We start from the raw sequence: 72089 nt of genomic DNA, 5'->3' as shown, positions 1-72089 counted from the left end.
TAGAATCATTTCACGGTGCTCAGGCAATTTTAACACAGTCACTTCTCTTCACCAACTGTTGTGACATGCATAATAAAGACATGGAAAAATCATTTGTCAGACTTTGATGGAACCTGTTCAGGACCCCGAGGATGAGGTTTTTCACTCCCACGGGCTACAGTGAGGCAAAGGCTCTATTGTTCACTTGACTCAAAAGGCCCCCAACATTTAATACTTAAACCAAAACTATTATCAAAGCATTCTGTGGACATGGGCTTCCCCTTCACATGAGAGCTAATCAGTTTTAATGGGTATGTGTGCTGTAATCACTGTGCCAACACAATCCCAAGGCTCAGGGCCTATTACACCCTGTAAAATATTAATGACTCTCCAGTAAAAACCATTTAAAGCAACTCCCAGAAGACACGGGAGCCCAAACATCTTCCCCCCTGCTGCGCACACATCAGCTATCTGTATGTTCTTTTCTCCACAAGCTTTAAACACTGACCTCAGCATGTAGTCATTGCTGTTTTATTAAAATACAGGTATTTTTACAATGTCTGAATGGAATAATTGTCTCTACACTCAAGTACAAAATTGCATCATTTTGCAATAATTGGGTTTCCACAACGTCTCAACTGGTCTCTTGTGTTTGTGAGCACTCCAGACAGCTTGGTGTGGATGGCTCAGAGAAACTAGACATTATTTTTGTGGGTTGTGGTGCATGTTTAGCTCAGGCTGTGGCCCAGATATCGTGTTAAAATTATCCTTGTCCTTGAGTACATGAAAATAAATTAGTGTGATATCTTCATCACAGGCAACAGTTCCTTTACTGGATTTGTGAAACAGCCATGCCAATAGCACACATGAGAGTAAAAATAACTCAAATGGCAAGAGGATTGAATCTGAAAGAACTTTGGAAAGCTCATTCATACAAAAACTATAATTACCACGCAGCAGGTTCTACACCTCCACTAACCAACAGTTCCATTATTTTAACTTTTTTCTTTTCCATATAGTATGTGTATATTGACTTACAAAAAGATCAGTGTTCAAGAGGCCAAAAACATTTTGTGAGAACACCGTGACCCAAATCTAAGCAGTCCAATTAAACATTTGTGCCAAAAAAAGGTTTGTGAAGTCAAGAGCACACATGAACTCCATGAGCTCCATTATATAATCAGTCCTTTTTTGAATTCAAGTGAATTTTTAAGCCGACATTGTTGTCGGCTTAAAAAGTGTTCTTGTGAAATCCTGTCCACAAGAATGGGATGGACAAACCATAAACAAACAAAATGTCAACATTAACTGAGCATACAATAAAAAACAGATAACAAGATGAATTTAGGAAAATCTGGTGGTAAATTATGATTCTGATTAAAAAACCTGGACTCCACTTTGATCATAAAACAGTTCCAATCGCCTTCTACTGAAACCACTAAAGGGAGCATGGTTATTGTTCAGACAAGCGTATCCTGTCTGTAATGCGCCATTAACACATCATGGGGCACAATATTCACGGTGGCCACAATAGCCCATAACATACAGCTACAAGTACAACAAGATTAGGTCACGGCGCTACTGGAAAAACAGGACTGTTTTGCAGTATTCAGTGTAATTCTAGTATAATTTAAGAAATACATGCATGTATATTCATCATGCATGGACAACAACAGAGAATTCAGCCACATTCTCCATACTATTGTTCAGGACCAGTGGGGATTGTTGTAAACTCTTTTTGTCTTATTTAAATGTGTCATTAACTTGTGGTTATGTGGGTTACAGCTAATTGAAAATGTTATTAAGCTGATAATATTTACTTTGTCTTGTGCGGGTTGACCCCAGTGCTGCAAAAAGTGCATCTCCTCCCTCTGTGCCTTTCATTCCCAGGAGCTGTTTGCTTATAGTAATTGGAGACGGTAGAAGCTTTTCCCTCTAGGGCTACTTCAGCCCCCTAATCCATATTGACATGGTGTCTCCGGGAGATGGGCAGAGTTTAAACCCGGTTTACATTCTGAGGCGGGGGCCACATGTCACATGGACACAGGCCAGCCAAGTGGTTTTATTTTACATATATAAAATAATCATATATTTTCTTGTCCTCACGTTATATCAATATCTAGACATGACAGAGGAGCTTAATTTATCCAGGAGTTAAAGAATTACAGCAAACTTCACTGCAGTGCCTACAGCGGCATTTTGACACATGTGAAGATGATGAGATTATTGTTGTTTTTTTTAAACAGAATAAAAACAAGTGTAGGTGACATCGTCTGGGGTTACAGAATGTCAGTGATAGAGTTAAGTGTTGAAGTTACACCAATGATCACACTACTGCATGGTGTTGTGTGTCTGAAGGAAGTCACACCATTCTGCCAGTCGAGTGTGGCTGATGATGACTGGTCATTTAGAGAGTGTTGATAAGTTATCACTTTTTTGCAACTCATTCCATTCTCATCTTGAAGAAAAACAGAAGCTATTTTTCATAGAATGCTTTTTTTTAAAAAATGACCGCAGTTTTATTTTATTATTTAATTTATAATTTGTTTCATTTTCTACACGCCTAAAATTCCTCAGCTCCACTCTGATCACATACCCTGGTATATACAGTATTTATGGTTTTCTTCCAAATACCACTAGAAGAAGCTTGCGTACTGCTGGTGGTACACGTACCAAAGTTTGAGAACCATGGCAATGATGAAGTGAGACTTCACTTTCTAATTTACCAGTCAAAGCACATCCTCCCATGATTTTTCAGGCCACTTTCATACATCTCCTTTACAGGAAAAGGAAATCAAACAACATCCACCTTGACTAAATGTGTCCAATGGATAACAAATAGTGAAGCGTTGTTGGCTTTTGCTTGCGTATTCAGGAGGCAAACTGGCCTTTAATTTACATGTGCACTAAAGCAAATGTTGTAGCTGTTGTGTTATTTTTTTTAATGTCCGCATTCACAAAACATACACTCAGCATTTTTTTTTACCAGCGATTTGTGAAAAGCCAAAATAAATAATGACAGTGCAAATTTCCCCTCATTATAAAATAGTCAGTGTGATGTTGGAACTTTTGGGCCATGCCAATTTAATTGGTAAGTTGCAGCTTGGTCTGAATAGCGTGGCAGCGTGACATCCAAGAACCTTGAAGTGACAAGACAAACAACAATCACAGTAACTAACACTTGCTAATTTTAGCAACACAGACACGTCAGACGGCTTTGCCTTTGTTAAAACGATTATTCTCCCTACTCTGCTTCCACGCAAGACAAGAGTATCGGCATCTTGTGAGCAGCAATACAGTTCGTGTTTGGTTCACTGTCTGTACCGGGATAATGATTTCATCGCTAACGTTTGCCTGTGATAGAAAGTAACTGCTTGAACATTTGCCTTCAAATCTCCTGCCCAGAATACTTAACCTCTCAGTGTTCTCACTTTGTTCCTGCCTTTTCAACAGCCTCACTACGGAGAAGACGGAGCCAATATCCCATCAGTCAGTTAAAGCTAGATTTGCATTAATGAGACCCGCAGTGTAAAGTCTGAGGGGTGACTTCAGGTCGAATCACCGGCTGCTGCAAAATAACTCACAAACTTTTACTGACACAAGCATTTTGCCAGAGCAAATACTCAGGAGGATCTGAGGCTGAGGACAGGTGAAGGAGAAAGTGTCTTCATGTCGGCCATGTATCTTTTAAAATTGCCATGGCTTACTGTGAGGAAGAGAGCAGATATGAGATGTACAGAGCACTTCTCAAGCAATATTTTGCTGTGTTTTTGAGCCAAAAAAGCATGAGTCTGTTTTTTAATTCAACAAAGATAGGAAAGATCGTAAAATTCTACATTTGAACATGAATGCGTAACTCGTAAAGACTTAATGTTCTTTCCTGATTGCTTTTAAAGATATGAACAGTTATAGATTTCCCTTTTCTATGCCATGCTAACAGCATGTCTTTCTGGACAGCAATGGTAAGTCAATCAATCAATCAAACTTTATGTATAAAGCACTTTTCATACAAGGCAACGCAATTCAAATTGCTTCACAAAAAAACTTACACTGATTTGAATACACTTTTCTTAATTTCCCACCATAGCTGAGAGAATACATTGGCAGTTATTTTACTTTTAGCGTCCCTACAGTACTGAAGATGTATTTCCCAGTCATGTAGGATTGACCGTCTTGCAAATAAATAACTAAAAAAATATATTTTTTGTATTTAACATAATTATGAAGCTAGTACATGTTGTTTAATTTCACATGAATTTGCAAGTCAAAAAAACGTTGATACCAAACATACACAGAGTCATATTGGGAGGTTGATAATGTTAAAGTAAGACAATAATCTGTAAGCTCCACAGCATTGTTTGACTTGTGTATATGTGCTTGTGTTTACTCACAACAATTAATTCAGAGTAAGGGGAAGGTTGTGGTCAGGATTAACTGCTGTGTTAATAAATTTAAATGTACCACTAAACTGTAATAGGTTGCCTCTAAACTCAATTCAACCGGAAAATGTTCCTGTGACGGAGCCGCTCCCTCAGCGCCGTCACTGACTAAATAGCGCGCACACACCTGCTGATAATGCGCCACATGTCCTCTCTCTCTCGCTCCCTCCTGTTTTATGTCGTGGAAGTGGTACCACAACCCACTCTCCGCCATTATTATTTGGGCAACTAAGGGTGCACACTTTGGGGCTCAGCCTTTTCAACAATTTCGGACATTTTCACTCACCCGCCGCTGTTACAGCACACCACCACCACCAACGTCAATCCATTCTCCACTTCCGCCTCCCGTCAGTCTGTCAAACAGGACCATTTCCACTTCCGCATTGAAATAGTGTCAATTCGCGGGCTTTTTCATGGTAGTCAGGTGACCAGCTTTATTTATTTATTTTTTTCATCGTTTTTCCTATTGTTCCATAAATATCATCTATACCAACACAACAGAGATGTTTGGGGAGGGGGCAAAATTGAAGGTACATTATGACTTTATCTGAGTATTGTGATCAAGTAAGACACGTTTGCACAAGTGAACTTTGCATTACTGCAATTACGCAGTAATGCAAAGTTCACCATTTTGTATGAAAACTGAGAAGTTATTATGGTAACTTTACTTGCGCTGCTGCAGGATGACAGCAAATCAGCGTCTTTGACAAAATTGTTAATACACCCATTTAATACACCCAATACTCACATTTTAACATGCAGTAAATTGTAAATAACTGCCAGACATTGAAAGTTATTCTGGAAAAATGGGTATTTTTACTTTTATGGTTAAAATAAGCAAAAAATAAAGTCCAGATGGACATTTTGAGGCTTAGATGTTAAAGGGTTAAACTATATACAATTACGTTTTACATTTATTTTTTAAGCCTGGTGGGCAAAGGAGCTAAGAGCCTCATGGAGCAGTGTACTGTATGGGTTGGTTATGGAGAAGGTAACACCTGCATTTGCAAGCTCAGCTGTGTGTTTTTGTATGTTGCTTACGTTAAGTGTTATTGGAGAACTGTTCATTACTTTCTTGTATAGAGATACATTTTTGTAAATATCAATTTTTTCTCCTCAGGATAAAGAGTAAGTAAACTGAAATATCTTCTGTTATCTCCCTTACTATTCATTAAGCAGCAGTCATCAACATGTTTAGGGTAATAGTTTCCCTGTACTCACTGTTGCAAGATCCAATTCAGAAAATCTACTGTGGTAAATTTGACTGACTCTGAAATAAGATAATAATGGACATGTTCAGTCCCTGTTGAAACTAGCTCTACCCAGGAAGTACAGAGGGACCTTGCTGAGCGTTGTATGTTAACAAATTGTTTGTATAACTCGTTTTTAATTTACAACAGACTGCTCACATCCTGAGTGTGCTGTGTTGGCCACAGGGAGCTCAGACTTTATGCTGAAGGCCCAGATAGCTCTCAGCAGTAGTTTTCACCTCAAACAAAAATTGATGCTCTCCCCAGTGTCTCATATGCACAGTATGAATAAGCCTTGTGAAAATGTTCCATGCCTGCTGTCAAGCTGTTTCACGTTGATGGAAAAGAATAATTGATTTGGAACAATTTCAAATTTGTTCTGAATCCTGACATTTTTGTGAAATCCTTTTGTTGAGGGCTATCCACACAAATACGTATATGCAGGACATCATTATTCCTCACCACATGTGTTTTCCTTTAGAGGTTTCCAGTGATCAATCCACAACCATTTTGTTGTTATGAAGCCATTTCCAACAATGAGAGTGAGACTGAAGCCTCGGCGACTCGTTGAATGAAACCCTTAATGGATAGCAGTGGGAAACTGCCACTGAGACTAATTAAATAGAATTACACCATTAAAGCTTCAAATTTCCATCTCATTAGAACTCAAGTCCCCCGCATCTTGGCTAAAATAGCCATCAACTTGTCATGGAAAAAGAAAGTTGACACTATCTGAGCAAATCCTTTACTTCCTTGTGTAAATTCCACAACTGTGCTTCTCTCAACCTCCAGCCACCTTTGATTAGTGGTGATCTGATGTCTCCTGGACGGGAGCATGACCCGATGTGACAGATCAGTGGGTCTCACCAGCAGGAGGTGACAACGATGATTGTCACTCCACACAATGCCCGTCTTTTAAGAAACACGCAATATCATATATCACATAATACAATTATGGTTGTGCCGCTCACTACAGCGGAGTTTGACTGCAGCAGAAGTGAGAGCATTACAGAAAGAAATGCCACCTCAGACGGTCAGTACATTTACATAAAGTTAGACAAAATATAGGTCTTCGTCTGGCTAAAAATGGGCTTTTTAAAAAATGCATGTAAACATCCAAGTGTAATCGTACTAAATCAAATTTCAAAGTCAGACTAACACACCCACATAATGCAATTGTGAGTCAAATAACTACTGCATTACTGCGTACATTCAATCTGATCCAAGCTGAGCTCAGCATTCTGAGCATGCTCCACAGTCCCCACCCACTGTCAAGAAATAAAAGAGAAAGAAGAAGAAGAAGAAGAAAAACATGGTGAAATCAGACCGGTACATTTTTTGGACCAAGTTCATGCTCCGTGACCTTAAAGAACTGAATATGTTAAAAAACTAATATGTTTAAAACTCGCTCACAAGCCCAGTTCATAGTGAAAGTGGCAATTTCCATTAGCGCAATGACAACGTATTATTATTATTATTATTTTAGCGGTTCACACATCTCCCTGACCTGCTCATACATATCTTTACCATAAACCAACCTATGTAATCACTTCTCTCCCTCTATTCGCTTACGGATCAAAAGTAAATCACCTCCTTCCATTTTGTGTCGATGCAAATTTAATGCAATGCAGTCAGGCAGACGGTGGCAGCAAGATTGTATGCTGACAAGCTGGCAGGAGGCCAGACCAGACCAGAAACATCTGTTCACATTATTAATGAATCAATTATATGTCACACATGTGCCAGGCCTGCAGGGGCAGAAGGGGAGATGTGGTGGAGGAGGGGGGGGGGGGTTAGAAAAAGAGGGTTTAGGCCTCGTTCCCACTACTGCCAATTTTTCTTGTTCCTCTAAAGCCACTTTCACACTAAAATTGGTGGTTATACTTAAGACTTATATTAAAAACAGCAATTAATACTATTCCCATTGCCAGCGGTTGGTCTGCCCTGTCATGTTTTATTTCATCCCTGCAGCAACCGTGCATGAATTGTGACATCACAAATGTGCCAAAAAGAAAATAGCACCACCACCATGGAGCTTAGTAACATTGTTATGGTGGTCACCATTTTGTGTCGTTTACTTCGATCCCTCTTTCAATCAATGTTTCAGTTGATCAAATGACAAAATAAGAAAACTTTGCTACTAAAATCCATGATGCCATACAAATTAAGAAGGTGACAAAGTTCCAACTCCTGACCACATGAGTGGATGGAGTCTTCCTGGAGCTGATCAGGAAGTAAAAATATACTGGAAAACCACCAGGGCACGACACCGCTGTTTGCTAAAAGAACAAAATGTCAGTTTCAATGGAAGTCTGTGGGGAAAGGAGCCAACTTTTCACCTGATTTATAAAGTTAGGAAACATTTTCCTGAGGATTAATGTTCTCTTCAGGTCTTCTTCAATAGCACAGGATGTCAATTTAGCAAATTATGTTACCATTTTGAGGAAAATAAAGGATCAAGTGGGTGGACACCAGTGTGAGTAACAGGTGGAATCTTCCAATAGGAGCCTGGATGCAGGTGATGCATCTGAACTTCTGGTTGCAACTAAATCACAATTCTAGGGGCTTCAAAATGGGAGTTCACATTTTTTGGGTAACATAATTACCAGATGCCAGTTGGTACCAAACCAATATTGATCAAATCTAAAGCTGTGTATTGCAGGATATTTTACCCAGGAGTGAATGCTGATTAAACACGTTCTGACTGATCAAAAACCTGTGGGAATGGGGTATCACAAAGTAAAGCAAGATGTTTTAACACAGCTCTTAACTCCAGTACCTGAGGGAAAGAGTCACAAAGTCTGCCTCAAAATTATTACAAAGAATAGCTGCAATTCAAACACATGGCGTGTTGTCAGTAAGTCAGGTAAACAACATTTAATTAAATTGTACTTCAGCCGTGAGACAGGTAACGCTTTCCATTTACCCAAGTCTGTGTGACTCACTGAGGACGTTGTGTTGTCAGCAAGCATTTACATCATTAGAGAAGAGGTGAGGCCATATTCTCTGTGGTTAACATGGTGACCATTGACTTTTAATGGACTCCACCATGTTTTTTACCCCCCTGGAAAAAAGCTGCTTACCAGAGCAGACAAACTGTACATCCCTATGCTCTCTAGGGCAGAAGCTGGGGGAGGGTTTCCTACTCTGAATCAAACATGAGTTAAAAAAAAAAGGTGAGGAAAGAACATGTGTCCCCACTTACCATGTAAAAATTGCTTCCTGTGAGTTTTCATGAAGGTTAAGACCTTTTTAATATCATGTCAAGCAAATAACACAAATGTTACCTGTTTATTTTTCAGCTGAGATAAGACTTTTTTTTTTTTTTTTTAGGTATAACATGTTTTAGGGCTGACAGAGGAATTTGTTTGTCTGCTCACAGCAGCTGTGGTTCCGGGGGCAGCTGTTCATAAAACTGTGAGACATGATGGGAATAAGCTTACATAAATATGTTGAATTTTACATTCTCAACACTCTTAGTACCTGAATTACTAAAGTAAAAGTGCTAATCATGTGGGAAATGTTTTGTAATATTATAATCAATGAGAAAAAAAGTGTGCATAATCAGTGTTTTTGTTGTTTGATGTTATCTTCTTTTCTACTTAGAGAGAGGCCAGAGAATAACAAGCAAGTGCAAAAAACACTATCAACAAAAACAAAGACAGCACAATAACGCAATACAATGGGAAGAAACAAGGAATTAAGAAATCCACTTAGAAGAGTCGTAAAATACATCAGGTAATGAAGGTGTACATTCCCAGAGGGAGTTTAAGAGCAGTTTGCAGCTCATTCCATTTAAATGGTGCATATAGTACCTGAAACCAGTTTTGCCAATGTTCACGCATGAATGAAGGATATCGAAGGTTAAGTAGTTACTGCATCATGAATTGTAGATACTAGATGTAAATGAGAAAAGACTGCAAAGTCATCGGCACATTTTTGGCCCATTTCGCATTAAACTTTCTGCAAAGGAAATTATGACAAGATATTTCAATGTTATTTCTCAATTTTATTGTTATTATTTGTACTTGCAACATGTGGTGGTAATAACAGTGATGATATAGCTTCTATTAACATAAAAAGGTGCATTTAAATATAAATATTTATGACATTAAGGGTCAATTTCGAATTTAAACGTGAAAACAAGTTTAATGGAAAACCCCTTTTCCCTCTTACATGAACATTAATGAGATTGAATATCTAATACAGCGACTTGTGGATTAAAGTCATAGAGAATATTCCACGGGCAGCAGGTCATTTCAAGAAGTACTTGCTTCCCAAACTCCTGAGATACCCACGTCACTGCAGAAAAGAAATCAAACTGAATAAGATTTAGGGTTTTCAAACCGCTCTTACCTTGCCTGGGTTTTTGAATCACTCAGCATCATTTCACAAAATAACTGTCCTTTTATATTAAAATGAGTGGCCCTCCCCTGTCATACAAAGCTCCACACAAATCTATATTTTCCTTTCATGCAGTTAACCGCGCTTTAGGCAAAATGACAACTCGCTTTTCTACCAGAGCTGAAGGCTTTTTTCCTCATTTTTGCCGAGACACAAGGGAAAAAAACACTTCCAACTCAGTGCCCATTTGTTGCCCTTCCAGTGATGTGTGACCCTGTTTTTATTTGATTTCATTTGTTCACTTTCATCACTGTTATTCACTTTGATTTCATGGAATGGTCCGTGCAAGTAAAGCAAGACATCTATTTGAAATGACACTGAAGAAACTACTGTCACCATCTCTACATCTATGTCTGTATTAGGGTTAAACTGTCAGATATACAGTAACAACTAAATTAAGTGTATATTGTCAACACGGCACTTCTTCCCTTTCCTTTAATAAACGTGTCACTGACCTGAACATTATCCTTTAAATTCCTTTCCCCTCAATATGAGCACAGGAAATGGAGTCCTGCCAGTTAATCAGTCTCTGTGTCACGCATGATTATCAGCGGAGGCACTTGGGGGACAGAGGGCAGGACAGTTGGCATGGTCCACTGACCCCCAGCTAACAAGCACATGGCATAATTAGCAATTTAAGTTACCTTACAGACTCTGTCTGTGCCCTTCACACTTGGATCACTCTGGAAACAAGGTGGAATTGTGGCTCATCTTCCCTGACATGTCATCAAGCAATTACTGACTGGCTCATCACCAAAGGTAAAGGGATTAGACATGGAGGTAAAGCAAACCGCCAGACAAAGACAAATAGGAACTGATTGACTGAATATTACTGTCTATAATTTCTTCCTTTGAAAAGACGTGTTGCTATAATTGTCTGACTTTTTTATCCCACAAATTAATCCTCAGAGAACCGTCTCTTAATAATTACTAATGCCAGCGATAATTACGATAGCCACACTAATCCAATTAATTTGAAGATTAAATGACTGCTGAATTGTGGAATTGGTATGTGGCATAAACTCAAGTTTTTTTTTTTTCAGCTGGACTGGGAGCCTGGTCACCATTGAGTCACTGAGGCATCACACAGCAGATGTTTTAGGAAAGCCTCGGGATAATTAAGATTAGTGTATATACATTTTGAATCATAATGAATTGTCTTTCTACTAAAATGACTTGTGAAGTGTAATGTAATAGTTTGAAATATTAGACCATGATCACAGCCAGCAATGACTTATTTGTCAGAAGCACCTGCCTATGAAACAAGAACATAAAGTCTTCATTTTACATCCTCTAGTTTGGTAATGGACTGATTATATGACAGTAGTAATTCCCTTAAATGCCTGTAAGGGAAAATATTATTTAGTACTTAAAAGAATCAAATCAAATCTGCTGTTGTGAGACATTAAAGTTTATTGAAGGTAGAAAATTAAGCCTTTGGAAAAACGAAAGGCTCTAACGTCGAAATTGTCTCTGGTCATAAAAATAGAAAAATTAACAACATAAGTTCCCGTGCTCTAATTCAGTCAAGCCAATATGTCTATCACTATTTTTTATTAAGGGTTCATTGCACCATTAAACCAGATAACAAACTGCACTGTTGTGCAAAAAAAAACCAACTAAATACCCCCAAAACAAAGCCAGTTTGTCCCATTTCTGTCAAGCAAAGAGAAGCGGCTATCCTCAGTGGACAGGGTGTCATCACGGGCAGAGCTGGCTTGTCAATGATGCAGAGGGACACATGACCCCCACGCCCTCATCTCAGACCCCACTGATTTGACTGTACCAGATGGGAGTGACTCCCCCCTTGTCCTTCCATCCCTCTCTCCAGGCTCTGTCACCCACAGCTGGAGGGATAGAGCAGCAGGGGAGAGTGGGGGCAGGCGGGTCGACCCGCAGGACACGCACAAATGGGGAGATGTGCCATGAGAAAGTGGAGTAAGACTCTAACCCCTACTGTTTTTTCTCCACCAGTGTCTCATCCCTGTTCCTTACCTTCATGTTCCCATAAATGATTTGAATGCTTATCTACGATGAATGCGCTCACCCCCTCAAGCTGTCTCCAGGTCATCTCTCTCCCCCCCCCCCCCCTCTCTCCCATTTCTGGGCAGTGGATAAGGTCGAACTCCTGCTGGCACTAAAGCAGGCGAGTTCATTTGTAGACTTGAAAAGGCAGCATAAATAATTTCAGCTTCAAGCCTAATAACATTTCAGCTGCTCCAATTCATTTTTCACACACTCCCCTATTCCAATAAATATGAACAAATGAATCAGAGTTAATACTTGAAATTAAGTGTCTGAGACCAGTCAACATTAGTAAGTGCTATGGGTTTCCTCTTGTGCAATCTCATTAAAGTATTGTTCATAATTTATTACTGTTGACTCCCTAATGGCTTCTTAAAGAACTATTACAGCAAGCCCTTCTTATTTTTCCTGTAATAGCCACAAGTCAAATTAAGAGGCTGCCCCAAATATAAAATACTCTTAGAAGTCCATTCAGGACTCACTTCCTGTGAGGAGAAAGTAGCACTAAAATCACAATGTGAATGGATGAGAAACAGAATCACATGATACACAATATCTTACATCCCAACATGCACACACAATCTACAGTATATGCAAATCACATGTGTTATTTTTTTCCATCATATGAAAACCATATAAAGCCGTGTTAGCCCTCTTTAGTCATGGGCTTGACAAGATAGTGGAGATATTGCTACTGCATGATGTTTTGCATTGTAATCCACAATGTTGTGTGTTTTGGATTGATCTTGAAAAGTATCCTGTTTCATTACTGTAAATCAGTTAGAGGTAACTTTTGCTTTGTGCTGCATTGTCATGCTGGAAGTTTCCATTAGAATGTGTTGTAATGAGATCATAAATTGATGCACATGACTGGTAATTAAAACACCATTACACCACAAGCACCAGTCTGCACTGTTGTCCGAGTCCATGGTATGAACTCTTGATGCCAGATTCTGACCCTACCATCTGTACCTCACCAGACTAGGCTACATTTCCTAGTTGAGTTTTGTGAAGTGAGGGTGAACGTTTGTCTTTCACTTCCCTGTTGAGAATGCCTTAGATAATGACAGGGATACATGGCTTAGTGGAGCCGACATTAAAATGAACAAATGACTTTTCAGTTTTGTTTGCAGGGAGCTCTCTTCATAATGAAGCACAGAGAAAAGACGTGCGCTCCATTTGGGGATTAGATTGTAGCTGAATGATATTAATCATTGCCGAGATATCTTTTCAGAGAACTCCAACCCTGTATTTATATGTCTTTGCAGTGGGTTGAAAAGCATTCACACTGATTATTAATGGTTTTCAGATAAATTTAAGGATCACTTGCTTATTTGGCAGTCAACATGACTGATTCCACAGCATGATTGTGGCTCTGAGACTGCATCTGTGTCACACGCCATGCTTTTCATCTATTCACATATCAAATCCAATACTCAATCAGGTATTTTCAATAATCTCCAAGGGTTTTCATTAATAGGCAGCAAAGATGTTTAGGGCCCACCAGAAAAAGAAAAAATGCAGTGGTCAGCAGAATCCATCACGTCCTATAACATATTACAATAAATACACAATGAAGCAGGAGAATACTATTGATTAGCTTGCGGTACAATTTTCATTTTTCACACTGTGAAGCCACAAACTGTTGTTTGACTCTCATGCATCAGGACATAGATGTGTCAATACATTAATGGGTGGTGGGTGTAAGAAATGTACCATCTTAAGACTTAAAATGACCAATCCTGGCAAGAATAACAATGGTGCAGCCAGAATATTCATCAAATAGTTTAATTTGCAGACCATGTACAAACTGGTTTTGGTGTTTTGTTCTTTCGTGTCACCCACTGCCACACCCGCAGTGAGTTATACAGAAACTAAAAAGCCTGGGTGCCCCTCTCAAAACTGTTCAACAATGAGAAACCATGGATGTCAGTCAAAGGTGACTACTTCTCATACACTTTGTTGGTGGATATTTAATGTGATAAGTCTCTACTGCTCTCAAACAGACACATGTTCACTTTGAATCACCATCTGTTGTTGACACTCGAAGATTAACCAATGTTCAATGTTTACAAAAATAATAGAGATGGTAGGACAGTTATGTATGTGGTTGTGTGTGTATGTGTAGATGAGCACAGTGAAATGCTGCATACACGTGCAGTGTCTTATTTACATAATTTGTCAAATCGGACAATCTACGTGAACCGCGCTCATGCAATGTTTTGTACTGGGATTGCACAAGTGTTATAATCGCTGAAAGTCACTGTTGTACATATTTTACATATATCACTTTAACTAGTCATGTCCTTGTTTGTTTTGCACACACATTTCCTTGAAGTAGATCGAATTTTTTTCTGCACCAAGAGCCAAAAACAGAGGCAGGTAAATCTCAGTCTGACAACATAATTGATGAGCAGCAATCTCGTGCACATAGATGAGTTGGTCATGAGTGACATCTTCATTTTACCATCAATTCCTTGAAGGATTATGGTGATGCCCTTAACTGAGACATCCGAAGATGTGCCAGCTCATAGTCAATTCCATCACGTAATCTATCCTGTAAGCTTCAGGCCTGAATTAGATAAGGTCTCCACAAGGGCTTCTCAGGGGAGAGGCAGACACACCGGTCTGTCTTTGTTTAGAGACTTCCCATCCACCTAATGACTTTACATTATTATTTTAATCTTTCTCACAGCCGGGGAAGGGACCGAGATGGAATTCAAATCAATCTGTCTGATGACTACAATGGAAAAGCCAATTGCATTTTAGCAAAACACAGAGGAGAGCTGCATTCACCTGCAAGGAAAAACCACAGCATTGAGGAGATAACAAATTGGAGAAAGCAACCGAGTCTCCAGGAAGATTTCCATTCAATTCCACTTTAATTGGATCTCCAGCTTCTAAGTGACTTTCTACTTTTTCAATTAGAAATCAACATTAGACTTTTTTTTTCTAAGACAACATCACATTTAGACTTGCTAATCTGCTTGAATGAGAGACTGTAGCAAATGTCCTTTAAAAATGTCTCATCGTACAATCTTTTGGGCTAATTATCAGTCACTCTGACAGAACATGATTTATTAAGTGCTTGTCGTGGACAGCTATGGACTCTCCTTCACTACATGAATGCATTGCTTATTGTGGTGTAAACACAAGTTAATCTAAAGTCAAATCGCATCTTTAGAACTCATTAATGCATTAACTAATCCATGATTATAAGATTTAAATCCACCTCAGCTTTATGTAAAAGACTGATTATGGGTCTCTCTGAAGCATCTGTTGAAAACCCATTTAAAACTGCAATGCAATTTCTGGCAGTGGCACTGTTGGAACAGCGCTGTTGGTCGTACCAGTTTGTGTGTATATGCAGCTGGATACTACTCGTACATTTTGAGGAGCGATTGCAACCGAGCTCGGTTGATATGTGCCAGAACAGCGTGGGATTGCTGTGCTCACACAAGTCCATTAGAACCGATACAGGGGAGAAACGCACACTGGTTTCAGAACAACAAGCTAGGTTTGAAAGCACCCTCAGTGGCAGTGAAGATGAGGCAAAATACAGATGGACATCTGAAATCGGCAAAACTGAAACCAACATACTGCTGTGGATACTTTTCTGCAGAACTCAGGTAACTTGAGTCAAGGTTACACTCTCTCCGTCCCTCTTTAATGTATATGTTACCTTGGTTACGGTATATATCGTTTTGTATTTATATACTGTACATATATACTAATATCTTGATGGGTTAACTGATATATATCTATATGTGTATATACATAATATGGGTGATTATTTTAATGTGAATTTATGTTTATAACCTTGTGTTTTTGGTTCCTACCTGCCCGTGTTGTCAGGTGGGAGAGATTTCTGTGACGGTGTGTGAATAAAAAGTAGAGCGTTGGAACTGTCCTGCCGTGTTGGTATCAATTATGTCAGTGTACGAACTCGCATATCAACTACAGCCCCCGGAACGCTACCTATCAGGATTCAGGGTTACATATATAGAACATTTTTATGGTGTGTTATTGTCACTTGGTCATCTCCTGTCATAAGGTGATAATTCTCAGGTGCTGCTCTCAAGCAGACACACTTTTCTGGCATGTGAAAAGTAACGAAATAGACGATGGGACAGTTATGTGTATGTGTACATGCTTGTGCATGAAAATGTGGCAGCTCCACCGCTGCAGTGTTTTCAATGCTAAAGGTTGCTGTTGTACATATTACATACATTATATCACCTTTAAACTCAGCTTAGGTAAAGTCAGACTTACAAGCCTCCACTTTGTCAAGCTTAGCCTCAGGGAAATAATAAATGAAAGCTGAGGGAAGGCATAGCCTACAGGACTGGAGCGCCAATTACACCACATAACAATTCATAGCAAGAAGGTAATGAACTCCCCATCCTCATCAACTTCAATTAAAAAGAAAAAAAATAGCAGGCAGGGGATGAGAAACAGAGGAAATTGGAATGGATGGAGGAAAATATGTGGGATGATTGTTGAGAGAATTCATAATCCCTCTCAGGAAGCTCATATACAGGTTTTTGTAAATATCAAAATTGATGTTTATAAAAGAAAGTTATGATAACTGCAACAGCCATTGTGGGATGTGGCTAAAATAAACTATGTCACCGCCAGAGTGATTTTTGTGTTTGGGTTCCAGACAAAACATTATTTGTGTCAGACCAAAAGTATTTCCCTTTTTAGCTGTGGGAAATGTTACTGGTCCAGTGGGTAATGAAGGCACAGTATAATATTTCTTCTGATTGGATCTTACTGTCTCTTTGTGGCAAACCTCCCACAGCGACTAATACGCGTTTAACAACCTCCCACGTTGCTGAACTGGTGGTACAGTGCTGAGGGAAGGACCCTCATTTGATTCAGACTGAAGGATAATTTTAAATGGATTACCCAACAGTGGGGTGTTTTTCAGTGCTGTTGTTTTTTTTTAAGTTTCCTTGTGCTACATTCAAGGACATACAAATGGATTAAGATCTCATTGTGCATAAAAACTATGCTCATGCAGGGGAACAAGTGGAGCTTGGATTTATGAGTCAAAGGGAGAGAAGTACAGCTAAATCTCTCATTTGGGTGTGTTTGTGTTTCACTGGCCTGTGTTTAGAGAAGGCTTCAGCCCACTGGGGTTTGAGGTAGTGAGGAGCAGTCACAGGTGGTGTGGTCCCCTTAGGGAGCCCCGTGTTCTAAAATAACACCATTTAAATAGTCTGGCTGGTGTAGTAATGCAAGCAATTATCTCAAAGTCGCCATTAGACCAGCCTATCCGATCCTTTGGGACATTGTGCCTACAATAGATGGAGTAAGTCTCTGGATGCCTGCATTTGGAAAGACAGTACTGTCATGTTCACATTGGGAGGATGATATGAGTTATATAGGCTAATACCATAAGTAGGAGATACAGAACAGAGGGTACTAAACAAACACCTTGCCGAGTGTATGCTTTCAGATTTTAGTCAAGCCATTCATTTAATTCAGAAGCTTTACAGCTTAAGAGCCAGTCCCTGCTGACACGGAAGAGGAAAGTAAAAGTGAGTAAAAATGATTCTTCTGATATGAGGCGAACCTTAGTATGGAAGGTTTTAGTATCAAGGCACTGGTTAATTTTAATCTGATCATAGTGTTTACAGCCATACAAGCAACAAAGTATTGTGGACTGAGCTAAATTGTTGTCACGGAGTATTACACACAGAGCAAACTGAATTTGTAAGTAGAAAATAATAAAAAACTTATACCAGTTCATCAAATACTTTCTCAATTTGAACGACTTAGATTTCCCTCTGGGGCCAATTTAGGGCCTTCTTCGTTTAGAGTGAGATATTGCACCCACATAATTCATATGCAGTAATTATATTGAAGCACTTGCATGACAGTAATATGGGGAGGAGTGATGGCGATGTGTCCCAGTCATATCATTCTCAACAAACATATTCCCACACGGTCTAGTTAGATGCAGGGAAATTGCCTTAAAATTGTTACCTCATTGCAAATAACAGTAATAAGGTGGTGGAGATGAATAACTGTTGTGGCAGTAAGGGTTCCAACTGTAAACAAAGCCATATATTACAGTAATGTTACTAGGTGGGATTGCCACACAAGCACCGAACTGTGGTTATTATGGGGTGAATGTAGTATGCTACTGCGACTTGGTCATTAGAGGGAAAACAATTATTTGTAGCCTGTGGTCTCCTTGTCATATTTTACATTTACAGTCATCATTGGTGATGCCTATATTTATTTTATTTAAAGATTATAATAAACGCGTTACAATTATTTATTATTTAAGTGAGGAAATGCATTTGAGTTAAGTGTCGTCCTTGGGAAACGAAACAAGATGCCATACAAAACATGGGAAAAGTCTGTTTATTTGGTACATTCCAGCTCCAGTGTCTGGTGAGCAATTCATGCTTTTATTTGGTACTGAAAAATGTTTAGAAAATGCACTGTAAAGGAAAGGAAGATTGGAAACAAGCACTGACAGTGGCTACAGTGTAGAAGTGCCTACAGCAGTCTTTATTTAAATCCACATGGAACTGTAGATTTTTCAGTCACTGTTACTTCCACTGACACAATCTGTATGTGTCTGGTGCCACTGAGAGGTGAGGAGGTGCAGTGGATGTAAATGCCTCCACAATGTCAGATCGCAGGTTCTTTAAAGGTCCAATGTGTAACATTTTGGAGGGTTATTGGCAGAAATTTAACATACGTCCTATAATGGAATGTTTATATTTAAACCTGCATGCCTCTATTTTCAAATCTCATATCAAAACATGTTAAATTGGCATATTCACTCTAAACGCTACACATCTGTTAATATAAATCACTTTTTGCACCTTTTTATACATTTTAAATGTGTTTTATTTGATTCTGTATTGTAAAGAATATAAAAGTGAGTAATTTCTTTCAAATAAAAATAATTTGATGAACTTTTACAAGTATTTTAGGCAAGGGCCTTGTCTTACAATGTACTTGTACTGTCATGTGTCTACAGCTGTCCAAAAGAACAAACCAGCCAGAGTGTGAACAAAAAAGTGAGATTCCACCATAGTTTCCTGATGTGCTTGAGGAGTGAGCAGAGGAGTCGCCCGTCTGTTACAGTACATGATGGTACAGGTTACATTAAAGAATGATATGGAAATCATCAAAAGATGATCAAAGATGACAGGAACATAGACTGTAGAGCCAGTTATCCACACATCTGCTCCTCACAATAAGTTTGAATCTCTTAACATCAGGAACACAACGCAGAAAAGACAGTGCTGTGGAAGATTCTGCAGGTAACACAAGTGTTGGTTTTACACAAGTTAATTTCATCAGGGGAATATAGAGTAAGTGTTACCTTTGTTCAAACAAAACGATACTGTAAGGTTTTAAATCAGCGCTAGAAATAGAAACATGTCTATAAACTTGCATATAATTGGGTAAAAACGTTTGTTTTCCACAGGCCAAGACAACCACAGTTCACAACACACCCAACAGTTCTTCTTCCCCACAACAAGTCCCAATCAAGACCATTTCTGATATTCTGGTTAAGTTAAAATAGTGGTTAGGTTAAGGGTTGGGCATTAACTGGTTGTGGTTAAGGTTAGTAATAGTGCTTTGTTTCGGTTGTCCAAAAGAATGGAAGTCAATGCAGAGCTGTGTAAACCTGTGTGTGTACGTGTGACTGAACCTCTTGTGAAGACACGTCTCTAATTTGAATGCTGAATGGGAAACATCTGCCTGCAGTCGGGAAGATTCATCTCTCTGTCAATGTCTGACCCACACAGTCCCCAATCCAGCCCTCCTCTTTGTACAGCGAGAAGGAGGTGGAGTGAAAAACAACAACAACAAAAAATATTAATGAGGTGTTACACTGAGAAATAATGATGTGTGCACTCCCTGATAGCATCTGTACTTCCTTAATGGCATGCACAATTATGTGGGCTTCCATTAATATCAAGGCTGGAACTGTCACTGCTAAGGGCTTCACTTCAATCACTTGTGTGCCTCTAGAAGTACACAGAAAAGAAATACAGCTGCTACAGTGCCTGCCATTAAGCCACATAATAGCCGCTGGTGGGGAGCATAGCCAACAGTGGCCCCGACAGATATTTGTTCTGGGAAAACTAAAAAATGATTTAAATATACTGTAATATTCGGAAATATCTCGGGGCACATCGCTGGGCTTTGTAAATCAGACAAAAGCAAAAAAAAAAACATGAAATGTCTGCCAAACTCCAGCAGTAATGATGACCTATGGGACCATGATATGTGGTTTTATGTCATTTAAAGGTAATTAAATAATACATTTATTGGTAATATAGAAAGAAAAGGCAGGCAAACTTATCCGGATGTTGTGACTCATCATTGTACAAGTAAAAATAGACAACCAAAGGAAAGTAGCGGTGACATTCACTTTATGGGAAATGCAATGTATCCACTGTTAACCAATGATGGAATTTTTTTACATTTAAGATGAATTAACTATATCGCTGCAGGTCTCGATTTCATTATCCCTTTCAAAGATGATTGAGATGTAGCACCTTAAATCATTTAAATGTTTTCTGTGTGTTTATATACTAACAGCAAATGTATTGATAGAAGTTAGCATTTGAGGAACAGCCTGGACTGTACTTTGGTTTAAAACCTTAGATGTAAATTGTATTTGCTCTCTTGTGCCTAAATCACATACAGTATACTGTAATGTAAATGTCTACAAAATGCACGTCTTACAACCTCGTAAACAGGAAATTAATGGATTAATCCGTGTTCTTCATATTTGTGTTCCGTGCACTATGGCAAAGCGTGGGAGATTGTTTAACAGGAGAAAAAAGTGTGAGCCTTAATTACTGATTAAAGTAGCGAAGTGCAACATTTGCACATGGTGTAGGGATGAGCAGGAGAGAGCGATAATGCTGGTGATATATTCAGCTCAGCGTCAGCTCCCAGGAGTCACTGAAGTCACTGTCAGGCAGGTGTGGGTCTTTTACTTTCACTCACATAAAACGGCACTGAGGAGAACAAGAGGGAACAGCAGATCCAAAAGCTAAAATAGGAAAACTGATGGTTTTGCATGTTCAATCCATGTAATTATACATAATTACGGCCTTCTCTGGTTCAAGGCGGCTTTAGTTTTGTTGTTGTTGGTGTTTTTGTTGTTGTTGTTAGGGTTAAGGTTTTACAGTTTCCATTTCATTTCATGCCTCAGTTAGTTCATGTCAGTCCAATGAGAATTATCAGTTACTGTAAACCTGCTCCAGCATCCTGTTTCCCTATATTCCCATATGTTAACATTTAAGACATTAAAACGCCTTTAAAACGTCACAGCTGAACCTCTGTTGACAGAAAAGTGATGTAAATGGACTGTACTCTAGGCTTTATCCGTGGTAACCACTGACAGGGATATTTGTTACAACAGACTGAATTTTGCTGAAGAATGAAAATAATAAATCATTTTAAAATATTTAAACAGAGACAGTCAAAACCCCAGAGGTATTTATTTTTTTATTTTTTTTATTTTACCAGCCTTCAAACAACAAAAGCATCATTGGGAAACAAATTAAGAAGTCCATCTACAGAGCATTTCATTTGAGTAATGTCTCCCAAGAGATTATTCTTCAGTGAAAGCTATAGTTTTAGGTGATAATTGAAAAAATGTCCTTTAACTGATGAGACGGGCGATTGATATAGCAGATTAAGAGCAGCAGTATGGGGGCTTTTATAAACACTGGCATGGTGCTGATTATTGTGCTCTGAAAACCACTCTAGACTATTTCTCAATTAATGACTTTTTCAAATCAGTTACCAATTGTCCTCAAAAAAAGATAAATCTGATGGAAAGGAAAACGCGGCGTGTGCACTGCAGTCAGGCCAAGGGCTGCCGCTGCCCCTCTGAAGCACACGAGCACACAGAGTGATCCGCATCCCTCACCGTGATCTTAATTAACTTCTCCTCTCCTGTGAGGACACAGCTGAATAAATCTCAAGGACAATAGACAGGATTAATTCATTTATTTACCACGCGAGTGCAGCTCATTACATTATGATGTGGGCACATCTACTTCATGCAAATGGGTCTTCAGTAGAAAACACACCTCACCCCCACACAATGATCCTTCTTTGGCTCCATGTTTATTTAAAAGACCTAATTAAGCTGGAAGAGAATGGCGGCGCTTTTGCCATTGTTTTAAGCCTGACAACCAAAAACCACATTAGCAGATCTGACACTGTGAAAAGTTGTTGGACTTGAACAGGTGTCATAAAACATCGCCTACTCAATAAAACAACACAAATCCTGTCTTAATATGTAAACGTGAAATATCTCAACGGTGAGAGTTGGGCTTTATATACAAACATACTCTTCTTATTTCCCAATTTCCAGGATCTTCAAACCCTCCCTGGGAAATAGAAAAAAAGAATGCCTCCACCACTGTTGCTGCCTCCACAGTGCTTCCTACCCTCCGTGTACAGTATATATACCACTGTGCTGTAATCAAACAACCAGTTAAAAATGTTTATCAAGAACAACCACAAAGTTTTATGTGAACAAATAACCCAGGATGCATGAATATGCTAATAAGCCAGTCCAAGGATTTGCAGTGGCTATGATTACATACCCCCGGGGTGTAAACCAAATAGAGAGTTAAAAATAAATGTCAGCCTCCTCAGTAATTTAATACTCCCCCAATCTGTTATATCCACTCTGTAAGCTTCAGCAGAAGTAGAGTCACTGCTGCTCTGTGTGCAGGAACATCAGAGAAATGTGTTATTTTCCTTCTACATAGGAAATAGACATGGGCATGATGGAAATTGCCTCCTTCACAGACTCCTGTGAAGAGCATTTTCATATTTTCATGCCTTCATCGTTTCCTTTGAAAACTGTGAAGGGACGGGGGAGGGGAGGGGTGTATGGATCCTGCACGGCGCACGGTGTTTGATGCGTTCGCGACTGTGTTAAAATGGATCAGTGGAACAAGACAAGAAAGCTGCTGTCGGGAGCTGCACTGTGCCCCAGGGTAAGATGACTGTCGGGTGGGCCAATGGGACAGGAAGGGACTCTGCGGTGGTCCTCTTTGTCTCCTTCCTCTTCTTTTACTTTGATATCTGTTGACCAAAATCAACTCCAGGACATTTGCTCGTTGATGGATCCTTTCATTGCCTCTTTGCTCTTAAGTGAGATAACGGAAGTCACCCCACAGATTAGCTTTTGATCATGTGACCAAAGTTATCAGTGCACACACACCTGTCATGGCGGCCAAACTATAGGGTCCTCAAAAAAAGGGGGTTCAAATTGAAAAAGTGAAGGAGACTTAACTGCTTGGTCTCGCGAGGGGACTGTGCATAAGCAGAGGATGCAGAGTTTCTCTCATCAGCATCTGTGGCTCGCGTTATACGGACACTGCATGAGACGAGTGCTCCATCTGTGCTCATCTGATGAGAAAAGTTCAGGACAGAGAGACTTTTTGTCCTGGTGATCCTGCCAATCGCAGCTTTAATGTGGAGGGAGAGGGGGTCTATGACCTATGCTGCGTTCAACTGCCAGGGGGGGGCGAGGGGCATGTAATAGACAGTCCATGGGTTCACAAAAAATAATAGTGTAAATACAACTACAGAGGAGCAGCTCTGACCTCAGAAATCAGACTTGATTCAGAGGTAGGAGCCTGCTGACCTGACCACGCTGCCATCAGAGCAGAAAGGAGCGAGGTATGAAGAGGGAGTGAGCCCAGAAAGTCTCTGAGGGTGTGAATGTGATTTAGAGGTGGTGTGCACTGTTTACTCAGTCTGCCTGGAGGGATGCGCTACTGTTGGCAGGAGAACATTGTTAGCATGGGAGTCACGTCACTCCCACACCACTTCACTCTCTGTTTCTCACTCTTTCTCCAGTTGCTCGGGGGCATGCAGTGGTCTGGGAAAGATTAATGCATCTTCAACGGCATGTTGTGAGATCGAATTAGTGTACTGTGATCCAGAGATGTGGAGGGCTTAGGCCAGGGCAGCGGCAGGAACAATTCCTCAATAACTTACAGTTCCTCACCAAACCTCGTGCACAGACTGTAACCCTAACCCTGGTCAAACAGGTGGTGGGGACTTTTTAATGTCACAAGACCCTGATGTGTCATCAATCTATGAATTTATACACATAATTATAAGAACCTATATAAGAGTCTTCATCACATTGATTTCTAGCTCCACAATGAGTCGTTAAATCACATCAGGAGAGAGACATGGGGGGAAAAAAATAAACAATGTCACTTTGCATTATCTCTGGCATGCCCACATGGCAGGTTCCCATCAAAATCAGTCATGGATGAACAACTGTCCAGACACAATATGCTGTTTAAATTAGATTTGCTGGGGGAAACAAATTGTTATTACTATTTTCAGTGGTCTGTTACTGCGGCAAAAAAACAACATGATGACGTTTCCATGGGTGTGTTAGAAGTGGAGAGTCCACATCAGAGGGAAAATGTGTCCCTGGATCATTGGAGAGTCACAATTATCCCACGTGAGCTGCGATGCGCGGCTAGGTCACGTCGTCCACCTTTAACCTGCACGTACTGCTGAATACTTTGTATTGCTCTGCTCACACTGGCTCATCTGTATTGATCGTTGCCATTCTCTGTAGCCCCCGCTTACAACTGCAGCCAACATTATTAGCCTCGCGATTAGTATTGCGTGACCTGTTCTCTCCCACTGAGAAATAGGTAAAACTATGCCATTATTTGGCAAATTAGATTCACCCCCAAGGTGCTTAGAGAATGTAGTGTTTACAGAAGGATATGTTTGCTTTGAGCGTTGCATATATATGAGAGTTAACACTGTACATTGAACCGTACAGCATGAACCTTTGACCTACAGCATTGGAATTGGATTATGGCTAATTGATTTGAGAGTTCAGAGGATAATCAAGACATGATAAAGAATAACGACTATTGACATTCTGATCAGGTTAACAACTAGTCAGTTTAGAGGTGCTTTATGATCATTCAGACATAACACGCAGCGTGACGAAAAGAAGAACACAGCCTTAGATGAATGGTTTTTGTTGAAATTGGCTTATGTATTGCAAAATACAAAACAAACATAAAAGTCAGTGTGCTGACCTGTTAACAAATACTTTTATGGCAACTTGATGGAGGCAGAATCAGGCTAAAACCCAATAATCACACCACATTTCTGTCCACCAAATCACATTAGCCAATACCTTTGACTAAGTTACACTGATGAGGATCCGCTCCATTAGCTGATCAATCTCTGTGGATTTATCGTGACAAGCAACCCTTGTGTCACATACAACTGTGGCATGTAATCACGTAAACATGTACGTATGTGGCTGCTTCGAGAACTGTGTTCAATAATAAAGCATTTTCAAAGTAGACATTTTGACATGTGACAGTGAGAAATGCAGGTGATGGTGGTTTGAACACGTTTGGCTGCTGGTGTTTTCACTTTCAGCGTTAAGCGGGTTTTTGAAGAAAGAGAGGGTTCCTTACTGTGACGTGATGTGATGGCTCAGTGTGCGGCGGTTGGATCACAACAGGATGGAGACTGACTTTTAAGCTGCACTTGTCCACATTGAGCCAGCTTTATTGCAACCACATCACTTCCTGATTTCACTCTGACATCACAGATCACATGTGTCTTAACTCACCAATCAGAAGCCAGGAAGTTTTAGACTGAGGTAAAGGGCTGTGACAAGCAGATTCGGCAAATCAGTGTGACAGTTCAAACTGACGCTGATGTGAATCATTGAACATGCAAACATTTAAATAATATAACGCGATAACATACTTTTGTAAATAGTTAACTATTTACTCATATTCTAATCCCTCCTACAGACTCTTTAAATATCATTATAAATCACACTGTGCTAAATGCAGAGCCGGCCCAAGGCATAAGGGAACTGTGTGGAGATTAAAAACAGTTTAACACATAAAAGAAATTCAGATATTTTTAGATATATTTTAATATCTAAATAGTGTTGAGCTTGAGTTATTTGGTTTTATTTTGTAGTTGAAGATTGCTCATTTATGGCACATTTGTACATCTGTTCTGTTTTAAAGCACCCAGAAAAAAAAGCACATTATTATTTCTAGGTTATGATGTCAAATTATAGCTATTTACTTGCATTCCTGAACAGAAACCTTTATTTAGTGGTTGAATGTTACTCTTGATTGATCTGGGGTGTGAATTCACTTTGTTATTTGCCAAATCAATAACAATAACAACATTTTTAGTTTTAAATAAGTTTATGAAATTTCGTTTTTTTCCATTTAACGACAGGTGGTCTAATAAATGTGTTAAACACTGTAGATCGTAGCAGCAGCAGCACACACACTGTGACATGGTTATCATATAAATTTTGACTGTGACAATCACTGAAGAAACCGCCATGATCGTTTGACGTTGGGCATCTTTCATTGGGGACAGACCAAAATCCTAACAAACGTATACCAAGCACAAACATCACATTATTGTTTACATAGAGGACAGATTTAAGTTGCTCCTTGTGACAAATTCCACATACATGGGATTCTTTTTTTTTTTTACATTGGCTGCTGCTACACAGCCTGCTGGAGATGGTGGTAATCAGTCTTAGGTAAGGCAGATGTGATAGGCTGTGCAGCAGCGCTAACAAAGACAGATTGGGACCTGCAGGGCAGATCCTCTCATACACCACTGCAGCTTAAATCTTTAAAAAAATAAATAAAAAAAAGACTGTGAATAATGTGCTGCTGACAGGACAGAGATATTGTATGCATCAACCACAGGAAACACACGCAAGGCAATGTATATTTATAAATGTTGAGATATTGGTCATAAAGAGTTAAAGGCTGAAGTGGTATAAAATATATTAGCCATTTATGGATGTTTAATTTTGAATTTAGGATCTAGTAGAATAGGTTGCTGTAATGTTCCAAATACTGATCATTTGTCTCGTAATATACATTCACCCTCTGTCTGAAATGTTTTAAATCCTGGTCTGCCGGCTCATTCTTATTTGATTGTTCAAGTGTCCATGCATGTGTGTATCGTGTCATTTCTTTATGTCCCATGGCAGCAACCAAATGTTACTTGGTGATGAAGATGCTGTTATATTCATTTCAGGGTCTGAAGCAGACTTTTAAAGATATAAACTACAGGATAAACTAAAGTTAAAATCCCCCCCCAAAAAAACATATGGCACTTTACTGTGGCTGTAAATTATCAACCCATTCTACCCTCAGCAGACACACACATCATTAACTCATCTATATTAGATTTATATGCTGGGGTGTGCTTTAGTAAATGGAAATACTGACAGCGTAATTTTTCATCTTTCAGCAACTTCACGACAAGTTGTTTGTTTGAAATGTTGTAGTGTCACCCTTTTCACAAACATGTCAATTCCTCGTTCATCTGAGGTGAGCTCCAGTTTACGATTCGGGGCATGTGCACTCAACTCAGCCTTTGGACAAGTGCACACATCCCTCACATGAGCTTCTCTTTACCCTATTGACTGAGGATGAGCCTGCCACTGGATCCGGATTAAAGTCTTAGGACTATCTATAAAGGGGGACGGGCGATGAGGGAGACTTGTCAGAGATTTGTTTGCTGTCAGACGCTTGTTAGTGCCAGAAGAAGGTGTGACAATCTCTCTTCCTGCCCCAAAGTCACCTCAAGATCAAACCTCTCTTGCCACGGTTCTAATGAAAATCAAGCTCCTAATTAATTATTAGCATCCTGTCATTATACACTGACCGGCCACTTTATTAGGTACAGCTGCTCAACTGCATGTTGACACAAATATTTAATCAGCCGGTCACAAGGCAGCAACTCGGTGCATGTGAAGACATCATCAAGGGGACCTGCTGAAGTTCAAAGCTAACATCAGAATCGGGAAGAAAGATGAGTTAAGTGACTGTGGCATGGTCGGAGTGTTTTAGAAACTGCTGATCCACTGGGATTTTCACACACAACCATCTTTATGGTTTTACGTAGAATTACCTAACAAAGACAAAAGCTGCAGTTTGGCTATAGTAACTCAACCACACATTATGACCCAAGTCTAAAGAAGAGTATCTTGAAATGCTCATCACATCAATCCTCAAAGCAGATGGAACCACAGCAGCAGTAGAAGATCACTCCAGGTGCCACTCCTGCAGCTTTATTAGGCGTCCTGTGTACCTAATAAAGTGGCAGGCGAGTTTATGAACATGTCAGAAACCCATGACTTTTCATTAGGCTGCCCTTCCACATGAACAAGACTCTACATGCAATTCACAACTTTTCAACAGAAAGGCCAGAGATCATCTAAAAACCAAAGAAAAAATCAAATGGGACAAAAGAGAACCACAGTTTGTCTTTTATTTGAACCCAAACAGTCAGTTTTAACATAAACAAAAAATAAAATATACTTGCCAGACATCCAGTCTTTATGTAAGGTCATATTCCCTCCTTTAAAAGCAATTAGAAATGACATCTACTCCGTTCGCCTAGATAAGAGATCAAAATGTTACGTTATCTCTGTACAAACAAAATACTAATGGAAGGACGCCCAAATGGCTGCAGATACTGGGCAAGCACATCTCTGGGACCTACATGCAGATTACCTGCCCGTCGACCTGTTTCTAATTATTATTCATGTTTACAGACTTTCATCTCTTGGGACGGGCCACAGAAGCAGCTGCATGCGAGATGAGCAAACAGAGGCGGCGGCGGCGGCAGCGGCAGCAGCAGCAGCACACGAGAGTGAGCATGAATTTATTCATGGTGAAGCGAGCTGCACAACCGCACAAGGACTCAGCGTCTCCCCTCTGCGCCCCCCAAGAGAGCAGACATTTATGAAGACGTTCCCAAAGTCATTAGAATAGCATTAGCATTCCAGGCAGACGCTACCTGTGTCATGATTGCATTTGTTGCTCTTCAAACCCTCCCGCCCAAACCCTGCCACTATACCACACCTCACCAATTCCTCCAATTTCCTATATATCCTATAGATGTAACCAAGAGGGGTGAGGGAGAGTGCATGTGAGAGTCTGTATCTCCCTTGGGATGTGTGGAGAGGCGCTTAGCAGCATGTGTGTTTTACATACATTTTTCACAGTTAGAGTGTCTCCATCAACACCTGTGACTTGCAGCTATGGCAGAGCAATCAGAAGGAAAAGGATGATTTTTTATATATACTGTATATATATATATAATAGTAAATTTCAGTCTCAGTGGTCATTTCTCTCTTTTAGTGTTGGAGGAGATATTTGCCCTGGAGCTGCTCGGAAGACTGAAGTAACTTATTATCTAAAAGAATCTACATTATTATAGGAAACATGATATTCACATGCTTAGTAGTTTCCAGTATATCTATTGTACACGTGCTGATGGTTTTTTGACGTGTTCACAGGCGCCTGTTTTTCCACGCTTATTGTGTGGTACACTTCACGTGTCTTTGAAATCAGCTCAACCTGATAAACAATGCAGACAATGTTGGTGGCTTCGCGACTGTCAGCAGTGGCGTGCATGCAGTTGGCTTGGCGTCAGTCGGCTCCATCAAAACAAGACGCTCCGTCCATGAACACAATGCGCTGTCATTCCTTTATGAGGATTGAAAATGACAGAGAACGTTTGGCAGATCGAAGCTCACGCCGCTCGGATATTGTAAACACTGCCTTTGCCTTCAGACCCCACGTCTTTATATAAAGGGAAAACAAAAGGGGAGCGACTTGTGAGTGACACATTAATTATCAATTATATTGCTTCATAATAAAGAGGAGCTGCAGCTGCACTAAAGTTGTGAGATGGTCTTATCGCTGGATCCGTCTAACATACAGCAAAAGCCTTACTATTAAAACACAGAGGGTTATTCCCATCAGCTTAATGGGTGATTAATGCACTAATGAATCGTTAAAAGAGATCACTTCAGGTTGGAGTATGCCGTCTCATAGAGTAATTGAGCTCAATTAAACCAGTCTCTAAAGGGCTTGGCTTGTTCACCCAGCATCTGACCACTGTCTGTCTGACCTCCAGCAGGCAGCTGAGCTGTCCAGTCAGGGCAGATGTAAAGGATCCATAAGAGCTAGCGCAAACCCCAAGGGAGGGTTTGTTGGGTTGGGCTGGGGGGGGGAGCATCTCCAAAATAATCCTATGCTCCTAAAACAAATTGGCACTCAGCTCAAGTTCAAGTGCTGCAAGGATGTACCATCGGGAAAAGAATCAATTCCATCTGACCTTCCAACTTAATTACCACTCACTCCACTGCTGCTCTGCTGAGACCTCCAGCACTGAGATGATGCAGAGGACAAAGTCAGCAGTGGGCCAAAAGTCAGCGGATAAAGTTATGGTGGGCATTTTTTTTTTTCATCAATTTAAGAGTTGACACCAAGGCTAACAAGTCCTTCAAAGAGATGTGTTATTTTTATGATAAGTAAAAACAAATAATAAAAGAAAGAAATAAAAAGTGTATGTCAGTGTTTACTAAATGCATTTTGTGTTGTTATTATTTTTTCGCATTGTTACTGGTACCTGTAGGTAGACAGTGGGTAGTTCTACACACTAGGAGATGGAAGGGCGTCTTTCTCTATTATTTGTGCCATGTGAGACTGGGCAGAAGCAGCTTGTTTTGCTATAAATGTGTCGCATTTCTACTGATATCTCTTGTATTCCTCGTCCAAACAACACAAGTCGGCACTGCACACACTGGTGCCCTTAGTAAGTAATTCAGCAATATCACACAAGAGGGAGCGCATTTGTACTGAATATCTCCACGGCTGTGATGTGGATCTCACAGCCCACGGTGATATTCAGTGCAACGGCACAACGCTGTTATTGTTTTGTACATTTGAACATAATACACTGCATTACTATTCATTATATCACAACTACTGGACAAGATAGACTTAAGTTAAAGAACAATGAAAAGCTCATTGTAGCCTACTATGAAATTCAGCTCCCTGCAACCTGCTGGGAAAAGCTGGGTTACCGGTCGACCGGTGCTCTGCTACCAGACTGGTTTAACAATGTTACTGTAATTTACTGGCATTTCAGTTCCTTGTAAACAACAGGGCTCCCTCCTGGCACGCTCCTGTGTTCAGCTGGCTCGTTATCTTTCTGTCGTGCTCAGCTGAAAATTAAAACAAAAAAAAAAAAGTATAATGCCAACTCACTTTGGCCAGGTTCCAGTGTCGATTACAGAACATTCGGTTTTGACGGGTCAGATGAATGCCATTGTTTGGGCCTGCAAAAACATAATAAATGATTTGTCTCATATTATTCATCTATTTAGATTTCTCCTGTCTAATTGTAGAGTGGATATAGAGATACTCCTACCTGCTCTTCAGGTGCCCTTCATTGATGAAAATAGCTTCTTCCTTGCACTTGCTGATGAGCACACGCACACAGGCGAAGCCTCCTGAGACCACGCTGCTTTTCTCTGCAACACAGGAGCCGCACTCGGCCCTGCAGAAGGTCAACGAGAGAGAAATTCTGCCGGGGAATGTCGAGGTGACTCAGTGACCTGACACCACAGACGCTGGGGCTGCATGAGGCTTACAACTTAAAGAAGTAAATTATGTATGATCTAGTTTGCGGACAGCAAATTCATCCTTGTTTGTCTTCATACGCTCGAGAGCATGTGGTGTGTAATGAAAGGACAGTGTATTTTTGTCAAGTCAAACATATGGCAAAAGAAAATGGAGGCCATGCCTCGGATGGCCTCAGGAGTGTGTATGTATGCGCCGTGGCTCCCCACTACATTTCACAGGTCAATATTTGCTGCATGTATTGGACACAGGAGCTCATTCCAGCTGAGTCGGGAAATAGAGTTCTCAAGCAGTTTGTACAGTATGAAATTTGTAGTGTCCCAGTAATGACACAATACAAAGCCAAGCAGGTGGTAATAAAGATTCTCCTTCTGCAGCGAGGCCTCACGCCCTCACTCTTCCTTACCCTTAATTTATTCCCCGAGGTGCGATGAGTGATTTTGTCTGTTCTTCCCTTTATATTAAACATTGCACACTATTAGCTCTCAATAATCATTTGCTGCAGCCCAGGACACAATGATTTCCCATGGCACATAAAACTGCAATAACGCCAACTCGGTTTCAGAAAATAATATTGCCAGCGTTCTTTTTTATGTCTCTCCCTCAGCTGGAGAAAATGCCTCTGCATGACTCGCCCACTCTCATATGGAGAAAAGAGACCGAGCGAGCCGTTTGTAACTTTCAGTTACAAAGTTACTAGAATCTAGTTGTCTGCACATTTTTACTGAGCAACAAACAAAGCAACAAACGCAAAAGTGACATCTCGGGAGTGAAAATGGAAAATTCCTAAAAGTGACAGGATTACAGTATTTAACAATTCTCCAAACCTAAAAATTACCACCATTCTAAGTAAATCTTTTGTTCTCATAAATAAAACCTCTCTGAACTGTTGTGCGACATTGCGATGAGTCAGAATTTACTAATAAAACTATATGTAACCCATGAACACCTAAGCCTCATAATGTCCGTTTGTCGTTGCTTATTTTAAGCATAAAAGGGCCAGAAATTGTCCCGTAAGTGCTTTTGTCCATTTTTTTCCAGTTTAACTTTCAATATGTGGCAGTTATTTACAATTTATTGCATGTTAAAATAGTGTATTAACAATTTAAAATCAAGCAAGACAAAGTTTTATTGAGAGAAAACTCTGTAGAGATTCCAGATTTTGTGTGTTAAATTTGAAATTTGAACGGTATAACACATATTTAAAATAACCTTTGTTTGACTGTTTGTCTCAATGTCCAAAAACAGGCCAAAAAGTTTAAAAATGTTTCCAACACTCTCCTCTCTGATGACAAAGATGCTGATTCACCGGCTCCCTGCAACAGTGCGAGTGAAATGTGACTGTAATAATCACATGAAGTCTGACGCGCAACTTCTCAGCTTTCAGAAACTGTTTGAATTTTTCCAATAGCAAATTGTGCTTATCTTATCTGTAATATACGCTTGGTGTTAAAGGGTTAACAGAGTCAAAGTGTCTGTGGTTGGGATGAGTTCTCAGGTCACCATGACGATACCAAAGGTTGTGATCTCTCCTATTTAATGATGACCCTTTGCCACACTCTCATGTTTGCACACTGTGAGCATTAGAGCGAGTTAAAGAGCAAAATTAAATTAGATGTCTAAATAAGAAGAAAAGTATTTGCAACCTTTTGTTTTAAGCAGTGAAGGTTGATCATTTATCGTGCCGATCACGGACATACTGCCTTCTATGGTCATCAAATAAGAGTTCAAGTGAGGCCCCAGGCAGAGTGTGTGAGGAAAGTGCAGGAGAGTTTCCCATAATAAGTCAGAGAGTCTAATTCCACAGAATGACAGGTTTCAAATAAGCTTTTGTTCAAGCGGTCTTTCAAAGATTTATACGAGCCCAAAGTTGAGTCTAATGAAAAGACAAGAAAGGTCAAGGGTTTATTGTCTAATATACAATAGTTGATCACACAGATAAGCAGTTCTGCTGAAAACATTACATTTGGACGAGTGATATTAAGTCTATAAAATGACAGTTTTAATATGACACAGCTGCAGAGTAAACTGGAAATAAGTGGAACGAATGGATTCAAAGGACCATAGAAAGTGATGCCTTAAAACTTGTAATTGTTTAAGTAGATATGTTTTCTGTAACTTCAGGCTCAAGTTTGGGTTTTCTTTTCTTTTTCCCTGCTTATACAGTACATTCATATTCTCCTATGGAAAGAGCATTTCTTGCGAGCCAGTGTGCAGCTACATGCATTTCCTGGCTGTAAGACTATCAAAGAGATTTTAATGTCTGCAATCCTCAGGATTTATTCCCAGCACTGCCAATGCTGAGATTCATTTCTAAGAGAAGATAAAGAAAACATTAATTATGAAAAAAGGTTAAGCTTAAATCTGAATGTTCATCAGCAAAGGACATTAACAAATGACATGCTTTTTCCAATTGTTCCGAGTGAGTGTGTCCCGTAATGGTAGAGAATTCTCAGTACATTAGATTAAGTAAATTAGATTAAAAAAATTAAAAAAAAGTGTCTGTCTACATCCTAAAAAAGATATGGATGATGAGTTGAATCTTTTGCCCACTTACGCTTCCCTCTCTGCTTCAGTAGATGGCGCACAAGAGTGTCTTCAGTCGCTCTGTCGGCCAAAGCAAAACAAATATTTGATGATCCTGCTGCAGGTCATTAGTGCAGCTCAGCTGCTCAGATTGTTATTTCACTTTTGCAAATCACTGCGTTTCATTTTCCAGTGGACTCGACGAGGTAACTGGAGTATTTTTCTTATTAAAAAACATTTCAGTCACGTTTGCGTGAGTTAGGAATCTCTGACACAGATAATGGTCAAGCATCGTGGCGTTGAAGCTCAACCAAACGAGCTTTCAAATTGTACATGAGGGACTCATATCCCATTACTCCTGCAGAGATGTGTTGCATTGATGCATTTTGATGGTACTCCCACATAATAGAGAGAGCGAAGAAGAACCTTATCTTTGCTTGAGGCAGGCAAACTGTATTACTTTTCCATTTCAAAGGAAATCTCACTTCTGGATCAGGTTTCACAGGCAGCACGGACCCAGTGACTTAACCAGAGCTGATCGCAGGGGGCGAGGAGCTTCACAAAGCTGCAGCTCATGTTGCCCTGTGTCAGCATCGTTCTGGAGAAAATAAAGGCATCCTCCACTCTGTCAAATTCCTGCAGTAACCTCAGTAGGATACTTCAGTGTGTGAGGAATGAAGGAGGAGGAGGAGGTGAAAGCAAAACACCCATTTGTGAGTCAGCCTGAAGTGCACGAGGAGCTTTGTCTGAGTTCTGTGGTAAAACCTCAGTCTGCAACACGTTTTTTCTCTTGTCGCAGCGGTGTAGCATGAATCACAAATCTTGTTTCAGGATTTGTGAATAACGTCTGTCATGTGTCCCCAGAAATCGGATATTAGAGACTTTAGGAAAACACAGATGACGTCCTGTGTGTTGAACAAAAGGAGGTTCCCACATTTTTCCCCTTACATGAGTTTTAGCTTTTAGCAGTTTTTAAATCAAAGATTCAGAATTATTTGAAGGGACTTTTAAGTGTATTATTCTAACAATTTAAAGTTATTTTTAAAAAAGATATTACGATTTTAATAATAGCATCTGTATTGTATTTTCTTTAAGACTTTACATTTTTTTAATTTCTTTTTACACATTTTTCCCTTTTCTTAACAATCTTTTCAAACTTTTAATTTATAATAATAATAAGAAACTGTTTGTATAGCACCTTTCATACAAGGATTGCAGCTCAAAGTGCTTCACAATAAAAGGAAAATAAAATTTAAAAAGCAAATACAACAGTAAAATACAACACAGGATGGAATGAAAAGGAAAAGTCTAAAGTCAAAAGGTAAAAACCCTGTTTTAACTTTGAAATAAAACAAAACACAACACAGGGTAGTTGAAGGGGACATTAAAAATATAAGGTTTAAGTCTTCTTTTAAATTTGTTGTATTCTTTTCAATTATTGCTTATCGATTGTGGTATTTCAATATAACAATTATGTGCTGGTGTGGTATTATTTATTTTTGCACATTGCCTTTAAAAAAGTACTATTTAATTAAAACAGCTATGCCTTCGCCATGCCCCATTTTTCACACTCTCAATATAACACCTTTTCATGTGTCTCAGTTGGAATTTCCTGTATTCAAATAAATATTAATAATAATTCAAGAACCTTTGGTCACATTTTAGTCATAGTCTTTGAGTAAAGTGGAACTTCTTTCCGGTTTTCATTCGATGTCTCTGTACAGACACTTGAGGACATAATCTGCAGACAATGTTAGCACCAGAGACATGCTTCATCCTGTCAGCATTCCACACTTCTACAGGAACACTTGTGGAAAATTCCTATGTGAAAGATGGCTGCAAAGAGAGGGGGGAAGGAATTGAAAAGGCCTGTAACAAAACACAATGCATGTTTAAGATGACTATAAACTACTTTTCTTTAGTGTCGGAGGATTCCACGGTGCCAGCTTTAATCTGCACGGTTCTGACTTGCAACAGGTCTGTGCAAAAAAACCCCTCCCTGAAAACAGAGCCTCCCCACACGGGAGGAAGCGTCCAAATGTCACGAATCTCTGCGCCGCACTCTGAAGCTGACCAATCAAATTACCATTTTTTTCTGGGCTGCATGACAATTGAATAAAAAAGGCCACGGGATGAATATTTATCACTGATTAAATAGCAGTGCTTTCAATCAAATCCCAAAACACCGTCTTTTTTTTTCCTCAAATAGAGTAGGTATAGTGTATAAAGCCTCAGGAACTCGCATATTTTACTACATATGCCATCTTTACTGTGCTCAAAACCTAATGTGTCGGAAACATGAACACTTTGACACATTTGGTGTGCACTTAAACTTTTATGTTGACCCATATCCTGTCTGCTTACATGAAAAAAACAGGGTATGTGACCTGTACCACTGCCAGCCAACAGGGGGCGATCAATATGGTTTGTCATCCATCTTTATCTACTGTTTCCTGACAGTGTTTAAAAAAATCAAACAAAACGTTTTAATCTACACATAATGCACGAAAAGAGCAAATAAGCCATCACTGCAGATTTAATATCAAGATGTACATGCACATCAACATCAGGCATTCAACACGAATGAGAAATTGTGAGCTAAAGACATAAATAATATCACACAACAATACAAAACACTACACCTGTGAGACACAGGAACAAACACATTCATCTATAAATACTGTGAGCCTGAATGAGGAATCTCACGTTGCACAGGTGAACGTGTGAATGTCAGCAGCCGACGAGGCGTCGGGGGAGATCTCAAACGCGTCTCAAACAGGAATTCTGACGAAACAACAGAAGACGCCGACGGTTTACATCGGACCTGTGTTGACGTTCGCTGCAGACACTTAAGTTGCAGCTGTTGTGGTTGATGAAATTAAATATAATTAAGTGAAAATCAGCCACAGTATGTTTTTATCAATCACATACCGCTCTGCTTACGTGGTTGCCACAAGTCTATACAAGTCAGCTGGTGATGTAATCTGCAACAAGTGATTGCAATTACCTTATATTTCACCTCTTACTTGTTTTGTTTGTTGATTTACAGAATTGTAGTGTAGAGTTATCTTATTATTATCTTATGCTATAGTCAGATATTGCATATAGTTGCAGTCATCAGTTCCGTTCATCACTGTCTGCACATGAGAAGCCTGTTGTTGTTTGCTTCAGTGTGAAATTAGGATGGGAAACAAATACAGTGAATTTCGGTGATAAATATGTCTCTGTTGTGGAGTATTGAGTGGAAAGTTCAACTGGCACAGCGGCATATCAAAGAGAGGCAACGCCAAATCAAGTTGTTTACTTACTGTTTATCTGTTTACATACTGTTTATGAGCTGTATAATTAGCACACAACAGAAATATATCTTGTGATACTTTCCTGAGGAAGCAGATTTCATTCCCTTAAAATTCCCCGTTTTATTTTAGCGAAATAACCTCAGCAGAGAGACAAACCAGTGTGCTGTGCAACCTGTCTCACCTTGCTCACGTTGTCTGCAGTTTGTTTTGTTGTTGTGAGATGGACTTTTGACTGTAGAATCTAAAACAGTTCTCAGTGACCCCTTTCCAGTCCATTCAGACGCCGTACTGACTTTTCTGATCCCCCACATGAGCGGTTACTGGTGCCAATCCCAGCTGACATAGGGCGGAAGGCGGGGTCACACCCCGGACAGGTCACCAGTCCATCACAGGGCCACAAAAAACATCCACACTCACAGCTATGGTCAATTAAAGTTTTTCTACCATTGTGTTAAATGATGAGATTTTAGACATTTCCTTGCTAAATGTTGGAGATTAGCCCAAGTTTTCTGGATTGTTAAGTCATTTTAGCTGATCTACAGTTCAGCATTGTTTGGTTTGAATCTCGCTTTATCCTTTGACGGCACTCTGACCAATCAGTGGACGGCAGTCTGACGGCGTCGCGCATAGTGTCGGCTTGGCTCACTTGGAACCTCGCCTGGGCAGGTACTAAAAAAATACCAGGTACCAGGTACTATCACTAATGGAAAAACAAAATAACCGTCGCATTAGTGGAAACATGCCATTAGAGTGTCTAATTAGCCTAATCCCCAAAACTGCATGTTTTTTTCTCTTCTGAATTGTTTGCAGGTTAGCAGGAAAAGAAAAAAAAGTAAATGCATCAGTATTCAGGAAACAATATGTAATGTGCAATCTGCAATATACTAATTAATTTGGAATCAAAGAAAGTGGCACATGAATATCAGTCATTTTCATGTTGTTTAGACAACACAGATCAGTACTGAGCCTAGAACACTAATAAGTGTACAAGACATACAGGAACACAAACAGATGCCTAATTAGAGCCTTTCTGAAGGACAAATTTGCTGTGAGGTGATGTTTGACCCAGGAGCTCCACTTCTGCTCTGCAGTGTGTGATCAGGTTAACTAATGGACGAGCTGATCAAAGGTTGTCGGCCATGTCTGCCTCACCTTTGTCAATAGATGAGTGTTGACCCGGTCTATTCTGTCTGCCCCCTGCCCTGTCCCCTCCCACAACACAGACTTGAGCACTCTGTGCACTCTCATTCAAAACAGACAAGGACTAATCAGCACCTCCAGCCACCTGGAATGTTCCCAGTTTCTATAAAAGCGAAGGCTTAGTGGAAAAAAAAAAGCAGTCAGGTATTCTGGGCAGAAAACAAGCCCAGACTCACACACCGATCACGGCTGAAGTGCAGCATTGTAAAGAAGAGTGGGAGTGTTTGAGATCTTTTGTGTTTGTGTTGCCACTAGAAGAAATACTAACACACCCTTGCCAGAGAAATTGTTGCAGGATGTGCAAAATGCAAATTTGAATGCACCCAAACGTAATGAAACAATGCCTCTTTATTACAACGTAATGTGTTAAATCCCCATGGTAACGGGAGATTTTTTTTATTATTTTTTTATGAATCGGCATGGACCGTGCTTAGAGTCAAATAACACTCCAGTAATATTCAGATAAGGCACAGTGTTGCAGCAAAATGGAGGTTTTTCAGTGTTTCTCACTGTGATGCCATTCCTCCACTGTTATTACTGCGTGTTCCATTACACCATGTCAGAGAGAGAAGTGCATAAACACAGGTTACTGACAGACCCCCTGTCTCTCACATGAATGGGGGAATTATCCAGCCCCCTTCTGCCCCCAAACACATTCATTTTTTGCAAAGCAACACTTGACACGCTGTGCACAGCGCTTCAATTCAACTCTTTTTTTTGTAAGTCTTTGAGAGGTTTACAAATGCACAGTCGCTCTGAAGTGACCGCCAGTTGGCACTACAGGGAGCGGCTACTCCACACTGTAAATCTGCCTTCTGATTTTCAGGGGTTGAATTTGGTTTCTCCAATAATAAACAGTGGGAGATCAAGTGAATTGGCTTCTTTAAGTAGCTTTGATTTAAGAACGATGAAGGAACAAATCAGTAAAGGGTGAGTCATGACCGATTATAGCCAACCATGAAGAAAAGGCATTTACATACTTGTCTTGCCCAAAAGTAAACCTTATTAAAATGAGGCCAACATTTATTTATTATTATTATTTTTTTCATCAACTGAAATCACTTTTTCAAGCACAATAAGAGCAATTGTTGAGACACACAATAGCTCTGGATTACAGCACCTGACAATTCAGAAATAAACAAAAGCCTCACTAAGATTTCTTTGTTATCTGACCTTGGCATTTTGAAGTGGAGCAACTGCCTCAAAGCCAGTTGTTGTTTTTAAGAAATTTTAGTGAAGAATGAAATGACAAGAACAGCGTTTAAAAACTCCTTCTGAAGAACAAACTTCACCAATGCTGGAGAGTAATTGCATCTCCCAGCTCCTGCCAATACTTGCGTTCCTGGTATTTGATTTATGATTTAATATTATTTATCATTTTGTTTTTGTACCGTATGTCAGTGGTTCTCAGTAATCATATTACGACAATATTCGTATATAAAACTCACACAAATCACATTCACACAAGCTGGCAAGACATTTGTATTCTGCGTGTGACGCCGCAAATCTGCATCAAAAACGGTGGGAGAGAGAAATGTCTACGCTGGAAAATGACGGCACTCTCCATTGTCAATTTACTTGAACATAAAAGTGCATTAGAGGGTAGGTGCATTCCTGCCCAGGCATGTCAGGACAGAATCGGCCAATGAGGCGTCAGACGGAGGGAACGAGAGATGAGGGGAGTATCAAGGTAGGGAGAAAACCTCTGGATGGCCTCGGGCTATCGAGCCTGCAGACAAAAGGCCAACACCCAGGAATCTCACATGAACACTGCAGCCGCCGAATAAAAAAATCAAACAACATCGCTTAGGAATAAAAGGGTGTTTCTGTTCGATCATTCAAATGGAGGATTAGTGCGTGCATGTATTCAGATTTGCACATGTTGATTTGCTTAATGAGAGAAGGAGATGTTGATCAAAGTGGGCTCATAATGCTGCATTTTCTAACAACATCAACAATCCGTGACAACTGAGATGTATTTGTGTAACATATAGGTGTGCCATTAGTTCTGGCACATGTAACCAAGCGTAATTTGCATTTTAATGTTGATGCTGACTGATTAAATTTGCAGCGGTGCACTCCTACACCATCCAGCAGCATAATGCAGCAGTTAATCTTATTAAATAAAATTTTTTTTGTTTGTTTATCAATATAACTGTGAACGGAAAGAAACTCCACGACACCAGGAACAACATTTCTATGTAGCAGTGTACGGTGCTGTCTCTGTCCCCGTGAAGTCCCCTGATCTATAGTGTTTCCGTCAACTGTGGAGGACAGGTGACATGCGCACGCGTGTGTCATCGCAGAAGCTAATCTGACTGCAGAATCTGGACCCGCTGTGTTGGAGCTCACATTCCTCAAAGTGTCCTGATGTGTTCCAACGAAGCCTTCACTGAGTGTGCTGCCTTCAGGGAGCGTGCCGCTGAAATACAGCACTTCTTCATTCAGCAAGTCTCTCTATCTCTGGGTCGGTGTTTTTTACCCCCTAAAACCTTGCTTGTTCAGTCAGGTAAACATGGAAGTGCAGTTTTGTTTTCTTTGGTTTCAGAAACTTGCTGATTTAATGCACTGTTGACCAACCTGTCCGCTTTGAGTTAAGGTCAAACGTGCAATTTGAAGCAGATATTTTCAAGTTGCTGGATTCAAAACAATGGAGATAACCTGGATATGAAATGTTAAGCACACACAGAGACACTGGTGTGAACTTTTTTCCTGAAAAACTGACGGTTTAAGCACAAAACCGAAATAATGGGAGGCGGATATGATCTGAATAACAGTCAGCCACAAGCTCACAAATCCTCTCGCGCCGAGCTCGCGGGGCAGGCAAACATACTTTGTAAGCTGTTTTCATTCAGTGATTGATGTTTACATTTTTGCATATTCTTTTTGTATATCAATAAAAATGTGGATAGGAGCTCCTGTTTAACACGGCGGGCTTTTGATCGCATCCGAGTTCCCCCTCCAAACAGCGCACACCTTTGTTTGAGACTTCAAGGGAACATCGGTTGACGCTTTTAATGCATACTGATGAATGCTGTCAGCATGTTAAAGTCTAGCTGTGTGTGTGTGTGTGTGTGTTATGTACACATTTGCATAAGCATTTTGAACTGGGTTACACCGTAAAAGTTCAAACAGTTTACAGTGCGTGGCGCCACAGAGCCCCGGTCACACACAGTGTTGCCTTTAAGTGTTTTTAGAGGCTCGTTTTTCAGCTGTCACCTTCCCGCCCGTGGTCCAAAAGATTACACCCCGAACGCGGCGCACTGTCCGCGGCTATCTGGCCCACGCAGAACACAGAGGTAAAGCGTGGTCTGTCTCCAGAGGACAACAGCTCATAACTCAAGGATACTGGTGTCCTTGTCAATAAAATCACATATAAAGAAGATTGGGCTCAAATGAATGTGCTCTCGAGAGAAATATCTTGTCAGGTGAGGTGAGGTTCTCTACCTCAGGAATGTGTCGCCACGGTTCCTCCTCACCCACCCACCCACCCACCCTTGCGCCGCTATTGTGAGGGTAAGGAATGCTTTTCAAAAAAGTCTGTCCTTTCAGTGTGAGGGATGTCGGGTGTCGCCCCATTTCTCATTTAAGGCTGAAAGGTGGAGGGAGGGGGGGGTTATACATGCAGCTAGAGAGGTTACTTTGGAATAAATGCATGTGTGTGGCTAAAATACTCAATGGCACTACAGTTACCTGCACTGATTCATTAAATGATGATGACATTTAGTTCAGGAGGGGGATTTTAGAGCCGTGCATTCAACTACCAAACAAAGTCAATTTTCTTTTCCTGCTGCAGCGGTGAATTATCTTTCCAACATCTTCAGGACAACATGTTTGGAGGGTTTTTGAAACACAAAGATGCTCTGGCCTAAAGCAGAAAGCCACTTACTCTAGAGAATGAGTGAAAAGGTGAATTACATGAAACATCTTCATGTGTTTGTAAGTGTACGACTTCCCTTTTTTTTAAAAAGCTTATGAAGCGGATAATACTCTGTCTATGATGTTGAGATTATTATTTATTTTCTTTTTTAAAAACAAGATTTTGTGGCCATTTTGGGAACACACCTTTTCTTTGGTCTTAGTTTCTGTGTTCATCAGTTCCTTTTCTGAATACTTGGCCGTAAATCCAAGCCACAAGGCTGGGTGTGGCGGCATTTTATGACTTAAAAATAATGGGTGGGCCTACTCGGGCAGTTGAATCTCATTGGTCGGAGAAGTCCTCTAAAACACCAGTACCTGAATCAGGTAGAGAAAACAGTCAGACGGGACACAGATAGCACCTTGTCGGTCGCATCTTTTGTCCTTCTTGAAGTCGCCTTTAAACCGTTTGGTTGCTTGAGTCGAGCTGCGCTAAGGGAGTCGTTGGGACATTAAAGGAACAAATTAGGTGAGTAACTCATTTTAAGTGAGGTAAGGCAAGGAACATGCACAGAAAAGGTTAAGAGTCTAATCCAGAAAAGCAGATCTTGTTACTGAAACTTGTATTAGTATTTTAAAATGATGACATCAGTTTCAGAAATCCTGTGCCGAGAGACAGCATTTGTATTAACATTCTGCAACAAATATGAACATTTTCAAGTGTGGGATAGAAGCATCTGTGTAGGAAAAGTGTCACAAAGCTTCAGGTGTAGAGGGGGGAGTGAGCAAAGTGTCCATTTGGTGTTACGTTTCCCCAGGAGTGGGACTCGAGGCTCCTGGGAGGCCTGTGGTGGCATTGCATCACTGATAAGCAGACAGTCATTCAGCTCAGGCCTGTGATAACGTGCCAGAGCCCAGGATTTCAACAGCAGCCTGAAACCCTGGAGCCACAGAGCAGGACAGGCCCAGTCTCGCTCAGACTCCGACTCCAACTCAAGAAAAGGGGAGAGGCCGTCATCCAGTTGCAGCTGCATTCAAACGCCACCCCCCTCAACCTCGGAGGCTTCCTCATAAATCACACCGTCTCAGTCGAGACGCACTCTGCACCAGGTGCCACGCTGCCTCCATTCTGTGCCTTAATAGTAAAGCTTAAGGCTCTCCTTAATGTAACTTTCACTCAGTGGTCCTACAAAGAATGTACACACTGTGGGTTTTAATTTTTTTTGGGGGGGAAGAGGAAATCTGACTTTAAATGTATACAAAGCTGTGTATTTGTTGGTCATGTGAATTGTACATGTGTGTCTTTAACCTCAGGCATCAACTGCAAGAATATTCCATGTGTTCTATCCTTCATTCCACCGGAGTCTGTATCCACTGTCAGCCAGATTTCAGTGGTGTGAAGTGTATGAGACATGGGGATATGGCTACACACGCTACACGCCGCTTTACGCACATAATAAGTCAACCTTGTATATTCCTCTCACACAGCATCCTATTGTATATCCGTGCTTATGTGCGTTTTTTTCTTGTGATCTATAGAAAAAAAAAACGATTTGTATCTGTAAGGACATGCTGTGATGTGAATAAATATTGTGACCTTGTGAATAAATATTGTGACCTTGTGCCCACTTGTTTGTGCGTTGTTGTTGTTGTTGTTGTTTTTGCTACAAATGCAACATTTCAACTCATTACAGAGCCATTATACCATCCAATCCCTACTTTCTGTAGCTCTCAGCCCCAGAGCATGTTTTTTTTCCTCCAGTAGCCAACACAGGAGATTTTGAGTCTCAGCCCACACAAACAACCTTTACTGTCTGGCAAATGAAGCTGATTAACAATTTAAAACATGCCCTCTCTGATGCCTACACACTTATATCATTGAACATGTTTCTCCATGCTGGAGAGATGCACCTCAACTCTCCCCAGCAATGCACATCAAAGAGAAAGTCTAACATAATGGGATGCTGTGTTACTTTTCTACACTTGGATGCTATGTTTTCATTTTCTACTCTACCAGCTTGTGCATCAACCTCATTTTGGATACGAGTGATGCTAAATCCATACAGAGGATAGACTTAAATGTCATTGAAAAGCTCTGTGTCAATAACTGCAGGCTATTTATACCAGATCTGGTATGAATAAAGCCTTATTTATTTTATTTTTTTTTAAAGTTCAATAGAATTTTCAGTAAAAAAAACACAGCGTTGCATGTGGAGGTTTGTGAGGCTTTCACTGCTCTGTTTTGTCACCCCCACTGTCACGGCTCACTCACGGCTCACTCACACAATGAATCCTAGACCGTTTGTCAGATTTGAAGGTAATAGGTGTATATTATTTATGTTTGCACAGCTTTAGCTGACATGACGTCTGGAGCACAACACTCAGACGAGAGGACACAGGTGAGATGCGGTTACATCAGCAGCCAACATGCAGGAAATCAACTGCAACATGTGAGAATGTGCTGATTCCTCTGTTCTCTTGTGTTCACTTGTGAATTGTTGATTACTCGGTTTCTATTCCCCGCAGCTGAAATATGACAGTTTCATGTCAGCTAAACAGCCATCGCTAATTAAGAGAACAATTGTTGAGCAGAAGTGTTTAGTGTCAGCACCATGTTTTTGTCATCTGTAATTTGCACTTCTCTGTATAGCCATGTCATAATGTCACCTATGAATATGCGTGGTTTTGTGGCCATGATCTGTGCTATTTCAGGTCTTTTTGTTACTCATTATTGCCAGCTCGTCTTCTCTATGTTTGGTAGCAGACGACATTCGGTGGAAATAAATCAAACGGAGAATATAGTGTAGGTGATGATGAATAAAGTGTGCGAGGACTTTCTTTGCCATCAACAAGGCACCGCACTTCTTCTTTGTTAGTATTGTCGCTCATCGCCTGGGTGATTTTAAATGAATCTTTATTGGCAATTTTCAATATAGACTGGATGGTCTATATTTACTGATATTTACTACCTTCCTTTATCTACTGTCTATCTTCCTGCTGCAAAACAAACACCAACTGTGAAGAGTCAAGATTAGCAATTTCAACATACCAACAAGTCCTATCCAATTGAAACATAACTATGGGTCATTTTGGTCAACCCCCTGAATACGACCCATAGGTCGGTTAGGTTTAGGTTTAGGTTAGGTTTAAACAGACAAGGCTAGTCAGTAAGTCACAGACAATCTAACATGAGAGTTGAACCCATGTCAATCAAACCAAAAGTACAATGCTTTAACCGCTCAGTGGACTTGATGACGACACACCCATGGTACCAGATTGCTGTGATTTATACTACCACTAGGGGGCCCCCCTTTTACCTGGGATGTAATTCCAGCATTCTGCATATGACCATCCCCATTTTGAAAACAGAACAAAGGTTCATGTTGCCTGCAACTATTTGTCTATTGTGGGAACATCCATCCATCTTCTACCACTTTATCCTCCACAGCAGGGTCGCGGCAGTCCATCACAGGACCACACACATAGACTAACAACTATCCACACCAGGGGCGGGCAATTATTTTCCCCAAGGGGCCACATGAGAAACAAAAAAATAATGTTGAGGGCCTAAAAGAAGCAGTAAATTGTATTGTTTTGGTGTAAATTTGGCAGCATTCAAACACACAATAAACACAATTACTAACCAACTCTATTAAAAATAACAAAATATCAAATTACTACACTATATATATTGAATACTATTATACTATACTACTGTGGTGTAGTGCAGTGACCACAACACCCCCACCTGTCGCTGTGCAGACAGACGCAGATACATTCATCCATACGTCAGGCCTTTTCAAAGTAAAAGCAACACAGTTGTATTGCATGCGCAGCATAAGTACTTGTTCGTCTGTGTTTATGACTGACATACTGCGGGCCAGACAGGGATGCCCAAAGGGCCGTATGTGGCCCGCGGGCCGTAAGTTGCCCAGGTCTGATTTAGAGTGTCCAATTTACCTAATTCCCACATTGCATGTTTTTTGTTTTTGGACTGTGGGAGGAAGCCAGAGAACCCAAAGAAAACCCACGCACACATGGGAAGAAGATGCAAACGCTATTGTGTGAACATCATTTACAAAACTGACATCATGTTCTATTGAAGACGTGAAATTAGTGATTGAGACTGACCTAGGCTTCACTCAAACTAGAACTACATCCATTTTCATATACAGGCTATGGCTTGACAAATAGCACAGGTCATTTATTTACTCGTTCATTGTGGGTTGGAATGAAACAACAGAATCTTTTTTTAATCGTACTCAAAGACCGGGGGGTAAATATCATGGAGAAGAGACAAGAGCTCTCAGTGACAAAGACAACAACCTGTCCCTGCGAGTCCATCATGACACCCGTCTGTTTTTCACCATGCAGCATATTGACAAAATCAACAGAGAAGAAACTGGATAGAGAAAAGAACTCCTGCTTAATGTGGCACTGAATAATAGAACGATTTTTGTGTGAGTGCTGTTGATAGCAGCAAATCTCATGAGCAAACATCCCAGCGCACCCTCTGACAAAATGGAAATTGGAACAAAGCCCCATTTGGGTTCATGGCAGTGCCTTTTTTTCAAAATTGGTTTATTTCGGTCAAGACGACCTCCTCCAGACTTTAACAACAGTGTGTAATTGTTTCATTACTTTGAGATTTGTTTTAATTGGTGCTTCAAAAGTGGCATCTTTTGCAGACTGCCAGACTCTGACATGTGTTGCAGTCCAGCGTGCACACAGCTCCACAGCCGAGTGGTGTCTTGTAGAGGGAGGTGTAAATGATCTGACAGAGGACTCAGTGGAGCTGACACCAGCCACAGAACAAACCATCTGCTCCTTTCATCAGCTGCTTTAGAGGGAAAAAAAAAAGACAAGAAGAGGATGGGTTGACATGAGTTATGAGAGGGCGCTTTGATGAAGAAAAAAAAACACTTTTCCAATGCAGAATGTGGTAATTATCATGCACTTGATTGCTGTTCTGAAGAGATCTACTCATATGTGGAAACCTGAGTGGTTTGTTTTGTTTCATTCTGAACTAAAGGACAGCAGTTGACTTCCCTGCCAAAACGAATTATGTTTGTGGCAAGAAAACAACAATTAAATTCAAATTCATAGCCTTTTGTAGCATGAAATGCATACGCCTGTAGTACTTGAAGTGACAGAGGTGTGACAGAGTGCCTTCACGTTGGCTTCATGGTGAAGAACATCAACCGAAACCTGAAGACCTGAACCTGAAGCACTACGTGGAGAGTAATACTTCCCATTGGTTCAGTCGATGCAAAACACCAGTAAATGAAGGTCAGAGTATCAAGATTAAACAACATGTGGTTGTTAAAAACAATCACATTCATTTCATGATGACACAGAATGAATACAATAGGTGGTCAGATAAATCGAGAGGAGAGTTCTGATGTATTAAAGCCGAAATATCTTGGGGTCTTGATGTGAAGAGGAGAGTTTTGGGTTATCCCTCTGGAGGCTGCCTGAATGACAAATTATGTAATGTTTCACTGAACCATGAATCTATTAAGTGTTATGATGAGATGCCAGATTAGATTTGGGGGCCGTGGGCGTACTTCCAACTCATTACTTCTCAACATCAACCCTCTCACTGTTTCAGGAGTGTTTCCCAGGACACCTTGGAATTCAAAAATGTAATTATCACCTGACCATTTTTTAATAAATCCTCCTGGGTCTTTCATTCAAGTTAAAACTTGCAAAAAAAAAAAAGAAAAGTGTGTCAGCATGTCATGATTGTGTCTGTGGGTTTTAGTAAAGAATCTGACATGGCAGGACTTGGATCACAATGTAGTTTTCTCTCTCTTGTATGGGTTCCTGCGAGGTTGTGGAGGCACCTTGCTAGAAGGTTCCTTATCCTCCTTGTCATCATCTGCATCTCCAGTAGAAAACAGCAGAGCTGTGACCTGAGGATGCAGCATCTCGAATCACAAGCAGTTTCACTTTGACAATTGTTTAATTATTAATATTGTTCTGCAGATATGTGTTTTTGTCATGCAAGGTTTTAGAAGCTGAAATCATCAAGCCACTTTGTCCACAGGAAAACAAATGCCTGTATAACTACACCACAACTAATTGTGACGATAATAATGCAGTTTCAGATAAAGCAATTATCCATGCTAGGTGTTTCTAGACTAGAAGGCATCATCGACTTGCCAGTGGGCAGATGGGTGGTGTGTGACAGATGCACCGGAACCCAGCCCTCACACCAAAGGTTGTTCTGGGGTATCTGTGATAGTGATGCCACTTTCCATTTCCCCTCCAAGTGACGGCAAAGTGCCCGTCTGGCATCGAAGAACAACTAATTATCCAGCCTGACGCCTGCTTCCCCGGAGCCTGCCGATACCTCCACAGGCAGCCAGTCCAAAGGACTAACAACAATGACAATGCTAGCAGACTGTGGAGCACTCGTGGTTGTGATGGCAGTTTCTGGTGGGCGAAGAAGAAGAAGAAGAAGATGACAAACAGAAAACACAGAGCTATATCTTTAGAAGGTGTGAAGTCAGGAGTGTCAGGCTGAAACAGTGTGTGATGCTGCAGCAAAGTTGGTCTGGAAAACGTCACTGGAAACGAAACAGAATAACAAAAATGTTTATATGACAAGATGCAAATGAACTCCAAGTGTTAATTGCGAAAGCCATTCGATGACGATGCGGGTATATCTACCAAACTCTGCCGAGGCCGACAGATTCCTAATAACAGTAATAATAATGCAGTTATAATAGCACGACACTCGCTGGAGTACCTCCTAGCTTCTTGTTCTCAGTTTCTTTCCCTATCCCTACTTTTATTCTTCATAATTAAACTAATTACTTCATTATACAAATCTGGCCTAATGTGCTTCAGGAGGCAGACAGCTTGGATTAACAGCGGCACTAAGCAACAATTACAGACAATTAGTTCATAAATCAACATTTAAACAAATTATAATACCGAGCGTAACCATGTGAGCAGTGATCTATGAGGCCAAAGGGCACGGATTAGAGTTTTGATAAAAACAACCAAAATATTATTTTATATCAGTATTATTTATGTATTTATTTATTTATGTGAGGAGGGGCATTCAAATTAATGAACATCGCTGTGTAAATATGACAGATTATAGCCAGTGGCTAATTTAAATCTGTGGTCATGACAATAACAACAACGTCAACAAAGAAGGAGAAGCAGCACAGCCTGTGTGCCGGGTAACAAAGGCAAACTACAAACAATACAAAATAATGTGCCGTGATTTTATACACATTTCTGGCTTCCAAAGCAAAAACCAAGAACATGTAGTTACAGCGTACTGTAACTGCTTGTCTATCTCCCCGTGTGTCTTTGGACAACATTGTGCTTCACCTTCATCAGTAAACCTCCCAGGTGGCACAGCAGAGCTCTTCATGACAAAACTTCCCCTGTCCTTCATTTTCCCTGCTGGTTCTTAGGATGTTGCAGGTGCTGACTATGACAGGTGCACCTGCTGTGGGCTCACCTGTGTTTCTGTATCCAGCGGAGAGGAAAGCCATAGTTGTGTATGCCTGAATAACTGTGAGAAACAACACGCTACATGGGTCCATGGATATGACACTCCTTAGCACAGCCAAGCTCCCACCAGTAGGCTTCTCTCGGTTAATAAAGAAAAGTGTAGACGCGCGCTGCATGATTGTGGGACTGTGCAGTACAGTGCACAATTTCATATTCTATTAAGCGGCCTGATCATCAATTTGATCCTGGGAGATCCATTTGATTCACAGAGAACCAGAGTTGGCAAAATGTTCATTCCGAGGCATTCTCATGCAAAGGGCTGAAGCAATCACAGGCGTCATGGATGAATGAAGAAAGAGCCTGACATGAAATTGACATTTACAGCAATGGGGGGGGGGGGGAAAAACCAATGTGTGAGGATATGGTTTCCAGGCATATCCATTCTCATGTAAAGCAGCGCTTTCTCCTTTCCTTTATTTCGCGATGATTTCTTTGGGTTATTTAATAGTTGGTGGAGCAGCGGCTTATTCTCCGAGGAGGGCACATCTGTCTGTTGTCATTGGCTCGGCTCAGCGTGGGGAGTCAAGTGTTTGTCTGGATGAGAATGTAGATGGACGGGATGTGATGCGTGCCAAGGGGCGGCTCAGACAGAGGAGCTGTGTCCTTGATGTGCTGAGGCTGAGTGTTCTGCACGGCGGCCTCCCGGGTGTGCTTAGTGTCACTAAAGGCTTTAACTCCCACCCGCCCCCCCACCACACCCACCCCGCCATTTGCATCTTCATTCATCTACAGAGCCGATGAGGTGCTGCAATCCCCACTCAACCATCACTCTCCGTTTGCTCAATATATATGGATCACAGGAAACAAGATCACAGCAGCAGCTCTTTTAAAGTCATACTTTCTGTTTTAATCGCCTCAGCTCCAGCTCTCACAACTTTGTCTTTCATGGTATCCTCTGGGGGAACCAGAGACTTCTTCAAAGTTTTTTGGTGCTCATCAGACAAGGGCAGGTTAGTGGGGGTTACAGATACAGCCACAGTGCCATCCTCTGGTCGGTGCAGGTCATTACAGCACACAATCAACCTGACTGGAGTCATTTTTAATGGCTCCACTTAGCAGTTGATCTAAATGGCAAATGACAAACCTCACAACATTTGTTAAATAGTTTTATGGAGTGTAATGAAATATATGTGTCACGAGTAGTACTTTTACTTTTATACAATTCATTACCTATATTTTCTAACCTGCTGTTTAATGTGTATTGTTTATATGTCCATTGTTTTATTGATTTACTGAAGAGTGGTTGTGGAGAAGCAGTAACGAGGAGAGAAATGAGTGGACTGCCGTATAATGTGGTGCAGTTAGAAAGCCACTTGTAGAGCAGGAATCACCAAGTGTCGGTGTTATCACAACAATAGACAAATGTGTCGTGCTAATGTCATATTTTTGGGCACTCGTGCATGTAAATGTGAAAGAAATATGAAAGATTTAAGTTCAGACAAATGAAAACATAACAAATGAGAACTCCATTCCCAGCTCTGCCCCTAGTCTACATGCTGATGTGTTCTTCTGCAACACACTTAACCCCACGTTGCTCCTGACATTCTGTGCCAGCAGCGTGTGAATGGCAGTGGACACACACTCCATTGCATTTGCAGATGACACAACTTTATTCTACTTCAAAAATATGAATTCTTAATGACAGTTGAAACTGTTCTTAAGTTACCAAATATTAAATGTACATGTGTGTTACTGTTTAATGTGTTTTATGTTTGTGTCTTTTGTTTTCTCCCTCTTCCCTTCCAACCTTGTAAATATGAATTTGTTCTTACTGTTTTTGCCTGATAAAATAAAGGTTAAATAAAATTACATTTTTTTTAAAAAAGTGCACCCCCTGTGTCCTTGTGGGCAGGACAGTAAAAGAGGAAGTGAGCCTCAGTTTCTACTTCACTTAGCGCTCAATAAACAAAGTCTGTCCTCTGCAGTGGCGTTAAAGCTGTGGGGCTCTGGGTCTGCAGTAAAGGTAATGTCCCTGAAGTTAAAGGTGTGCACATAAAGATCTCCGTCTTAACTACAGTGCAGTGGTTACATTCTTCTCTGTACAGCTTCTCCTTTGTGAGACAATGAGTTTGCAATGTTTTATATAAGCTACTGTATATATGAACATACCTCATAGTCTCCCTAATATCACAACACAGAAAATATAACAAACATTTCAACTCATTGGCCTGAGGATAGTGATGCAAGATGGTTGGCCAGTCTGATCCTCAAATGTACATTCAAAGCCAGAGTATGTTACTTTTATGATATCACATATGGTATGGGCATGCTGCGTTGAAATTCAACCAGTGCATATCACAATTTACATTGAAATAAACTCAATGACGTCACAAGAGACAAGGATAAAAGGACTAATCAATGTTTATAATATCAGTTGTCCCTGAATGCAATATCACACTCACTCACTGTTCAAACTCCAGGTAATAAGCATCGGGTCATTCATGCATCTAATTAATTTAATGAATTCAGCTGTAATTTAAAAGAGTTAATAAATAAACAAAACCCCACCACAGTGGCATCCACGGTGATTACAGATGAGTCATGATAAAGAAGCAGACAAAAGTGAAAGAGTTTTGGATAATGGCCGTCTCTTTGTGTGTCAGATAAAATCCTGTTTTTTGTTTTTTTTGTTCCTCTCCTCTGAGAAAAGATGTTTTTCACAGGACATTAAACAACAAGAGAGTGAAGCAAACTGCTCTGAAAAATGTTTTCATTCACGTTCATGTCCATCAATTTGTCCTCTCATTTCCCCCCTTTGTAAACACTGTGTTTCAGTTTTAATGGAGGATGGAGAACTGCGCGGGGCATCTTCATGTCGCGCTCGCCACAAAGATAATATGCAAATGCGTGTGTATAATGACTCTGATATATTATGGAGCTGATGCAGAGGTTAATTTAACTAATGCGTGTGCAGTTAATCAGCTCAGCCTGCTCAATCTAAAAGACATTTGAAGACACTCAGACACAGCTGGTTCTTTGTACCGCCGGTTATTAATGGCGAGTGTCAGCATGTAAAGATGGAGCTGGAGTGTAACAAATGGCTCGTGTAGACTTTTAAAGGTGATGTATGTAAAATATGTACAAGAGCAACCTTGAGGGTTTCAAATGGTTACCACAGACCAAATTGGAATCATTGCAGGAGCACATTTGGCCCATTTTCTAAAAACATTTTCTGCATTTATAGCTGCCATTACATCAGAGATGTCTTACCTTAAAAGTATTTGTGTAATGTTTTCAGTAAATGTCAGCAACAGGCAAACAGTGAGAGTGAAAGAGAATTATTACATGATGAGAAGAGACAAGGCAAAAATAACAGACCATAACATCTTTGTGCATGTTAAATATCTACAGAGAAAGAGAGAGTTACCTCATATTTGTACGACAATTTTACCATTTGTGGGATTAATAATTCCAAAAATCCCATAATGTACGATATTTTGACCCCTTCATTACATGGCTAAGTTCATTCATGAGCAAACACAAACAGGATACGGATCCAGCGAATACATACTGCGCTTGTTTCTACCTCTACACAGTCAAAACAATGCACGACAGCGCGTAGTGACTCACAACTCAGGGGATTATTTTAAGGTAAAACTGCGTTATAGGCTATAATTGGGTGTGTATGATCATTCTGCTTAAAAGAATACTTCACTGATTTGCATTTAGCTTTCTATTACCAGAATAGAGGTAGTATTTTCCAAACCTCAGTTTCCTCTGAGTTGAGAAATATCTTCATCCTTTTCTTTGTTACGTGCCCACCAGTGACACTTGGTCCTGTTAGCATAACTGTTAGCAAAGATGGCGGACACTGTTCACATTCTGGGAATGAGGTCCCGTCCCCCTACGAGCGGGTCTAAAAAGTGTGGAATTAGCGTTGCAGTTTTAAGCCTCAGACCAAGTGTCACTGGTGGACACGTAACAAAAAAAAAATATTTTTTGATTCAGGGGAAACTGAGGTTGGGAAGCACAATTTTTGAAAAATACTGCCCCTTTTTTAGTACGGTAATTGTAAGCCGCTGGTACAATACTTCAATATTTTCCATTTGGCAGCACTTTACCTAACCGTTGATGCTTTCCAGAGTATCCAGACCTGCATGTCTGTCACAGTCTGTTGTCAACTTCCTCCACACTTTCAGCCAGCGATTGATAATTGAGACATTTTTGAGACAGTTACTGAGGGTCTTTAGGTTTACTATTGTTCTGTATTGTGACTCTTAGCACGAGCTGCTCTCTGCTCACTGCTGGTATTACATATGTGCTACAAGCTGTTACTGGGTGGCACAACAGACCAGAAGACCAAACCACAACATAAACACAGTATGCGGGCCACAAATGATGGTCGCACCATTGTTATCATTGTCATGTTATGGCCTTAATATAATAAATCTTACATACTTCTCACATACACCATCTCTAAAATTGGTGATTTACTGTTACTATGCACCGAGTCAGTTGTAACTTCCTTGTCTTACGTGCTGACATGCAAACATAGCAATCACGACTCTGTCAGTTTGATATAACGCTGACATTCTTGTCAGGGAGTGATATAAAGTCCTTGTCAGTAAATCAGCGCACAGACAAACAGGCAGATGTAAGTACAGTAAGTCGGATTCACAGCTGTTCTTCATGTCCTGCTACTTTATCAGGCAAGATTCTCAAAACTAATAAAGTCATTGTGCACAAGCTATCAAATTATGATTGTGTAATAACCGTCAACAACACCCGCGATGACACGCCTGCAAAGCATCATGTGGTTTCCTCCCTCACTGCAGTGTTCTAATGAGTTCCCTCAGTGTTGCACCACACTGCGCTGTTTTGCTTTGTCTTGTCTAATTTCCCCGCTGGTACTGAACGGCTCAGTAAGGTGCTGGTATCTGCAGTCATCATACCTTAGTTTTTATCTAATAAGAAGACAGGGGAGCAAACAGTACCTGCCGCTCTGTTTAATGAGTTGATGCAGTGATAAAACGCTGCACTGATGACTTGCACATCTGTCCAACACGATAGCGACAAATCTGTCATTGGTGTTGATGGCATGTTCAGAAGGGATGGTCAAATTTGTTTATCTTACTGTACCAAAAGCTTTATCTTTCTCTTTCAGCTTTGCTTTCTGATACTATTTATCCATAATAATTACAAAAACATAAAAAGGAATACAGACCTCTTAAAAGGTTTTCCAAAGCCCTGATTTCAAAGTCTGGCTGTTTGCGGTTCATATCATCCCATAAATGTCAAAGGCTTCTGAAATCATTAATAACGTGATTATTTTTAATGCAAAAACGGCTGCATGGAATGAAGAAGGAAAAAAAAAAAAGTAATTAACTTTACAAGTTGCTGAGGAGAAAAACAGAAATGGCAAGCAGTATTTTCTTTTCGTCAGACATGGGGTCGTGGTTTAATTTAACTGTAAATAATTAACCATACTCAACCACTCAATAATTTCATGCCTTAATTAATCACCAGAGAATGCTCCATTGTTGGTGCATTTAATTGCCGCTGAACTACTGGAATGCACAGCATTAATTAATAACAATTATCAGTGGTCAGATTTGCCCTCGACAACTCTGTAAATAAACCCTGTCCAAAGACAATTTGCTGACATTGCATGATCAAGATTTATGATTGCTTGGCTGCAAAGTGGTGTGTTAATGAAGCAGCATAGAGCCCCCCAAACATAGTCCTACGAAATGCATAATATGCAGAGCACCAACTGCTGCCGCTTCATCAATGTCAAACAACCATTATTTAAATTTCCAAAAGTGGTTTTGGATGCTCTATCATTCTCATTCCCTCCCTCACAACTCTTGTAATCCCACGGCATATTTGAGGACCACGCTTGTAATAAGATTTGGGTTTCGGGCTCTTTATTAATGTGCTCAGAATTTAAATCTTGATTCTGAAAGGTCAGAGCTGAATATTGTCTGCGGGGCAGCGCTCCATAAAAATGACAGGAGCCCATGACTCAATGAGGAGATACACTCTGACACCGTGCAATTAGTGCCAATGGTGTGAAACCACTGGGCGTGTAAACACATTTAACACACGAATCTCTCAGTCTCAAATTTCTAAAAAAAACAAAACAAAAGGGACCATGTTAATTAAAACATCATGGTCAATGAATGTGCACGGGGTGTAAAATTAATTTTTATGTGAACTTGCAATAAAGATTGAGAAACTAGTGCTAACAGCTTCTCATTTGAAAAAGGATTTTGTCAGAAGCATTTCATCAAGTCAGTGTAATCAGCAGCTGACCTCCTCAAAGGTTTCTCTCACCACCCATAGCTTCACTGATACAGGTAATTATTATACAACATTAAAAAGCAAAACTCTAAAGCAAATTCAGACAAATAAACGACATCAAATGTGCCATATCAGGTGAATTTCAAAAAAATGCCACAAAGAAATCACAGCTGCTTTACCCTGACAGGTCCAAACTATTATACATAGATAGTATTCATCAATCTGAAATCATTCAGAGTGTTCTTATCATTATTTGGTTGCATTGAAATCAGGTGTAACTGGACCAGTTGAAGTAGAATCAGAAAACTGAGGAAGCTTCTCGGAATGGAGCAGTGAGACATCTCCAAGAATCATAAAATGGACTACATGTTTATGTAAACTTCATAACACAATTCTTATGAGATATTGTTGTTTAAAACAGACGCTTAAAGACCAGAAAGGCAGGTCAGGTCACATAATAGCTCACTACGACATTATCATTTCAATCACAATAGTTCTAAATGTCATATTACGTCAAAAAGACCAATGTGCAAGAAAAGAAAAGAGAAGGATGAGCTGCAGGTGATTAAATATATCGTTCTCACTCGTTTCACTGTCTCACACACACTCAAAGTGAGGAGAGATTTTCCCAGAGCTCCACATTAAAGCTGATGGTCGTAGAAACGTTGTAATCACTTGCGGTGTCAAACTGCTACAGAGGCGACAAGGAGCGGAGGAGCAGATGTGTGCCAGAATACTTTGGGATGATTTCTTAACAGCTCCATGAATCCATTCATGCATCACAGGCGCACCAACTCCACTGTTTAACACCACAGGCGTTAAACGTAGGTTGGTCAACATATTTGTCTTTGTTACAGTCACGCCACTGATGCAAGCGGAAATGCTTGCAGGCGTTACTTCGGTTGTTGCAGCTTTATTCTTCATTATGGAAAATGATGCATATTGTTGGTTGTTATAATGGAGGTTAAAGTACAATAAAGCCATGAGAAGTGCTGACGCTGCGTACTGCTCCTTTCATTTGTGTTTAGCCTTTCTGCACACCTTCACACCTCCACAGGGACTTTAAGGCAAACTGCTCAGCTCAGGCTGCACCTCTCAGCTGTGGCTACGCACACTCTCAGTTAATTACAGGACCACTTCTGTGGGACTGCACAGTCAGCAGGTTTCACTCTGGTTATTGTGTGTTTGGGGGGGGGGGGGGGACTCAAAGTTCCCCTCATTATCTGCTCACTCTGCGCTTACTTGTTGTTGTTGTTGTTAGTGTCTCGTGTTGCTGGTGTGTACCACCCCCTGTCAGCGGACTCAAGTACTGATTACTGCGCACAACAACAAAGCAAAAAGCATTTTATTTGGAGAGTTGATTGTCAGCATAAACACGCACAGGACATAAGTGTATTTTGGCAATAACATAGATTTACATAAATTACAGTGACAGTGAAGATTAGTGTTTGCATTTCTTTTTTTTTTTGGGAGTGTTTCTGCCGCTCATGTCTGCCACAACAATCGGCGCTCAAAACATTTCCTAAAGAAAAGAAAGAAATGGCAGGAAGAGAAAAATGATTTCATGATAGATTAAAAAAAAAAAAAACAAGTAGGCAAAGCTGTCATTATGCACTGTATCAGAATCTGAATATGCAAACAAATGCATACCTGTTCCAAATCCATCTCCTCATTCATATGAAAGTTAAGTTCCTGTCCTGTTTTCTCCACCTGCAGCCAAAAGAAAAAGAATGTACATATTTAAAATGGACCTGGCATGTGTACACTCATACAATAAACACTGGTGCATGAGTTTATATGTTGAATTATAACTGTAAGGACTTTAAAGAGAGTAATAAGTCATAAAAGTGTGTCTTCCCAGTAATTGTGAAGTGATCTTCACAGCAGTAACAGCTATTTTTGCTAAATATCTTCTTTATCACACCATTTGGAGGAAGGTGCTGTTTTTTTTTACATACCATACTAAGGAAGTGATGAAAAATCATGGGTTTTATGGAATAAATTACTTTAAGACAGTGGACAGTTCATCATTGTTGCGCAAATGGGTTAACCCGGATAACAAAGAGGTCACTGCAACACATTGAAAAAAGCTGTTTCATTGTCCAGACACATACTGTATGTGACCTGCTCTCATTAATCACCTCAATTAAAGGTCAGCTCTGCAAAGCCCGTTAGCTACATGCAGTGTAAACTTAACATGTGGCATGACCTTGTGGCAACGTTGTTGGTATTGGCGCACAAGCCCGTGTGATATTCCGTTTACCCTTGTCGAAAACCCGATAAGGCGACAAAGGCATTGTTAAAACGTGGAATTTCTTACTTAGAGAATAAATCTTGCTATTCTAGTCTCCTTAATCTCTCCAAGTGCAGCCTAAGCTCAGCGGCCCTGAGCAGCAGGTGTTTGCGTGAGATGTTGTGCAAAGGATTTGTATGATAACATTATTTTATACTGTGGGGCCTACCTTCTGGGAGTCTCGCTTCTCTTCAGAGTTGCGCTGAGCAAACAGAACGGCGTCATGAACAGAAAGGAAGAGATTACTGCGGGCAATATTGTCGTTATCAAAAGCTCCACCAGCCTCCAGTTCCTCATACACCTGGGCTACAGACAACAAATATCAAACGTGGACTTGCATACAGTGGAACTCATTTTGCCTCATATTTATTTCATAATTAAAGACAAATACAGAATTGTACTCACATATTTGCCAAGAGAAGATTACAGATTTAAAGGCTTTAAAGTTATTATCCTTTTTTTTTTTTTTAATTACAATGATTCTTTTCTTTATCCCACTGAGACGTTTTGATTTTACCTTGAACACCAGCCAGGTATAACTTAATGCCCAACATCGCATAGCTGGAGTTCATCTGTGTGGGGAAATAAAAGTATGAATATAATCCCTGAGCCCACTTATTTCTGTAAATGCTGCAAATGAGATTCTAACCTTTATCAGTACTTTGATGCCCATTAGATCAATGAAGCAGACTCCAGCCAAGTCAAGGATTAGGGTGTGAAAGGGCACGGGCTGGGACTTCAGTGTGACCTCAGCAGGACTGGGTGGCCGCTGCTCAGACGCCTGCTCACTCAGCTCAATGTCACTGCACTGGAAGTTGACATAGCTGGTGGGAGGTTCAGGTTTGCTGGCACTGCCCTCATTCCCATCAAAGTCATTTTGCAGGTCAAGCTGAGATATGGTCTAGACGAAGAGGAAATACACGCAGGAAGGAGACGGGTGTATACAGAAAACCTTTGTGGTGTGGAACTGTACAAAAATGAAAAGGTGTATAACCTTCATGTTAGCCAAAGAGCTGCGCGTCCTCCTTCTCGTCACTTTGTCCGTCTTCTCCTCTTTTGCATTTTCCTTCGCTAGAAACTTCTGCCTGATAAGCAGAAGTTTCCCAGGGTCAAGTCCAGTCTAAACACAAAAAGGCCTCGGTGAACACTTGCACGCCATATTAACACAGGGGCTAAATTTAAATGAACAGAAACAGACGTCCTTTTTGTTCACTTTACCTTTTTGATGAGCCTTTGTCGAAATATTTCAGCATTTGCAAAATAGAGTGGTGAACAGTAGTTCACTATCTTTACACCTGTTACTGGCATGACCTGTGGAGTCATTACAAAGGTATAAGATGTGTACTTACCAACTTACTGGTAATCATTACTGTATGCTATCTTCAGTGTAATGTTTACAAATCAAAATCTAATAAATATTATGGATAATCAAGTTGAAATTGATCCCACACACATTTTTACATCGTTATTATTAATCTATTTCTTGGTGATTATTATAGAAATAGGATGGTATAACCATATTATTACCATATTGTCACTGTACTGTAATGTAAGTTGTTACCAAAATGTAAAATGCTCATACCTTATTGTAAACTTTTGGGTTTTTGTAGATATCCATGTCCAAAATCGGACCCATTGCTGAACCATTGCGACTGTGAAAAACACCATTCATCTAAAAATGTATTATTCTGACAAAAATATAAATGATATAATCTATTATATCTATATCAATAAACTGTGCCATTGAGTTATTACGAGTTTACTTACAACTGTGTCTTGAATATCACGACCAGGATGGAAAAACCCACCCCGATCACCACTCCATAAGGCAAGCTAAGAAAAAATGTGGCCAAAAATGTCACAATCCACACAAACTGCAAGAAAAAAAGAACAAATAAGAGGCTTAAAAAGGCATTGTGTTGTGTTCCAGTTCTGCATCCCATGAATAACTTGGACTTACACAGTCTAATTTGCTCTTCTTCCATAAGTAATAAGGATCAGACAGTTGTAGGAGTGTGTTTTTGAGGTTGACTGCAATTAAAGCTCCAAGCACAGACTGGGGAAACCAAAAAAAATAAAAACAGGTTTTTCTTTTATCCTCTATTGAAATGTTCTGTGGAATTGTTTTTAAGGTGCTCCTGACACCAGCTTACTTTTGGAAGTGGTCTCAGGTACGCTCCCAATGCAAGCATGGTAACCATGACAACCAGCAACACACACAGACTTGCAAACTATGGGAGGGCATAAGTGAAGGTGTTAGCATTTTGAGGTACAAGGAAGACTAAATTGAAGTCACAGTGCACTCACCTGTGATGTTCCCCCGGCGTTGTCCACAGCCAGAGTTACAGACAGAGCGCAGCAGATCACATGGATCTTAAAGAAGGACCCGAGAAAATTACTGCAACCGAGAGCCAACATTTCCTGTAGAGGAACACACGGGCAGTGTTTTTCAGAATAAACTCAGGAGACAAAAACTATCAAAATGCAGTAATTGTACCTGGTTGGGATCCACATCATAGCCGTGCTTGGCTGCCAGTGTCCTGCCCATAGCCAAGTTGATGACATAGCCCACTATTGCCAGGGAGAAAGCGACGCTCAACATGTCTTCCCACTGACTCACTGTTGGCAAGATTGGTGCTGGGAACCTGGAAAGCAGAGAAGAGTAAATTAATCTGAATTAAATTTGCAAATTGCAAATTTCCCCATGTGGGACGAATAAAGGATTATCTTAATTTTATCTTATCTTATCTTAAATTGTTTAAAAGATTAGGTTGCATGGTTCATTTTGATGAACGATGCAGCAGAAGCAATATGCTGACATTTGCTTTTACCCCAAAGGGATTTCTCCCACTATGTCCATGTGATAGGTCTCAGGAAGATGCAGTGGGCCGGAGACGGCTGTTGCGACCACCACCTGTGCAGAACAGGGATATGTTAGAAAGCAACATGTGACATGAACTAAATATTGCAGAATGAACTACATACAATAATGATTTCCATAGGAATGGGGAAGGGCACTTTGTGGCGGTAACGTGCACTCAGCTCCTTCACGAGGATAAGAACTGTGCCACAAACCAGAGCAAACACTAACGACGCTATGTTGGTATCAGGAAGGCCGACTATAATATCTGCAAGAGTCTGGAACAAAGAGTTAATATTACATAGTTTACATAGTAAATCAGCGACCAAAGCCTTTTCATCTGTGTTCATTCAGAACAAGAAACGGATCACTCACATATACAACAGCCAGCGGACCACTATAAGGTGGCACGTTGATGCCAAAGATGTACTTAAGCACAGAGATGAGGATCTGCAGTCCGGCAGCAGTCATGAAGCCTCTGATGAACGACTCTGACAAATAGATGGCAACAAACCCGAACTGCATGAAGCCAAGGCCAATCTGCATCAACACAAGTGGTTTAACATTTAAGATCTGACCGTACCTTTTAGTTTAATGAAAAAACACTGAGCCTTCAGCGGTACAAGCACCTGTATGATTGCAGTGAGACAGGCCAGAGTTCCAGATATTCCCAGGCGAACTTCATTCATCCTGTCTGTGTCCACTATTGTCGCATTAAGAGTGGCGTTGAAATGGCTGAAGTCAGACTCCGGGGCGAGCTTAAGACAAACGGTTCCCACCATAATGCTGAGGACAGCGAAAGTACCTGGACATAGCAGTTTAGGTGTCACATCTCCTTTCTTTGCCTCTCTGCCATCTGGTTAGAGTCAAGCTGAGTGCAGCGGATCTGCATTGTGCAGCTCTGGCAACTTATCACTGTCACCCTGTGAAGATCGCAGTAAATAAATCATTCTGATTTACCTGGGACCATCTGGTGAGCAGTGCCCATGAAGAAATATGGGATGAGGGGAAAGAAGGAAGAATAGAGGCCGTTGACAGGGGGGAGATTTGCCAGGAGGGCAAACGCCATGCCTGGAAAGAACAGAAACCTTTTTATAACTGTCAAATAAATCATAAAATAAACACTGAAGGAGCGAGAGTCAGTCAGTGTGTTATTACACAGATGGTAAAAGGAGAGGACTGACTGACCTTGGGGAACCTGAATGGTGCCAGCGCTGACCCCACTGATGACATCACACAGCAGGTTGTCTTTTGCCTTGTACTTGGGCAGCCAGCTCAGTACAGGCAGATGTCTGAGTAACAATCCCTTCAGTCTCGGGACAGAGCATCTGACAGAGACAAATAAGAGAAACGCTTTGAAACTCTCTGGTTCTCTTGTAGTTACTCTGAAAAAGCCAATGTCACTTTGTGTGGAGTCATCGGGCCGTGACACTCCGCTATCTGATCACAACACAAAGCTTGTCAGTCAGACACAAGATTTGATCTTACACCACACAGAAAAAGAGTTCCTTTTTTTTCCCCACAAATCCACCCTTACAGTAAAAACATGTCTTTCAAAGCCAATGAGGGCCATTCATTTAGATACTAAGCACAGAGAAATATCAGGCAGTTCACTGAGATAAAGACAATTAGAAACAGATGAATATGATGCTATGTTCGATCTTTATCAGATGGAAAAAAGAAAGAACATTGAAAGCATTTCCTGTCTTGTAGACTGTCATCGTATCTTATCTTATACAGTTCAATGTGGATTTATTTCAGACCTCTATAAAATGTCCTTAGAAGATCTATGATGTGGGTCTTCTGAGTAATTTACACAGTCTATGACCAACAATGCAAACTGTAACCTCTTCTTCCACCATTAACCTGGTTAAAGTGGATTTGGAATCACGCAACATGTCTAAATCAGTTGGACATGGCCACTTAATTAATCATGTGCCATTGCATTTATAAGACTCAGGGTGGATTCATATTTTAAAAGGTGATTATTGAGCAACACTGACTTCTAGCCAGATTGTTCCCTTTTCTCTTAAAGCCACATGTGGGATGGTGAACAGGAGAACAACTGTTTGAAACTAACAAGACACATGTGCTTGTGCCAGCTCTAAGACAAGGCAGTGCATGTGCTGTTCATGTTGACTCTGCAGCAGGTTGTGTAGTTTCTGTACCTGAAGAGTTTCTTTACTTTTTCTCCAACGGGGAAGTGCCTGCTCTTCCTGTCAAACTCCCTGTCGAAGTCTGGCAGGTTGTACGCCGGCCTGTCGACCACATAACGCGGGCTGTCCTGATGCATGGCTAAAGCATGATGAAGCACAATTAAGGACAGAAAAGGAAACGGTGCAATCGCAAATGAGAAAATTATAAGAAATATCAAGTCATTGAAACAGTACTCATTTAACGTTATTTACCAGTTGGTAACACTTGCTAAGTTAAGTCAAGGGTACAACATAGAGTGTGTGGAAATGTGCATTTGTACGAGGTTTCAAAAAGATTGTTATAATAAACTTAAGTCTACATGAACTGAATATCAAAAAAGTGATAGAGCATAGACCCTAATCTAACCTTGAGAGATGCGGAACCAGCCACTGCTTGTGACATTCGTAAAATAAACACAAGCTCACTAATGTATGCTGTATAATATACTTTTGCATGCAGAAATAAATGTTGTCATTATTTTGAAAGTTATTAAATCTGTTTTATACTTTAAAACAAACTGAAGAACATCCACAATTAAAAACACGCTAATGTCAACATTTAGATCACACATCTGTTGGAAGTTGGTTAACTTTTTCAACAAACTTAAAAATTACTTAACACACAGTGACAATACAGTTCACTTTGTTAACGGTTCTGTTCTGCGTAATTTGTAAATTTAAAGTGACATTCTAAACCAATGCTTACCAAAAGTATATTATACAGCACATTAAATAATCAAAATGTAAGTAGCAATTAAGTGCCCACATAAACCTTACCCCTCCGCTGAAGCGAGCAGTTAAAGCCTCTAGATGTTTGGCTGGGATGTGCGTCATGCTCACCTGTTTTATTTCTTATCAAGTTGCTTTAAAGACACTCTGCACCTTGTAGGTGGAGCCTGAAAAACTGAAAACCGGGAAAAACTTTCATACAACCTTGCAGGGGAACAAAGCAGATCACTTAAACTGCAGTGTTGTACAGACCAAGCAGACAGGATGCTATTAACAATAAATGCATCTTTAATAGGTTCCATTTCTATATACAGGTAGCATTCTTACATTCAGTTCAAAATCCCAACCAAAATGACAACTTTACATGTTTTATGGTAGAAGGTAGACATACGCTACAGCTGGAACTAAACCACTCACATAGCCTGGTTTAAACTTGACACAAATTATAGTAGGTGTACATGATACATACTATATAAATAGTGTATTTCAACATTAAAAAGGGTGAGACATTAATGACAGCATGTGAAACATTTGTTCTCCATTGTAACAGGATGAGTGTGCAAAACAAGGTCATCAATATCAAAGGTAAAGTGCAATTATTTAACAATTTCTTCTTTCTACACAGGAATGTGTGTGGACCCCATACAGAATAAGCATGTCTCCCCCTGGTGGGACAAAAGATGAAAAGCACTAATTCCACAGCAAAACCTTTTTCGGGGACATGATATACGGCTGCACTATTCAGATCAAATGAAACAAGAGCATAATAGTATGAAGTATGTATATCGTACACTTCCTTCTTAAGATCATACATTTACTAATGTTTCAAAAAAAGCTGCAATTGTGAGTGCACTTTTTCAAAATAGTGGTCGACAAAATAAAAAGCACTCAAATTGCTTGCCTTATAATCAAAGGAACTAAAAAACAAACTTAAGTTACTAAGACAGTGATAATTTTTAAGAAAAATGTTAATTTTGGAGAGCGACACGCCAATCATATAATGTCCACTTCATAGCATCAGCATGGTCTCAGCTAAGTGGTTTTACTTTACTTTAGTTCAGCTTTGAGGGCATTTTCATTTTAACAACTACTAATTGGATTAAAATGTCATGGTGTGGATTTCCTTTAACATGTTAGGTTTCAAAAATCCCCAAGATAAAATCTGTCTGATAATCTACCAACATGCCTCCAACAGTTCCAGTCTTCAGACATGGGAAATATGATTTGTAGGTCATTAAAAGTAGGAGAACAGGTTACAATATAAACACAAGACGAGTTAAGCATGAACAACAAGTGAAACTCCGTGTGGTAAAGGTCAAATTACTTTTTTTATCTAGCCACGTCTGTTTTTCCTAGTCGTTACAAAAGCTCTTTGTCCCGCTCCTGCAAACAGCCAAAATCCTTCCATCAGTCCACTCATCTATAAAATCATTCTCTCAATCCTAACTAGAAATCGCTGAGGATGCTGATATCTGCAAACTCCTGACGGTATCTGTAGGAATACAAAGATAACAGGAACGACCACTTCAGAGTCAGAAAGCTCCACACACTGGAGAGGTAGAGGCTCCTCGGGTCAGTGGGAGCTGAGGGACAGAAAAAGAAGAGTGATGACGACTTTCATTAGTAAATCAACCCGCTCTGCTTTGGCTCAAAAATCATACTTGTTGCTGTGCTATTGTGAAAAATATTCTCTGACCATTTTTGAATATAACAAAAGAAGGGGGGTTTACATTGCTTCTGTGTGATGGCAAGGGTGAGGAAGGTAATGAGGCCGGTCACTGCAAAAATGGAGAAGAGCACACCAACTGCGATGAAGAAGCGGAGTCCTTTGAGCCACGTGCGCCAGTAGTCCTGCAGGTACATGACGTGTGTGACCAGACACCAGAGCGCCAACACTCCTGTGAGAAGAAACAAACACACAGCACAGAGACTTCATTAGATTTGAAACATCATTTATATACCACATGCATGGAGATCTCACTCTAAATTGCCCATAGATATGAGTGTGAGAGTGAATGGTTCTTTGTGTCTATGTGTTGGCCCTGCAATGGACTGGCGACCTGTCCAGGGTGTACACTGCCTTTGTCAGCTGGGATTGGCACCAGCAGCCCCGCGACCCTCATGTGGAGGATAAAGCGGTAAACAATGGATGGATGTATGACCTTAATTGTTTATCCTGTAAATTGTACTACATTAGTAGTAGTAACTTAACTGCTAAACTGTGTGTTTCTGTATCACCAAACCTTAAAAACACATGTACACATGTTAACTAACAGATAAGTCATTTGTCATTGCATGTTGATCTTCAGCCAGACCAGAGTTAGACACACTGCGCATGTGCCACAGTTCCCACCCCGTTCAGAGAAGAATAAGACAACAGTGACAAATACATGGTGAAAGTCAGGTCTGTACATTTTTAAGGACTGAGAAGGAGTCCAATTCTGTCATCACTTAGAGAATTTGACATTTTTAAGTATGTTAAATGTGTGTGGAGGTAAACACACTTTATTCGATTATTTGATTTTCCACTAGTGCTTGTATACAAATTGTCAAGCAACGTTATCTGTGGGGACACACGACTTTAACAGGCTTTTTCAGGATTAAGACCTGGAGTTAGGGTTAGGGTTAGTTGTGATGGTTAAGGTTAGGGTTGGATTTCTGTAACTCAACTGGTTATGTATGGTTTAGGTTAGAAATAACGTTTTGTTTAGGCTGTCAAAATGAATTAAATCAGTATATAGTGTGTGTGCGTCAATATAAAATGAGGAAAAACTAAGATAAGCAGAATGATGTGATGAAAGATAACGAAGGGATGTATCTGGTGCTGGTGTTTTACATTAAAATAATCTACTGAATAACAGTGATGAAGCTCTTCTCACCTAAAGCACAGAGGTAAAAAAACAACCAAGTTTGAGTAACCATATAAAATGGCAGGTTGACACTGTTATTATGGAGAGTGACTCGGGGCCTGTGTTGAAAAGAAGGCGCATGTCACGCTGAATTCCACATTATTAAAGCTGCTAATTACATTAACAGTAAATATTCACAGTTCACAGTGAACATACCAGACAGGCCTCCCATGGCCGCCGTCCATGGCTGCTGATAAGCAATATTCCAGACCAAGAAAGCGGACAGTCCAACCAGGGTTCCGAATGTAGCATATCCTATGCTAATGTAGACCCGGTTGATCCCCATTGTAACGTATAACTACGGCTACCTTTACGTTTTAAACGAACCACGGCGACAAACGCGTAATTATAACAACAGACCAGTCTTACGCCAAAGTCAATGGCTTACCGCCACATTATTATGTAATATCTTTGACACTAGCGACAGGGAAACGACGAGGTGAAATTCCATCCACAACAAAACCAGAATGACGTCTTTCAAGCGCAGCACCACCGGCGTTTGAAAAAGCTAGAAATCTTTAGCAGCAACGACTACGACGACAGTTTGGATACAACAGCAACGGAAGAACCATCGAATATGAAAGTATGTGTTTATCTCATAGTCGCCGCAAAGATGGTTCACTGTGGCCGAGAAAACACAGCGAGGTTGACTTCCGGTCTTCTTCAATCCGCCACAAAACACGTCCAAATATCTAAAATACGACGAATATATGCCTCTACTTTGTCCTTATATGACATCTTAAATATACACATAGTTAGTTGCATCAGCATTGGGGAGGAAAAAGTATATGTCAGTAGGTTTTTTTTTTTATATTTTAACTACAGTCATCTATCTCTTTTACTTCAATTATCTTTGCACCTAGGAAACTGCAGCGTAACTCAAACAGTGCCCCAGGTGGAGGGAATGAAAACTGCGTTCTGATGTGATGCGCCTCATTCTCATCCATGAGATTTCCATTTAGCCAACAGCAGGTTATAACGAGTTCTTCAAAATCGTGTTAATGTTAGTAATGTTATACTAAATTAATCCTCAACTACTCTGATAGATTAATTAGTTTGAGTGGGCACATAAAATTACTACTACTACTAATAATAAACTTACTTAAAATATAGTCATAATAAAACAAAAATAATTTTGGTTTCTTTGCTCCTCTCCCACACTAAACAAAATATCATTGATTAAGAGACAAAACTATACATTTAAAGACATCAGCAATCAGTATTTTACATAATTTGTGGCATCATTCGAAACATTAATAGAAAATTAAGATTTATTACACAGAAACTAAAGGGGGGATCCTATGGGTAAATCTATCACCTTTTCTCTTTGTGGGCATCGAGCAACCTCCTGGTCTCTATCTTATCGTTCCTCTCTTTGTTAATTTGATGTTTTATTTTTAATCTGCTGAACTTGTACATGTGACACGTACTGCATGTCTGTCTGTCCTGTCTGTCTGTCCCTCCTCTGTGGCTCTTCCTGAGGCTTTTCCCATTTCCTTCCCCTGTACAAGGTTTTTGTGGAGTTTTTCGTCACTCAATGTGAGGATCGAAGGAAAGAAGGGGTCACATGCTGTACAGACTCTAAAGCCGTTTGAGGCAAATTGTGTTTATGATGTTGGGCTATATAAATAAAACTGACTTGACTTGACTCGAAATGTGCAGGAGAATGAACATGGCACTATAGTCCCACATAAGGTCATGCAAAAATGAAATTCCCTTTGAACACATGAGTTTTTTAGCAGTAAAGACAGTAATGGTTGACAATAAAGAATTTGAAACGCATAACCATAACATAAAATAAGATTACGTCAAAGCAAAAAGTTACTGTCTTTGTAGGCTTTTCCCCCTCAGGGGTCACCACAGCTGATCTTCTTAAATTAGCTTAACTTAAAGAAAACATTATTATTTATTCTGTGCAATCATTTTTAGCTATAAAACAAGCATTGTTCCGCCCTCTGCTCTGAGTTCTTCTGTCCTCGTTTATGTCATGGATCATGAATGTTTCAGATGAACACCATAAAATTTACTTACAACTGTGAAAGGAAAGGAATTGATCATAAACCAAAGACTGTGCAGTTGCTTTTGTTCTGATCCTATCTTCACACACGCACACACACACACTGCTGTGTTCAGCCCGTGCCCCGCAGCGCTCTCTTCATGACCAATCGGAAAGATACAGGAAGCTGTGACCAGCAGCACTCCCCTCATCTCACATGAACTGCACAACTGAAAGAAATCATCCTCAGACATATTAAAGAAGCAGAGGCTAACAAAGCAAAGCAGAAATCTATTGGACTGAAGAGTCTCATAAAAGTGTGGCAGTGGTGAGTTACTGATCACTTCCCAGACTATAGTTCATGATGTTGTTGTTGTTGTTGTGTAAATATTGTACTCTTTTCTCATATGGTGCGTTATACACATTTGGTATTGACAGACTCGTTGTAATTATACTGTATGTCTGACAAGATTCCATGACTAGATGTGTATAATTAATTTTTATAATATATATTTTTATAATTTTTTTTACACAATTTTCTACATGCAAGCTATTTGTTGCTGTTTAGAATTTATTTGTGATAAAGAAAGAGATGAGTGCGATAGAGCAATGCTGGTTTAGCGAGCTTTAACAAATCTGCTGTAATCTCTGCAATTGAGTCCTCATTCGACCGACGGGTCAAACAGATAAAACATGTCTCACCCTGTCTCTGGCCAGGACAGAGGAAGGAAACTCCATGTGTGTGTGTGTGTGTGTGTGTGTGTATGCCAGGCACAACAGGGCAGTTGGCAAAGCACCCATTCCATGGGCGTAGATGTGCTACAGGAAATCCCACTCCACTCTAAATAGAATGCACACACATACAGGGGAACACAAACAGAGGCACTCTAAAAAGAAAACATTGGTTTCCATGTGAAATAAATAAAGTGCATTTACATTTAGCTGCGAGTAAAAATGTGTCCACAGGTGAACGTATACATCACTTATAAACAATGTCGTCTCCCCTGGATGAGGATTGCAAGGTGTCGGAGTTCTCAATAGATGGCAGCATTTGTTTTCAAAATACCAGAGAGGCCTTATGCAATACAGAGCCAACGTGTACTTGTCTTTCTTAAGAAACCAAGATGTCAACAAGATCAGTTTCATAGATTTGTGACCATTTTACATCTCTATCTGACCCTGACTACTTCAAACTCCTCTATTTGGAAAGTGAGGCTATTGCATTTATTTGCTGAATACTTATTTTAATCCTTACCCTAAACCCATAATCTAACCCTAGCCTTAACCTAACCATTTTAGCCTTGGACGTAACCATATCCAGTGTTTATGCCAAAAAAGGTCCTGAAGAAGTATTAAATACAAGTACACACACACACATACATGGTGACTAGGTCATCCTACAATGCATCAGTGTTAATGAGGTTTACTTTTTAAACCCCACTAAAAGGCCACAAAGTAATTATCGTTTTTGAATTTTCTCACTTTACTCAGAAGTAAATCATGGGATTATCAACACCCAATCTAGATTAACTTTGCAGCATTTGTGTCTTTAGTGTGGCTGATGCCTTTCATATTTGAAACCAAAAATAAAAGTCCCTTGAAACAGTCACCTTTGTATGCACTGTTATGCACACGAGACAATCACTTTTTCAGTTACTATCAAGATTCTCTTATCAGTAAAACTCATCATATTTACGTTCCCCGAGGATGTCGCAAGAAGCAAAACTGGATTCTTTCTTGGTGAACATTCTTAATTTGGCATCATAGTGTTCCTGTCAGAAGAGCCTCAAAGTCACACAACTTCAGCCAGAGTGCAGGCAACTTATCAGCAGCGCCTAAAATAGTATTTTCTTTTAAGTTTGAGTCCTTGTTCACAATCATTAATGGTTTACTGGGTGTCTGGGATTGTACCAACCTCATGACTCCACTAACGGCAAGATTTGGGGAGCATTCCTTGTTTGGTCTTGTGTCATTGTAGCTTTAAAATACATGGAGGGAGAACAACGTACTCTACTTTCTGTCAGACATGGGAGTAAGTCACGCAAGTCACAAGTCTTCACCTTCAAGTCTCAAACAAGTCTGGAGTCAAGTCAAGTCCCAGCTTTAAATCAAGCAAGTTAGAAGTCAAGTCGCATGAAGAGGATTTCCCAGATATATTCCACATTTAAATATGCTATTAGTAACATAAACTGCTTCATGGACTCATATATTATAAAAATCAATAAAATGATAATAACTAAAACCGCATAGCCTAAAATGTAAAGAATACTGACATTAGGCCTACATTAAACCATGGAAATGCATTTCAAATATTAGAGATAAACTCACCTCATCATAACCAGCTTTTGACCCACCAAGACGTTAACTAGCATTAACTTAAAATAGCAACCAACTCACTTTCTGTCGTACCTTCCTTTGTGGCATTTGAAATGGAAGTGGTGCTGGTGTCGTTCGGTTGCCAGGTTTGTACGCAAGGCCCATTGTACGAAACCCATTGTTTTCCATGTTTCAAAAACAAATAGTAACGTTAACCTCTCAATATCTGAGAAATTGTGATTATTCCATATATCAAGTCATTTTATTCAAGTCTAAGTGGAGTCTCAAATCATGTGTGAGTGTCAGGTCTAAGTCAAGTCCAGACTCAAGCCCTCACATTTGGGACTTATGTCGCCTCTGCTTGAGAGTTGAGTTCTCTGGATTTTGTGAGCCATCGTATGAGAGCAGTAAAGTCTAAAATGGAGGAGCGCTGGTTGCTGCCACACAGAGAAGGCAGTCCTACCATTTCATGGCCTCCATCATCACAGTTGGAGGAGCAACCAACCAGAGCGTTTCAGAGA

The 72089-nt window shown here is 40.2% G+C and overlaps 2 protein-coding genes and 1 long non-coding RNA gene across 3 annotated transcripts; 1 reads left to right on the top strand and 2 right to left on the bottom strand.

Moving 5' to 3' along the window:
* Positions 1–42902: 42902 nt before the first annotated feature.
* Positions 42903–44115, top strand: LOC131468415 (uncharacterized). The gene is made up of 2 exons (XR_009241704.1): positions 42903–43020; positions 43310–44115. It is a non-coding gene; the product is annotated as an uncharacterized LOC131468415 (long non-coding RNA).
* A 13488-nt stretch (positions 44116–57603) lies between these two features.
* Positions 57604–63716, bottom strand: LOC131468196 (solute carrier family 26 member 9-like). Its single transcript, XM_058642199.1, has 20 exons — positions 63592–63716; positions 62612–62859; positions 62384–62494; positions 62053–62228; positions 61799–61963; positions 61549–61701; positions 61395–61477; positions 61061–61208; positions 60871–60984; positions 60717–60794; positions 60524–60619; positions 60331–60437; positions 60146–60215; positions 59782–59874; positions 59558–59683; positions 59213–59464; positions 59081–59135; positions 58733–58869; positions 57921–57980; positions 57604–57792 (listed from the first exon to the last, which is right to left on the bottom strand). Exons 1-20 carry the CDS (start codon positions 63714–63716, stop codon positions 57781–57783), a joined length of 2409 nt encoding a protein of 802 aa, XP_058498182.1. The 3' UTR covers positions 57604–57780.
* A 901-nt stretch (positions 63717–64617) lies between these two features.
* slc48a1a (solute carrier family 48 member 1a) lies at positions 64618–67968 on the bottom strand. Its single transcript, XM_058642618.1, has 3 exons — positions 67413–67968; positions 66078–66245; positions 64618–65930 (listed from the first exon to the last, which is right to left on the bottom strand). The coding sequence occupies exons 1-3, from the start codon at positions 67540–67542 to the stop codon at positions 65794–65796; spliced, it is 435 nt and encodes a 144-aa protein (XP_058498601.1). The 5' UTR covers positions 67543–67968; the 3' UTR covers positions 64618–65793.
* Between the last annotated feature and the right edge of the window lie 4121 nt (positions 67969–72089).

The sequence above is a fragment of the Solea solea genome, chromosome 11, assembly GCF_958295425.1.
Source record: "Solea solea chromosome 11, fSolSol10.1, whole genome shotgun sequence".
Classification (NCBI taxonomy): domain Eukaryota; kingdom Metazoa; phylum Chordata; class Actinopteri; order Pleuronectiformes; family Soleidae; genus Solea; species Solea solea.
Note: the sequence above shows the minus strand (reverse complement) of the source record. Positions and strands in the feature narration are given on the sequence as shown.

What these genes read in the sequence shown, in the direction of transcription:
- LOC131468196 (XM_058642199.1), bottom strand. Translation starts at nt 63,716, where the DNA reads ATGCATCAGGACAGCCCGCGTTATGTGGTCGACAGGCCGGCGTACAAC. An exon ending in GTGGGAGAAATCCCTTTGGG is followed by an intron (nt 61,209 to 61,394) that starts GTAAAAGCAAAT and finishes TCTGCTTTCCAG; the next exon opens with GTTCCCAGCACCAATCTTGC. An exon ending in ACCCAAAAGTTTACAATAAG is followed by an intron (nt 59,875 to 60,145) that starts GTATGAGCATTT and finishes ATGACTCCACAG; the next exon opens with GTCATGCCAGTAACAGGTGT.
- slc48a1a (XM_058642618.1), bottom strand. Translation starts at nt 67,542, where the DNA reads ATGGGGATCAACCGGGTCTACATTAGCATAGGATATGCTACATTCGGA. An exon ending in GGCCATGGGAGGCCTGTCTG is followed by an intron (nt 66,246 to 67,412) that starts GTATGTTCACTG and finishes TTCTTCTCACAG; the next exon opens with GAGTGTTGGCGCTCTGGTGT. An exon ending in TGCCATCACACAGAAGCAAT is followed by an intron (nt 65,931 to 66,077) that starts GTAAACCCCCCT and finishes TCTGTCCCTCAG; the next exon opens with CTCCCACTGACCCGAGGAGC.